This window comes from Hevea brasiliensis, chromosome 4 (genome assembly GCF_030052815.1).
Source record: "Hevea brasiliensis isolate MT/VB/25A 57/8 chromosome 4, ASM3005281v1, whole genome shotgun sequence".
NCBI classification, from domain to species: Eukaryota; Viridiplantae; Streptophyta; class Magnoliopsida; order Malpighiales; family Euphorbiaceae; genus Hevea; species Hevea brasiliensis.
In genome coordinates, this window is record NC_079496.1 from 15,371,596 (window position 1) to 15,443,684 (window position 72,089).

The 72,089-nt window shown below is 33.8% G+C and overlaps 4 protein-coding genes, 2 long non-coding RNA genes and 1 pseudogene across 14 annotated transcripts in view; 6 read left to right on the forward strand and 1 right to left on the reverse strand.

The window, feature by feature from the left end:
- The window catches only part of LOC110645870 (G-type lectin S-receptor-like serine/threonine-protein kinase At4g27290), a 4,863-nt gene extending 2,183 nt beyond the window's left edge, over window positions 1-2,680 (forward strand). The window contains exons 2-7 of one of the 3 annotated variants that reach the window (XR_009148200.1): window positions 115-255; window positions 405-562; window positions 800-1,010; window positions 1,402-1,639; window positions 1,722-1,885; window positions 1,957-2,096. Coding sequence is in view for 2 of the 3 variants with exons in the window: in XM_021799138.2 (XP_021654830.2) it covers window positions 115-255; window positions 405-562; window positions 800-1,010; window positions 1,402-1,639; window positions 1,735-1,885; window positions 1,957-2,262 (1,205 nt within the window). In the remaining variant the exon portion in view is untranslated. Of the gene's footprint in view, window positions 1-114; window positions 256-404; window positions 563-799; window positions 1,011-1,401; window positions 1,640-1,721; window positions 1,886-1,956 lie in introns of those variants that run through there. The other 2 variants (XM_021799138.2, XM_058145412.1) reach the window with 2 other exon arrangements.
- Window positions 2,681-8,501: 5,821 nt separating this feature from the next.
- LOC110645869 (G-type lectin S-receptor-like serine/threonine-protein kinase At4g27290) lies at window positions 8,502-16,107 on the forward strand. Of its 5 annotated transcripts, none has more exons than XM_021799136.2 (10): window positions 8,508-8,933; window positions 9,053-9,115; window positions 9,303-9,609; window positions 9,755-11,200; window positions 12,764-12,907; window positions 13,863-14,020; window positions 14,510-14,720; window positions 14,986-15,223; window positions 15,344-15,494; window positions 15,576-16,107. In XM_021799136.2, the coding sequence occupies exons 4-10, from the start codon at window positions 9,901-9,903 to the stop codon at window positions 15,879-15,881; spliced, it is 2,508 nt and encodes an 835-aa protein (XP_021654828.2). In that variant the 5' UTR covers window positions 8,508-8,933; window positions 9,053-9,115; window positions 9,303-9,609; window positions 9,755-9,900; the 3' UTR covers window positions 15,882-16,107. The 5 variants fall into 5 exon arrangements, with proteins under 5 accessions (XP_058001394.1, XP_021654828.2, XP_058001391.1 ...); XM_058145408.1 differs by having other exon boundaries at window positions 9,786-11,200; XM_058145411.1 differs by having other exon boundaries at window positions 8,502-8,933; window positions 9,303-11,200; window positions 15,344-15,499; window positions 15,576-15,766.
- Window positions 12,891-19,596, reverse strand: LOC110645875 (uncharacterized). 3 transcript variants are annotated; one of them, XR_009148202.1, is made up of 7 exons: window positions 19,463-19,592; window positions 18,855-19,282; window positions 18,336-18,500; window positions 18,040-18,216; window positions 17,653-17,791; window positions 14,481-14,656; window positions 12,891-14,009 (listed from the first exon to the last, which is right to left on the reverse strand). It is a non-coding gene; the product is annotated as an uncharacterized LOC110645875 (long non-coding RNA). The 3 variants fall into 3 exon arrangements; XR_009148201.1 differs by having other exon boundaries at window positions 18,855-19,596; XR_002493045.2 differs by lacking the exon at window positions 14,481-14,656 and having other exon boundaries at window positions 18,855-19,594.
- Window positions 16,232-17,795, forward strand: LOC131179228 (uncharacterized). The gene is made up of 3 exons (XR_009148203.1): window positions 16,232-17,391; window positions 17,491-17,566; window positions 17,655-17,795. It is a non-coding gene; the product is annotated as an uncharacterized LOC131179228 (long non-coding RNA).
- Window positions 19,597-23,294: 3,698 nt separating the features above from the next.
- On the forward strand, window positions 23,295-51,323 carry LOC110645871 (G-type lectin S-receptor-like serine/threonine-protein kinase At4g27290; annotated as a pseudogene).
- A 2,752-nt stretch (window positions 51,324-54,075) lies between these two features.
- On the forward strand, window positions 54,076-54,375 carry LOC131179405 (14-3-3-like protein B). The gene has a single exon (XM_058146243.1). The coding sequence runs from the start codon at window positions 54,076-54,078 to the stop codon at window positions 54,373-54,375; it is 300 nt and encodes a 99-aa protein (XP_058002226.1).
- A 6,376-nt stretch (window positions 54,376-60,751) lies between these two features.
- On the forward strand, window positions 60,752-68,855 carry LOC110645881 (G-type lectin S-receptor-like serine/threonine-protein kinase At4g27290). The gene is made up of 3 exons (XM_058146244.1): window positions 60,752-61,132; window positions 61,183-61,579; window positions 68,701-68,855. The coding sequence occupies exons 1-3, from the start codon at window positions 60,752-60,754 to the stop codon at window positions 68,853-68,855; spliced, it is 933 nt and encodes a 310-aa protein (XP_058002227.1).
- Window positions 68,856-72,089: the final 3,234 nt, after the last annotated feature.

Here is a 72,089-nt window from a genome sequence, read left to right on the forward strand (position 1 = left end):
ATTTTTCATCTAATCATTATCCAAAAATCACATCAACTTCCAACAGATTGGAAAACAAAACTGTCATTGATTTCTAACTCCCAGTTTTTCTGCTTGTGACTGCCTTATGTGTAGACGATGACATGAGGATTAAAAGTAAATCCAATGAGAAGAAACGAATGACGATCATTGTAAGCTCTGTGATATCTACAGGGATTCTGTTCCTGGTGGTAACTATAGTCTTGTATGTTAGGAAAAAGAAGCAGCAGAACGCTGGTACGTAATTCACTCCTTGAAATTCTAACTCCCAAATTATGGAAAATATTTGGGCTTAGTACTATAAGAGAATCATGAATCAGCAAAGATTAGATTATACTGGAAATCATAAGGAAATAAGAGCAATGGAGATAAATTGTCTTTTGCAGGAAAAGAAACTGGCATTGTGTTAGGAAATGCAAATGACAAAGGCCAAAAAGAAGATCTGGAACTACCACTGTTTGATTTTGCCACTATTGCTTGTGCAACTAATAACTTCTCTGTCACCAATAAACTCGGAGAAGGGGGATTTGGGCCTGTTTTTAAGGTAACAAAAATTTTTTATGGCTTCACCAGTTGATTATGCAACTCTTTCCATTATTGTATTTCTCCATTATGGTTCTGTCACAAATTATTCAACCAGCAGTATTTAGCCTTATTGTGGATAAATTGTGATGGTTTAGCAATTGTTCCAATTTCAAAGACTAAACAGGTAGGCAGAGAAGTATCTAGCACTAAACCAAAACTCTAAAACTTTCAATAATCAAAATGCGATTACTTACAGGGAACGTTGAAAGATGGACAAGAAATAGCTGTGAAGAGGCTCTCAAAGCATTCATCCCAAGGACTCGATGAGTTCAAGAATGAAGTAATGCATATTGCCAAACTTCAGCACCGGAATCTGGTGAAGCTTCTAGGATGCTGCATTGAATCAGAAGAGAAGATGTTAATCTATGAGTTCATGCCCAACAAAAGCTTGGATTTCTTTATTTTTGGTTTGAATCTTCCCAAGACCCTACATAATCAATTATTTTATTATTGTCCAAAACATGGATAGAGCATTTCTTTTCTCTATTGTTTTTGCCTCCTTTGAGGGACCAATGTTTGAATAAAGGCCCGAGGCAAGTTTTATTGGCAATAAATGCATCAAGAGAAGGAAAAAATTATAGTACCTAATTTTTCCTAGTTTATAGTTTCCTTTGAAGCCAATTTGAAAATGTCTTGAAGAACTTCAGTGTTTCTCTGCTTTCAGTGGAATACATACAACATAACAATCTGTTTTCACGGAATTTCATCAAATTGTTAATCATGCGTTGTATTTGCTTTTCTCCTTCTCTTATCTTATGCACTCATAAATATAATATGAAGGGTTAAAATATTGGACAGATCCAAGCCGGAGCAAACTACTAGATTGGCCTAAGCGGTACCACATTATCAATGGGATTGCTCGTGGACTCCTTTACCTTCACCAAGATTCCAGGCTAAGAATAATTCATAGAGATCTAAAAGCCGGGAACATTTTATTGGATGATGAAATGAATCCAAAAATTTCAGATTTTGGCCTCGCTAGAAGTTTTGGAGGAAGTGAAACTGAAGCCAATACAAATAAGGTGGTGGGAACATAGTAAGTATCTTGTAAAATTGTATCCAATGTACATGTGTATTTGTATTGTACCTTAATTCATCTACATTTATTAAATGTTCAGTAATTTTCTACAGTGGTTACATGTCGCCGGAGTATGCAATGGAAGGCCTTTACTCTGTAAAGTCCGATGTTTTTAGCTTTGGTGTTATAGTGCTAGAGACTGTGAGTGGGAAAAGGAATAGAGGATTCAGTCATACAGATCATCATCTCAACCTTCTTGGACATGTAAGCATCACGTCAATAATTTCTTATCTCTACATGGTGAATCTGCTATAACAAATATATCAATTGTTTAGGCTTGGATACTACAAAAGGAAGGGAGGTCCATAGAAATAATTGATGCTTCAGTCAGAAATTCGTGCAATCTATCTGAAGTTCTACGGTCAGTGCATGTCGGTCTACTTTGTGTGCAACAAAATCTAGCAGAAAGGCCTAGCATGTCAACAGTTGTTTTTATGTTGGGCGGTGAAGGTGCATTACCTGAGCCTAAGCAGCCAGGATTCTTCACAGAAAGGGATCTCATAGAACTGAATTCCTCTTCAAGCTATCACAACTCTAGTTCAGCTAATAATCTCACTATTACACAACTAGGGGCACGATAAAAACGCATCATATGTAAAGTTTTATGTCTTGCAGGCTAGGACCTCATTTTCTCATAGTTACTATATTCACTGAACTTATATTCCCAGTATATATGAATCCCCAAACCATCTGTACAAACCTCAGGGGCTTGAATGTATGTGCTGCAAGAAATGCGGTGCAAAGAAATGAAGCTTGAAGTTTATTACCTTCACAGAGGAACATTTGAAGGAGCAGCAGGTGCAATCAGAAGTGCACATTTCGGGACATTACTGGTCTCTTTTGAATTGGTAACACATTACCTGCTGTACAAATTTCAATTATGCAGAAGCATATAGAGCTGTTACATAGTTTCTCATTAAGGATAGCGTCGAACACTTGGAGACAATAGTATTTGAACGTGCAAATTCTTCCAAATAATAGACTTCCTGTTTTGCGCAACTCACTCTTACTAGAAAGCACAAAAATCAAAGTTCTCACCTGCAAAAACAGGTGGAGCAGTGACTGGTCCTAGGAGTGGTCATGTTTTGGTTTGGAGTTGGAATTGAACTCGGAATAAGTCTGATTAAATTTGGGGTCGAAACTGATCAATGGTTCATGGTTTCAAATTGGACCGAACCTTATTGTTCTCTGGGCAATCTCAGGCTGACCTCCTCTCTAATCAAAATCAGATCAAAATTGTTGGTTCAGCCCATCAATTTAGTTTGGAACTGGAAAAAAAAAAAAAGCTAGTTGGGATTATAGATCCACAGGGAGAGTATAAAAATGAAAAGGTAAATCGTAAAATTGACTTGATGATAATTTTAATGTGTAAAATAATTTAATTAAAATGAATTAAAATGTAATTTGATGAGCACTCTCCTTAAATTTAACAGAATATATATATATATATATATATATATAGGTAAATTGTTTGATTACTAATAATTTGCAATATATTTCAGGCAATTTAACAAAACTATTTAAGAAAAAAGTTTTTGGTTAATTATAATATGAATAAGGAAATTTGATTTGATTAAAAAAATTTAGGAAAATATTTTAATGACTTATAATTATAATATAAGCAGGGAAATAATTATTTTGGAATTGGAATTGCTAATTTAGAATTGGAATCGCTCTCAAATCATAATGGAATGGTTGAGAAGCAACTCTCTTCGTTGGATTTAGGTTCCTTCTGCCATGAACCGGAATCGACCGATGGCCACTCTACCTGGCCCCGGTTCCAAGGATAAACGAGCTGGCATTGAAAATGTGCATCATAATATTTATATAAATATTATAATGTTGAGTCATTAAAAAAATATGAAAAATTATTAATTGACATATATTTTTTAAATGGCATGAGAGTTTATTTTTCTATTTTAAAATTTTTAATATAATTTTTTATATGAAAATTATTAATTTATTAATATCGATTACTAATTAATTTAGTAATTAATTTAGTTAGTGAAATTTAGAATTTAACAATTTTTTTTAATGAAAAATATAAGTGGAATTGAGGCATTTGAAATGCAACAAATCCATAAGTTAAATTTCCTTGCTGCACTATAATTTTTTTTCAATTAAGTATATTTTTTATTTTTATTTCTATTAAATGTTGATTGATTTGAAAGATTATAATTTTATTTATATTTTCTTAAAAAATTTTGATTCAAATTATAAAAAGTCTTAAGCAACATATGCGAGCTTTCGATCTGCACATCTATTGGCTTCCCTGCACACAAATGAAATAAAAATGGATTGTTTTTTACGCAGCGGGGATCTGATGCCTACGCATATGAGATGGACACGTGACAACTTCACCGACTCACAAATAAAAATAAGTATTTATCTCGCTATACAATTTTCTATATTAAATTTAAATAAATATTTTTTATATGAATAAAATTTTATTTTTATTTATTCATATAATTTTTATATAAATATTTACGAAGTGTTATCTTACCAAAATTATCATTGATCGGATTCTCTCTTTCCATCCGATTAATATCAAACAACACAAATGTAAATCATGCAATCCAATTTGAGCACATCACCAGAAATAAGATTCGCATGTGGTTTTTCCCTTTGCAATCTTTGTTTTCAATTCGTGCTTGATGAAGCTTTTCCTTTATATTTGCTTGAAACTTTTGGAAAGCCTCTTAAATAACTTAATTTCTTATTGAAGTTCTTTGCTCTTGAGTGTATAGCTTGCTAATTAATTCTAAAATTGTGAGTCTCTTCAAATCACATGAATCTTCAATTGCAGAGTCTTAGCTTCAAACTTGTCCAGCCAAGAAATTATAGTCCTATTCACAACTTTTTGATTTGAAAAACCTTCCTCATCAAGCCCCATTTGATTCATAATCTCCATCAATTTGGCAATGTAGTTTTTCAATATTCTTTATCTTTTATTTTATATAAAAAAAAATAGATCTAATTTAACCCTACTTTAAAAGTATCACGACCCAACCTATGGACCGGACCGGCACTAGGACCTGGGCCAGCCTAAAGCCCCCGAGGCCCGTAGTAAGCCTAACTATTCCTCAACCTATAACCAAGCCCACAATTTAGGCCCAATATGCATATAAAAAAATAATTTAAATTAAACTGTTAAAATTTTATTTCGGGCCAACTTAGCCAATAAATTATCAGAAACAAAAATTAGGGGAGCCCAGCTCAACGCTGTTACCTCATTTATAACCTTTTAAAACTCATAATTTTTTTTTTCTTTTCATTCATTAATACGAAAACTTGAATTCATACAGTCCTTGACAGGCTTAATGCTACTACTAGCACATGCGGAGTCCTAAATTACAAATTTAGAGAATAATAATACAATTAAGTAATCTTTTCATAACCTGAGAGGAAAGGAACAGGTTATTCTGAAAAATGTCTCCTCCTGTAGCCTGGAAAAATATGGTGAACAGGAGTGAGTGTTCGACTCAGAGAGTAAAATATCAATTTTAACCATAATCTCTATAATTATCTAAAGCTAATGCACCCTGTAGAGTGAAATGCAACATCAACAATATTTTCACATCATAACAGCAAAAATGTAATTTGGAGCACTCATACACCCAGTAATATCAATCATAATATATGGGAGCTGATCCCCTATACAGCTCTCTTAAATCCAACCTGGTGCCAGCGAAGAACTCAAGCCGTGACTACCCCCGAAGGATCGAGTCCCAGCGAAGATCTCAAGCCGTGACTACCCGTCCTATCCATAGTCCACACCACATCATACGCACGCCAACGCACGCACACTGCTCCAAATTACCACAACAACATCCATGGCACTTTAACAGTTATGAATGCAACATAAATCATGCCTAGAGTTTAACTACATAAATATATGCATATAAGTGATGCATGAGAATGCTTGAACATATAATAATATCAAAATTACAATTAAAATTAATATTTTACTCACTGTACACCGATGACTATTGTGGCTGCTGGATGCAGAAAAATAGCTAACCTCGATCACCTAATAATTAGGTTATAAATTTATTAGTACTAAGTTAAGATAAAACTCTAAAGAGGCAATAGACAGCCTAATTTATGCCAGAAATCCGACAGAGTTTCTCCTATACCTAGGACCTACCTAACCTGCAAAAAGGCTCAAAATACACTTCTATATCTGCCAATCACACAATCACAACTCAAGCATATCACAAGGCCCCTCCTGGGCCTACCCCAACAGACAATACTCAAAATCTTAAAAATTACGTTTTAGTCCCTATAATTGACATTTTACAAAAATCCACTCAAACAAGCTCTAAATATTCTAAAATTTCGCCCCACGGTCCTTAATAATATTACAAGACTATGCAAAAGGAATTATAATTTTTCGATCATCCACGAATATTTTATGAATTTTATTCTAAATCAATATTAGCCGAAAATGAGCGACTTGGAGTTCGGGTTTACTTGTGCCAATTCTGACACCTGGAACGCGTCCAGAACGTCTGAAAATGCTAGGATTGACTATAATATTGACCACGTTCTGAGACGGGCTGCCGCGCAGCCGTATCTGGCTGAAAATGCGATCCTGGCGCTAGTGAGCCATCCCCAATCTGATCGCACCTAAATAAAGTCCAAATTTTGTTAATAATTATCCTAAAATTATTTTTAAATTTTGGGAATCGAAAAAGTTCAAAAATCTCACCAAGCGATCTGGACCGTCCGATTATCGCCTTTTTCAAACGGTGTCCGATCGGAGCGGGACCAGTCCTATCTCGAAGATCTCGTCGTCCTGAGTCCATCGGTGGCCTCGGATTTCCGATCCGACGGTCGGATCGCCGGAAAAGTGGCCGGAGACCGAGAAACCCATATGATTTTCTTCCAACTTTCCCTCGTCGGTTCTCTTTCCTCCGGCCACCAAACGGGGTGCCACTGGTCTCATCTGAAAGTTCATCATCTTGGGAGTCCGTGGCACTTGAAATCACCGGAAATGGCCGCCGGAGTCGGCCGGGGTGACACCGCGAAGTCGAGCCCCTGCCGCGTGCTCTCCCTCTCTCCTCTCTTTCCTCTCTCCTTCTCTCTCTTTCTGCTGCTACACTCGGTCTGCCTGATGCAGTGATTGCTCAGGCACGGGGAGGTCGACGATACCTCGTCAGCACTGATGCTAGCCTGCCGGACGAAAAAAGGGAGGGAGAAAGTGAGGGGGAGAGTGGAGTCGGGGAGAGAGAATGGGGAGGCTACTGCGTTTTTTTAAGTTCTGCAGTTTTTTTTTTTTTTAACTTCTAATTACATTATTAGTCCCCCAACTTTTCAGGGGTTTACGATTAGGTCCAAGATAATTTTTTATTATGTTAAAATTTGATAAACTTCTAATAATGATAAAATAAATATAGTCTAGGAAATTTTAATTATTTTATTTATTCATATAATTTTTATATAAATATTTACGAAGTGTTATCGTACAAAATTATCATTGATCGGATTCTCTCTTTCCATCCGATTAATATCTAACAACGCAAATGTAAATCATGCAATCCAATTTGAGCACATCACCAGAAATAAGATTCGCATGTGGTTTTTCCCTTTGCAATCTTTGTTTTCAATTCGTGCTTGATGAAGCTTTTCCTTTATATTTGCTTGAAACTTTTGGAAAGCCTCTTAAATAACTTAATTTCTTATTGAAGTTCTTTGCTCTTGAGTGTATAGCTTACTAATTAATTCTAAAATTGCGAGTCTCTTCAAATCATATGAATCTTCAATTGCAGAGTCTTAGCTTCAAACTTGTCTAGCCAAGAAATTATAGTCCTATTCACAACTTTTTGATTTGAAAAACCTTCCTCATCAAGCCCCATTTGATTCATAATCTCCATCAATTTGGCAATGTAGTTTTTAACTATTCTTTATCTTTTATTTTATATAAAAAAAATAGATCTAATTTAATCATACTTCAAAAGTTAGTTCAAAAAAAGGAGGTTTGCTTAAATATCCCAAATCAATGTGAAATAACGCACCCCTTCACGCCTAAGCATGAAGTGTGAAATTTATAGATAAACATATGTGCAGGAGTCAAACATTAAAATAAGATAGGCTCTAATACTATGATAAATTTACAAAGAATTTCAATTAAATTACATATTAATTTATTTTTATTTAAATTTATATAAGTAATTAAGTTACTTTATATATTAAAATAATTAATTACTTACATTTACCCTTTTATTTTTATATTTTCTAGATGTATCTCAAATTCCATTTTGATATTAAGAAATCCGATTGATCTTACCCTCTCAATGTCACTGCCTTGAAACTCTTCTTTTAGCTTGGGAATTGGCATACTTGTCAATTTTATACCGAGGGGCTTTGACAACAAAAACATGGATACAACTGATTCCAGACGGCATTGGGAACAATAAATCGCTGTTTACAACCCACACCACCCCACCCCACCCCCACCCCCACCCCCCCCCGCCAATTGGCCTAAATATCGTTGATTGCTCGAGACAATGTTTCTTACATTATGCCTTTGATTTCACGGCGTTGTTCCGTCAGTACATGATGATAACATTCACATTTTGAATTCCAAGTACTTTGGCCCACCTATTGAATTATATTGTTCTTGTTATGGCAAAAGTCAAATTATTAAGTGATACTCTTTTAAAAATTGTGTTTGTCTTTTTGTGTCATTTAAAAATTTTTGATGTGTTGAATTTATTGAATAAGTTATGACTTTAGATAATACAAATTATTAGAAACTCTTGAAAGCAAAAGATACTTTCAGCCTAATTATTTTCTTTTATTCAATCAAGAAGATATTTCCTCCACTCTACAGATCATACACGCGATCAAGAAGAAAACCAAAGTCGACATTATAATAGAAATAACTGCCTAGCTAGGTTACTAACTAAGCTAATTAAGATAAATTACATCATTGGCAGCAACACATGGAGCTTCAAGTTATCTCTTAACTTAATTCCAGCTTAATTCTAGCTCCAATCTTCTACATCCCCCTAAGTTGGATGGAAGCAACACCAGATTCAACATGGAAAGAAATTTATTATGGAGCTCAGTGTTAAGATGAAGATTTCTTGCATTGGTGTATATTAAGGTGAAAATCACGTCAGCAGCCCTAATTTTGGCGCTAGAACCAACTTATGAGAAGGGACTTGAGGCAATGGAAAAAGGATCACGAGCTTTGTGATCTAGATTCTAGAGATCGTGCGTAAATGCAAGACACAGTATGATCTTTGTATGTTCAGGTCCATGGAATCCCTTTCTACCAATATCCTTATAATACAAAGGGTATCTGGACAGGAATAGTTCACACATGCCATCAAACGCTAATATCTTTTTCTTTCTCATGTCCAGTGTTACCTAGTTCGTAGTTCGCTTCGGTTCGTAGGACGGGCACGGGACACCGTACTTTTCTAGGTATGAAAGCTTAATTAGGATCGAGGTTGGATTAGGTAAAGTTGCTTTGATTTTTAATTCTGGATAGACAAACATGTTAGTTTGCTCATTTTTCAACATTCATACATCATCGCTTGCCTATTGCACTTAAAAACACAAATCAAATACAAGTTGGTCAGCTAGCTCATTCGGCCCAACCAATTTACAGAAATATGTTCAGTTTTGAAATGTATGGAGCAAAGAAGAAACTACACGTTAATGGGGTCAACAGTCAAAGTCATCAAAGAAGAATCAGCGTGTAAAGGACGTTTTGAAATTTCTCACCTTACCATTCTCAACAGTTGTCTGCCAACCCACAACCAAAATGGTTACCATTTCACTGTTTCAGGGATAGGCTACCAATCCTTTGAAGCCTTCTGCGATCTGTCCCAAAAGTTTGATTCAGCTACCTCAAAAGCAAACTGCTACTGAATGGTCACAAAGCAGCAGAGTCTTTTGCTTGTTTTGCAATAAAGGTTAGTTTGTTTCCTGTGTTGAGTTGATATTCTCCTTGTTTCATTGATGAGAAAGATCTTAGCTGCCAATTGCACAGTGGAACAAAAGTTTTTTTTTCCTCATTTCTTTTTACGTCTTATTAACATATTGTACTCTCACTCGTAGCATCTTCCGCGAAATATATTGATTTTGTAAGTGTGTCAAATAAATTCCCCAACCTTAGTCTGAAGGGCCACATGTGACAAATGAAGGACTTGGCAACCATATGTCTTTAACCATGATTGGAATCAATCCTTCAACATTCAAAAGAGATGCAGCAGACTGAGAAGCAGAAGAAAACAATGGAGAATTTTATTATACTCCTTGTCTGCTTCTCTTTAACCTCCACCTTCATAACATCCATGGCCCTGGACACAATCGCTACCACTCAAACTATTAGAGATAATGAGACGATTGTTTCAGCGGGCGGCACATTTGAACTGGGTTTTTTCAGCCCAGGAACTTCCAATTACCGATACGTCGGGGTTTGGTACAAAAAGATATCTTATGGAACTATTGTGTGGGTTGCCAATAGAGATACCCCACTCACTGATTCATCTGGAGTTCTTAAGTTGAGTGACAAAGGAATTCTTGTTCTTCTCAATCAGAGTAATACAACCATTTGGTCTTCTGGTACATCGGGAGTAGTGCAAAACCCAGTTGCGCAGCTTTTGGATTCAGGAAATCTTGTTATCAGAGATGAAAATGATCTCATCCCAGAAAATTTCTTGTGGCAAAGTTTTGATCACCCGGACAGTACATATCTACCAGGAATGAAGCTCGGACTTGTCCCTAAAGGCTTGTATGTATATTTATCATCATGGAAGAGCATAGATGATCCTTCTCAAGGAAACTTCACATTTCAAATTGATGTCAGTAGTTTACAGATAATTCTCAAACAGAATTCAGTTGTTAAGGCACGATCGGGGCCATGGAACGGTGTTGGGTTTAGTGGGATACCTTTTCTGAAACCAAACCCAATCTATAACTATAAGTTTGTCTTTCACCAGAAGGAGGTGTACTACATTTATGAGACTGTTGACAGCTCAGTTTTTACAATGATGGTTTTGAATCAGGATGGTGTCATGGCGCGGTTTACGTGGGTTAATCGAACTAGCAGTTGGAGTCGATACTTATCTGCACCAGCTGACAACTGTGATACTTATGCATTATGTGGTGCTCATGGTAGTTGTAACATCGGCAACTCGCCTGTGTGTGGGTGTTTGAATGGATTTGTGCCAAAACAGAAAAATGATTGGGATAAAGCAGATTGGTCAGGCGGATGTGTACGGAGGACGCCATTAGATTGCCAGAAAGGTGATGGGTTCATAAAGTATCCCAATGTTAAATTACCTGACATGAAGAATTCTTCAATCAATGAAGACATGACCTTGACCTTGGAGGAATGTGAGATGATATGCTTGAAAAATTGTTCTTGCATGGCTTATGCCAATTCAAATATAAGTGGAAGAGGAAGCGGTTGCTTTTTTTGGTTCGGTGAACTTATTGACATCAGACAGTACGAGGAGGAAGGGCAAGATCTTTACATTAGGATGGCTTCTTCTGAAATAGGTAAATATACGTTCAATTTATTAGAAATAAAAAGAAATAGAAATTAAGTACATATTTCTATTGAATCACATTGTTCATTCCACATATCTTTTATTTGGGCATTTCTGTTATCTTTTTTAGGTAAATATACATTCAATATGAAAAGGTTATGTTAGGACCAAATCGATTTCATTCGAACTATGGAACTGCTAAACCCACACAAAAATAAAAGCAATTACAATATAAAATATATATATATATATATATTTTACAAAGTTTACACCATATCCTTAGACATGTCATTGTCTACTATAAATAATTCACACTCAAAGCTATCTCTGAGCCCACAAACCCAGCTACACTCGAGATTTCTCTCGATCAAACTATAACTTACATTTACAAATTGACATCACACTCACTACATAGCATCATATTAAATTGAATAGTTATCCCTCTCATTCTCCTTCATACATAAGTAAACTATCTACTATTACAACTTCACATCAAGAACAATCACCATCTTCCTCCATGGGCAATAATGGACTAGAGTCCGTTCCATTTGGACTGTATGCCCTTTATTCACATATGGGCAAAAGCCAAATGATATCTCCTACAATGCTTCTATTTATAATGTTACTTCATTTAATATCTAAATTGGAATAATATTTAAATAAGAGTCCTAAACTACATAGAAAAGAATAATCCATTTAAATATTTCTCTCACTCAAACTAGAAAACATATTCTCCAAATCCCATAAGGATTTTGAATCATACCCTAACAAGTTTTTACTATCGTGACTGCATTATACTGGTAAAATTTAATCCAGCATTACATGTTTGAATTTCTTAAGAGAATCTCAGTTACTCTTTTATTTCCTTTCTGTATCTTGACAGAACATCATGTGTAATGGTACAGGAAGTCTTTCAAATCAGATGATCCAATAATCCACATGAGAGGTGGGAAATGACACTTCACCAGTGTGATTTCTCAAACATAAAACGTTGTACAAAATATAGGAACAGATTAGGCTCCATTGCATTGCTTTAAGTTGCTTTGCCCATCACGTGCTAAATGATGGACTTTTCAAGTGAAATGAATTACTCCATTTTTTTTAATGTAGATATGCCACACATTAGATGATGGCATTTTTCTAGAAGTATGCAAAAAATAAAATGTTTTGTTGACAAAACAGAGGATGAGAGAGCTGGAAATGGTTTTCAACAAAAAAATTTTCTCAACAACACATGACGAGGCAATTCAATTCTCAAAAGCAGAGATATACAAATAGAAAAAACATAGACAAACATTCAATTTTCTTATTCTTTTTCTCCTTCATTTTCTTCATTCTCTTTTCATGCAACTCTCCAGCACAGTCAATTTTTCTATTTTCCTTGTTACAACAGCCTTCCTTTTATAGGAAGAGAAAAGCTTTCCTAGTCAACAACTACACAACTAACACTACACAAAATTTTTAAATTTTAAGCTAAAAACAATTTAGTTTGTTGCGTGGAGTAACCACTAAAATGTAAGCAATGAGATGAAATGCTACTGATCAATGAATTTTCTGCTTTTGGTTGCTCAAGATCAAGGGGGATCTAATCACAAGAGACAAGTGATAATAATAGCAAGCACGGTATCATTAACAGGAATGGTACTCCTTGGCATGGGTGTAAGCTTTGTCGCATGGAAGATGAAGAAGAAGAAGCAAAAAACACAAGGTCCACCAGGTAAGTTGCATTGCCCATAATTCACTTCTATAGTTTGTTTACAGAAGTAGCGTGCCAAAAAAAAAAGACACTGCATAATATGTGTTATATGTAGGATGCTAAATAATCCATTTTCAGTCTTTCAGAAAGAATGCTCCCTTTTCATAAGCTATTTTATGGGAGGGATCATTCATCTACCTTCTTAAATAGCCTTTTTCTGCACCACATTATGGGGCAACATCAAACCACAGGAGGATAATACTCTTCTTATGATGGCTACACTTGATTAGATCAAGTATACGAGGAACTTTTTTTTTTTCATACACTAGAGATGAAGTAATCTCATTGCTGTGGAAAACATTAAACATTGGGCTGCTTATCATATGCAACTAGGTAATTCTGCAGATCATGGCATCTGGTAAATTTCTGCCATCATGTGCAACTGGGTTGGGACCTGTTGAGGCCCAGTTATCACTTGCCTAATGGATGGGTTCCACATGGACTAATCCATTTTCACAGCTCCCACACTGGCTAATTGATTCTGGGTCCCAGGATCTTTGTGGCCATTGGCTTGATGACTCTAATACCATGTTAGTTGTTAACGGACTGGGCTCTAGGAGTGTGGAATTAGTCTGAATTTCTTCCATCAGCAGGTTGTTGAGCTTCAACTTTTGGCAAAATGGTTTAAGCCATTTTGACTTTGCTGAGCCTCATCTTATATGGCCCTCTTTTCTTTTCTTTCCCACCAGGTGTGGGACTTCTTCATCTTCCAACAATTTACCTGACAAGGGTTGGGCTGGATGCTTGGACAATTATGAAAGTGTCTTCTTGTTATGTGTTTTCACTAGGTTCTAGGACTCAGCTAGGAGGCTATTTCTTCAACAAAAAGAAAACAAACCTAGAAGGTTATTGATCGAATTAAGTCATTTATAGGACTTCATTGCTACTTACTGCTTCTATTCACCACAATTCACAGGCAAGCAGGAAAACAATCTAGAAGGCAGCTACTCTATGAAAAACCAGAAGGAAGATCTAGAGCTACCTCATTTTGACTTTTCCACAATAGCTAATGCTACCAATAACTTCTCATTCAGCAATCTGCTTGGACAGGGCGGCTTTGGACCTGTATACAAGGTAATAGAAACATATCATGCAGCTTCTCTGTAAGCAGTTTATAACATATCCTTGGTGCCTCGAGTTAACATAGTGGCATAAATTGTGATAAAACAGCCAGTAATAATTTCTTAAGGTTAAGAATTTCAATCAGCATTTTTTTTTGCAGAAAAGAACTACTAATCCATGAAGTCAAGAGATGATAGGGACTTTTTGTTTGAAGTTTGCTGAGGCAGGTTAGGGGTCATATTGGTCAGAATTGTGTGGATCAACCAAAAAAATCTCTTTAATAGTCAATAGCATCAGAAAGAGTGGGTAAAAGGAAAGAACTAAAAAATAACCCCGTTCCTCCCTCAAGTAAACAAATAAAAAAGACCATATTGCTTATAAGGAAATTTCACACCTGCAATATTCAACGTCAACCAAGTGATGCTTAAAAAACATATATCATTGGCATTTGCATCAAAATATGCCATCTTACCATTATCAGGCACTTCTCTATATATGCAGGGCCTGCTTGAAGGAGGAGTAGAAATTGCTGTTAAGAGGCTCTCCAAGAACTCTAGCCAAGGGCTTGATGAATTCAAGAATGAAGTCAAATGCATTGCCAAGCTTCAGCATCGAAACCTGGTGAAGCTTCTAGGATATTGCATTGAACTAGAAGAAAAGATGTTGATATATGAATACATGCCCAACAAAAGCCTAGACCTATATATTTCTGGTCGAATATCTTAATCCTGATCTGTTTATTTTTTTTTTTTTTCTCCCTATAGAAGTTTGTTAGGTTAATTTTATCAAGTGGTTCCGATGCCTCTTAGATTTTATCTGAAGATTGTTTCACTTGTGTTTTCAACTCAATATATCAAGCGATAACATGAACTCGCACTCACATTTTTGTTATGAATTCTATTTAAGATTGTAGTCAATTATAGTTAAAAAAATATAATCAGCAGCTATATGGATTAACGCGGATAGATTTTCTGCAGATGATACACAAAGGATGTCTTTGGACTGGACCATGAGGTTCCACATTATCAGTGGGATTTCTAGGGGCCTTCTCTATCTTCATCAAGACTCTAGACTAAGAATTATTCACAGAGATCTCAAACCAAGTAACATTTTACTAGATAATGAGATGAATCCAAAAATCTCGGACTTTGGCATGGCTAGAAGTTTCATGGGTAATGAAACTGAAGCAAATACAAAAAGAGTGGTCGGAACATAGTAAGAGTTCTTTCATTTTATGTACTTTTTTCCCTTCATTCTTTGAATAAAAAAAAATGTGTGCTAGTATTTTGATATAGTGGTTGAAAAAGCATTACTTTATTTTATGGTATTGTGCAGTGGATACATGTCGCCAGAGTATGCCATTGATGGATTGTTCTCAGTAAAATCCGATGTATTTAGCTTTGGTGTTCTAGTGTTGGAGATACTTAGTGGGAAGAGAAACAGGGGATTTAGTCATCCAGAACACCAACTCAATCTTTTGGGGCATGTAAGGTTTGAGAGAATTTTTCTTGATTCTCTATCTTTAAGCTACTATTATCAATTTTAAAAATGATTTCTGATCTTCCAGGCATGGATACTCTTCAAACAAGGCAGATATTTGGATTTGATTGATGCATTAGTAGTGGAATCCTGCAATCTATCAGAAGTGTTAAGATCAATTCATGTAGGTCTGTTATGCGTGCAGCGCTATCCAGAAGACAGGCCAACCATGTCATCTGTGGTAATGATGTTAAGTGGTGAGGGAGCATTGCCGGAGCCTAAAGATCCTGGTTTCTTCACTGAAAGAAAATTGATTGAGGGGGGATCTTCCTGTACCGAACATGAATCATGTTCTATCAATGAAGTTACCATTACAATGATTGATGTTCGATGAAAGGCGTGGTTGTCAGGAAGATGCATTGTTCTCCCACTATGGGGGAATCTTTCTAATTCTTTCCCTTCTTTTTAAAATATTCCTGCTTTTTTTTTTTTTTAATTTTGGAACTCAAACTCGAGATTTTATAGATCTAAAAATGACTCTAGTTGGTATGCATTGTTTTAAACTTTTAATTTAGTGGAGGCATTTATACCAAATCTAAACAACTTATATTTGTACAGTCCGATACCTATTAATTAACTTGCTTTTTGTTTCTTAAAAATTATGTTTTAGAAATTTTGGTTTCGTTAGGAAGCAATTTAATAATACAATATATATATATATATATATATATATATATATATATATATATATTACTTCTCATAAAATGCCACTTTTGTGCTTTTTTCTTTTTTAGGGGAAAATAATATATTTTGTTATCTAATCAAACTTTTCTTCTGAACAAAAGGTCTTTTTTAGCCCTTAAACTAATATCAAATAGTTAAATAAACCGTAAAACTTCAAAGGTCAAATAAGTCCCTTATGTCTTAATTTCAGGCCAATTACAAATCTAATTTAACAATGATAAAAAAAATTAATAAAATAAGTAAACTAAGAATAAAATATTATTTTATATTTTAATAATTAAAAATATTTATCAAAATAAAAAATTTTCCATTGTTTATAAAATGTAAAAATAAAGCAAAATCAACGACATTTTCGAGGTAAGTAAGAGCCATTGATTGAATGCTTTGTGTATTGAGTTGGGTGCTTGAAGAGTTGATGATTTGGGCAGTGGTTTGGTCTGAAGTGGAAAAGGAGGAGGAAGAGGAGGAAGACATTGGTTTTGGTGGACCAACAATCTCGTTAACATTTAAAATGAATTTGGCAGCTGTGGTGGAGGGATCCAGCACTATTAGGCTTTTTTCTAGAGACTAGACATTGAATCGGAATTTAGAAAGCAAACCTGTCATTGATTTCTAACTCCCAGTTTTTCTGCTTTTGACTGCCTTATGTATAGACCATGACGATGACATGAGGAATGAGAGTAAATTCAATGTGAAAAAATAAATGAGGATCATTGTAAGCTCTGCGTTATCTACAGGGGTTCTGTTCCTAGTGCTAACTATAGTCTCGTATGTTTGGAAAAAGAAGCAGCAGAAAGCTGGTACATCACTCCTTGAAATTCCTTGAAATTCTAACTCCCAAATTACAGAAAATATTTGGGCTTAGTAATATAAGAGATCATGAATCGGTAAAGATTATATTATACTGGAAATCATAAGGAAATACGAGAAATGGGATAACTTGTCTTTTTCTTTATATAAAATTTTATTCATTCTGGCTCCACTTTGCAGGAAAAGAAACTGGCGTTGTGGAAGGAAATGCAAATGACAAGGGCCAAAAAGAAGATCTAGAACTACGGCGGTTTGATTTTGGCACTATTGCTCGTGCAACTAATAACTTCTGTCACCAATATACTCGGAGGAGGCTTTGGACCTGTTTTTAAGGCAACAGTCTGAATGAAGTAACAAAAAATTTTTTATTGCTTCACCAATTGATTGTGCAACTCTTTCCATTTTTATATTTCTCCACTACAGTTTGTCACAAATTATTCAATCAACAGGATTTAGCATTATTGTGGATAAATTGATAGTTCAGCAATTGTTCCAACTTCAAAGCCTAAACAGATAAGCAGAGAAGTATGTAGCACAGTAGCACTAAAACAAAATTCTAAACTTTCATAATCAAAATTAGACTTTGCTAATTAAATGATGTGATTACTTACAGGGAACGTTGAAAGATGGACAAGAAAGTGCTGTGAAGAGGCTCTCAAAGAATTCAACCCAAGGACTTGATGAGTTCAAGAATGAAGTAATGCATGTTGCCGTACTTCACCAACGGAATCTGGTGAAGCTTCTAGGATGCTGCGCTCAATCAGAAGAGAAGATGTTAATCTATGAGTTCATGCCCAACAAAAAGCTTGGATTTCATTATTTTTGGTTTGAATCTTCCCAAGACCCTATCAATTACCGTACTATCGTCCAAAACATGGATGGAGCATTCCTTTTTGTTATTGTTTTTGCTTCCTTTGAGGGAGCAATGTTTGAATAAAGGCCAGAGGCAGATCAATTGGCAATGAATGCATCAAAAGAAGGGAGAAATTATAGTGTACCTAATTTGTCCTGGTTTATAGTTTCCTTTGAAGCCAATTTGAAAATGTCTTGGAGAGCTTCAGGGTTTCTCTGCATTCAATGGAATACATGCAGCATACCAATCTGTTTTGTTTAAGAAAAGTGCACATTTCGATACGCTATTGATCTCTTTTGCATTCGGAAAATATTACCGGTACCTGTACAAATTTCAATTAGGCAGAAGCAAAAAAAAAAAAGCTGTTACACAGTATCTCATTAAGGAATAACGTCGAACACTTGGAGACATAAACTAGTATTTGACCATGCAAGTACTTACGATTTATACACTTTTTGTTTGTAATTTGCACACCTCACGCTAATTATACAAAGCATCGACAGTAACGCCATTTTTGCCGCGGACGCATCATCAGTCTGCTACTTTCGTCCAGGAACGAAGTTTAATCCTTCTTTTCCCGGCATATTTAAGCCAATAATCATCAGTCTGGTATCATAAAACTTCATTTTGTCAGTTTCTATTTTATTCTGTAAGAGGAAAATTTCTCTCAACCTTTGAACTGGTTATCAATTGCCTAAATACGTAAACTGTCCCCTTACTTTTACCGAAAATTTTGGTTACACCCCAAACTTTTATTTCAACCTATCAAACTCTTTAACTTCTAAATTTTTATTTTTTAAATATAAATTTATTTGGCTAATATATCATGCCAACACACACAGATAAATACAAGTAAAAACAACTATAAATATGTCGATATAATCTTATTTAGCGATACTGATATGAGTAATAGGCAAGTGAGCTTGTAATGCTCAGGAGGTGATTTGTGCTGTTTCTTACTTGGCAAATGAGTATCGCAGTCTTAGCTCTCCGCATGGGTAGGATATGGAGAGTCCTCCTCTTTCTTGGAAACCACCAGAACGAGGGCTTATTAAGATGAATTGTGATGCGTCTTTAATGGGAGAATTGGTTATGGTGTTGATTTTAGAGACGCCGATGGGGCTGTAATAGCGTGTGCTTCGAAGTGTTCGATAGGTAGTTGGGATCCGGATGTTGCTAAAGCCATGACTTTGTCCTATGTTCTGTGATTGGCATCTGAATTGAGTTTTAAGAAGGCTTGTGCTGAATCAGATTGTAAAGCTGTCATAGACTTGCTCAGAGGGGAAGTTCATCAGGTGAATGCTATGGGCACTGCCCTGTGGTATTGTGTGTCTTTTTGGCAATCAGCTTATCCGCTCGTGGTCTTTTGCCCCTAGGAGCTGCAATACCTGCAGCAATTACCTTTTTTTTGTTCAAAAAATAACGTAAATTCATTGCAAAGAAGGATCTTGACCCATTACAACAAAATAGAGACCAATTAATATAGGACAGATCCTCAAATCAACCCAGCTCAACCAACGAATTATTTAGAAAAAAAAAATCAATAAGTTGGGTTTCTCCTTACGGACCAAATTCAGACAAATAAAAAATATGCCCTAACAAATAGCATGACAAGGCAGTTCAGGCCGGGAATCGCTCTCCCTTCTCGCTCTATAGAAGTTTAAGGTTGGGATGGAGACTGGAGAGTAGACTGAGCGAATTTTCCTGCATGACTTCTTTTTTTAATTTATTATTATATAATAATAAATTTATTTATTAAAAAATAAAATATATAATAATAATATGAATTTTAGTTATAATTTTAATAATATATTTATTTTTTAAATTATAATATATAAATATATAAAAATAAATTACTTTTTAATAAAAAATAATAATATATTATTATATGACGTGACAGAGAAAGTCTCTCCATTTCTAGCCATCACAATATCAAAATTACCACAATATTAGAAAAAAATTGATTGGGTGGATGAGTCGAATTAAGTTGTAAAACTTTTCCTATCGCTACTGATAAGTTGGCCCAAGCCAATGACAAAAAAGGCCGAAGGCCTAAAAAAACACGGTAACCCTATCTCTGACTTGACCCATTGAGAAAGTCAAGCAAGACGGCAAGACCCGCTCCTGAAGCACCAACCCTAACTACGACAACCAAGCGAGGAAGCATGGAGGAGTTGTCCAACCACCAATACCCAACATAGCAATTCCACACACAATGCCACCCCCGAAAATGCACAACCCATTAGAACCCATTGCAGCAACAAACCAAACCCAAAAAATCATGGTGAAGAACTAGACATTTAACTTAGCAGAATCCATGGATATGAGGTAGAGCTTTTTCGCACCTCTAGCCTTTGAAAGATTCAATGCTCATAAAAGAAGCATTAGTAACATCTCCAAAAAATGCCTTCGCTGGTTAAAAGGATAAACCCGTCGTTCGAAGCAATCTTGGCTTTGAGTCGGAGAAGAAAGGGCATCTATGACATAGCTGCTCTTGTTGGACCTTTTAAATACTCGGTCTTAATACTATTCTTTTGTTGTTTATATATATATATATATATATATATATATATATATATATATATATATATATATATATATATATATATATATATAAAATTTTTATTTAAGAGAGAGAGACGTAATGAAAATAAAATTAAGTCCTTTCATTTTTTATTTTTGATTTTTTTTTGAAACTAGAAAAATCATTCTATTGAACACCAATCAAGTAATACAGCATCATAAATAAATAATACCAAGAGGGATAGAACCCACTCTTAGAGACCAGTCTCAGAATTTACTATTATAGTCAACAGATGGGCAACAGTATTCACTGATGTTTAACAAAATCAGCAGAGCACTGATGAAATTCTTTTAAAAATGCTTTACAATCGTGGACAATAAACGTTCCTGTTGTTGGCCTCAATGCCTTGACAACTATCAAAGGATCCAATTCAAACATCACCTTCTGGTTCACACGAAGCTTTAGCTAACTTAACGCCTCTCTAAAACACAGAGCTTTCCACAGATAATTGGAGTTTCCCAAAGAAAATTTAAAAAAGATAAGAAGAGTTTTTCACAGATAATTGGATACCTTGCTTTCATAACACATCAATGTAGAACCATAAAACAAATTCTTAATTTTATTAATTAAAAATTAATAATAATCATGATTTATATATAGATTTAGATTCCTCCAGCCATGAACTGTAGTAAACGAGCTGGCTTTGAAGATTTATAAGTATGTTATTACAGTCTGAGCCCGGCCTAGCCTGAGATTGGCCCAGGCCCTACTCGCAATTCCCTGGCTTGGAATTGACTTGGAGGAGAGTAGTGCAGCATGACTTAGAAGCATTACACATTTCTGAGGATTTAACCCAAAATCGTTCAGAGTGGAAAAAGCGAATCCATATAGCCGACCCCAAATTTTTGGGATAAAGGCTTAGTTGAGTTGAGTTGAGTTGTATTATAATGCTGACTTATGAAAAAAAAAAAAAAGAAATACAAAAAGATATTAATTGATACTCTTTTAAAATTGTGTGAGGAGTTCATTTTTTTTTTATTTGTTCATTTTAAAAATTGTGTTATTTTAAATTTCCTATGGAGTCTTCTGTCTTCAAAGTTTGATTTAGCTACCTGAAAAGCAAACTACTATTGAATGGTCAGCAATCTTTTGCTTGTTTTGCAATAAATGCAAGTTCGTTCCATGTTAAGTAGGAATTTTTATTTTGTACAACTAGTATACAAACAACAATTTAATTATAATTATTAATCACGATAAGATCTATATAAAATTCACCAGAGTTAATGATTATAATAAAATTATTGTACATACATCAATTATATAATTTTTCAATTTTCTTTGTTTTATTGATGAGAAAGATCTTCCCAACCAATTGATAAGAGAGATATCAGGTTTCTTAGTTACCAAAATGAAATTACCATTTGGCTACACTTTCCTTTTTCTTTTTTCATCCCTCTCCATCTCCTTATCAAAATAAAAATTAATAAAAAAAATTAAAACAAACCATCAAAATACTAAATTACTTTAAAATAAATAATAATTTTATTATGCACATCACTAAATATTTACTAATAATTTTTATTAACAACTTATTTAAAATTTTTAATAGCATATAAAACATACTGTTAAAGTTATATTTGTTGTAGTTTGTGTACGTAAACTCTAATAATTTTATAAATCATATAATACAAGTTGTTAGAAAACTGAGTAGGAGTTTAAATTTCATTCAAAATTCTCCATTAACATATAAATTTTTAATGATTGATTAAAAAATTATAGTAACAAAATAAATTATAGAAAAAATTTTGTGAAAAAAAAAATTGGGGCTAAATATTTTTTTTTTCTAGGAAGCTTAATATTTCTTATATTCAGTTATATTATCTAATAATAAATATATTTTTATTAATAAAACTTAAAATTTAATTAAAAAACATATAAAAAAAAAACCAATCAAGCTCATTTGAAGGTTTCATTGGGGCAGAGACAACAACCAACTATTAAAAATAATTAAACATTAATCACATCACTGTTTTTAACGTTAATGGAGCATAGTTTTTGACGAAAATTTGAAATAATATAATTTTTATTTTTAATAATAACAAACTTTTTTATATTTTTAAATAATTTTAATTTTTTTAAATATAAAAAAGAAATGAAAAATTATTAACCAAAATTGTATTCAATAAAATTATTATTTTTTAAAAGTAGTTCTTATAATTTTAATATTTTATTAATTTTTATTTTGATCAAGAGAAAAGAGAAAGAAAGCAAATAGAAAAAAAATAAAATGATAAATTCATTTTGATTATGGAAACACCTATTATAGTATACCAAAGTAGCTCTCGAGACCTCTCCATGCAGGATGACAAATTAGGCTATTTGTTAATTGGCTATCAAAGTGGCTTTTTAAAATACAAATTAAAGTTGGATGATATTAGTTTAAAAAAAAAAATTAAAATTTAATTATTAAAATGAAGCTCTCAAAATTCTCCCTGCAGGCATCTCCGTGTCAAATAACAACCAGAGTATGAAGGACCGCACGTGACAAATGAAGGACTTGGCAACCAATGGAGAATTTTAGCATATAAAGGTAATTTGCACATTCTACGATTCGAGTCGATTCTTCGACATATAAAAGAAATGCAGCATAATGAGAAGCAGAAGAAACCAATGGAGAAATTTACTATACTCCTTGTCTGCTTCTCTTTAACCTCCACCTTCATAGCTGTTAGAAGAAAGAAAAAATTGTATAATAACAGTAATGAAAGAATGAACCATAACAGGTTGTAGAAAGAGAATATGAACTAATTTAGACAAGAATAATAATTGCTGTAATTATGCTACACAAATCTCTTATAATGGTAACAATAGCATCCATGGCCCTGGACACAATAGCTACAACTCAAACTATGAGAGATAATGAGACGATTGTTTCAGCTGGTGGCACATTCGAACTGGGGTTTTTCAGCCCGGGAACTTCCAAGTACCGATATTTAGGGGTTTGGTACAAAAAGATATCTTATAAAACTATTGTCTGGGTTGCCAATAGAGATACCCTACTGACCGATTCATGTGGAGTTCTGAAGTTTAATGACAGAGGAATTCCTGTTCTTCTCAATCAGAGTAATGCAGTCATTTGGTCTTCTGGTACATCAAGAGGAGTGCGTAACCCAGTCGCGCAGCTTTTGGATTCGGGAAATCTTGTTGTCAGAGATGAAGATGATCTTATCCCAGAAAATTTCTTGTGGCAAAGTTTTGATAATCCTGTCAGTACATTTCTACCAGGAATGAAGATCGGACTTGTCAATGAAAGCCTATATGTGTGTTTTTCATCATGGAAGAGCATAGATGATCCTTCTGACGGGAACTTCACTGTTGAAGTTGATCTCAGTGGTTTGCAGATGTATCTCAAACAGAATTCAGTTGCCAAGGCTCGATCTGGGCCATGGAATGGGGTTGGGTTTAGTGGGATGCCTTATCTGAAACCAAACCCAATCTATAACTATACGTTTGTTTTTTACCAGAAGGAGGTGTACTATACCTACGAGCTGGTCGACAGCTCATTTTTTACAAGGATTGTTTTGAATCAGGATGGTCTCATTGAGCCGTCTCTATGGGTTGATCGAACTAGTAGTTGGAGTCGATACTTATCTGCACCAGACAACTGTGATACTTATGCGTTATGTGGTGTTCATGGTAGCTGTGCCATCAACAACTCGCCTGTATGTAGGTGTTTAAAAGGATTTGTGCCAAAACAGCAAAAAGATTGGGACAAAGCAGACTGGTCAAATGGATGTGTCCGGAGAATACCATTGGAATGCCAGAAAGGAGATGGATTCGTGAAGTATCCCAATGTTAAATTACCTGACATGAAGAATTCTTCAAATGAAAGCATGACCTTGAAATTGGACGAATGTGAGATGATATGCTTGAAAAATTGTTCTTGCATGGCTTATGCCAATTCAAAGATAGGTGGAACAGGAAGCGGATGCTTTTTTTGATTCGGTGATCTTTTTGACATCAAACAGTTCGAGGAGGAAGGGCAAGATCTTTACATAAGGGTGGCTTCTTCTGAAATAGGTAAATATACACCCAAGAGAATTCTCTTAATCAAACAACAACTTATATATTTACTAGTGACATCACACTCACCACACTGTACTATGCTAAATAGAATAGTTTTTCCATCTCATATTCTCCTCTAGATATAACTAAACTATCTATTATTACAACTTCACATCACACTTGTTATTTTAGGTGACATGAATTTTGGATATATCTTCATGGACCCAAATTCTGACCAGACTTAAAAATTTCGCGCTCTGACTCAATTTGAATAAAAAGTGAGGTCTCTGATGAAACAAAGGATTTGTGAGATATTTGTGAAACACATTGGGGTTAACGTTTGAAAAATTCTGAGTGATTGTATTTTGATTTTTTTCATCATAGTGAATTTTTTTCTCTCATATTGCTCGATGTATACCTTACGGTTGAATCACATAAACCTATGTTATTCTTTTCTCTTTTCTATATTGTATAATTATGCGATTATATGTGTGCTTTTAATTTACGTGCCTACTATAAAAATAGGCATTAACCATCTCTCTCTATGGGCTGCAATGAGTAGATTAGATTCCATTCCTTTTGTACTCTATGCTTTTTCATCACGTGGACTAAAGCCAAACAATATTCTATACTTCCAATACTTCTTTTTATAGTGTTAATTCATTTTATACTTGTAACATCCCTTACTCGGTCTACAGTGTAGTCGAGTAAGACATGCTACATTCAGTGCCCGAGCACCCTATCCTATCCTGTCGTATATAATATTAATTTTAATGTCTCTTTTATTTATAATATTCCATGTATAACTTTTTTTTTTATTACACCTTTTTTTGGAGACCCAAACAGAGTCCCCTTTGTTCTATTAGTGCATGGTAGGTTTCATGTTACCTGTTAAAACAATATATATCCATTTCATCTATTCATTCATCATATCACTTCTCATGCTCATATCAATTTCAAGAAAATAAATTACATTTCATTCATATAAAGTTTACATATACAATAATTTACAATTTATATATAATTCAAAATTATTTACATCATTTAATTACATACAATACTAAAATGCAAAATCTAATATGTACATGAGCCCTACCAAAAATATCTGATAAGGTGACAACCCATACTATAGCAGATCTGGTCCAAGTTCGGCCTAAGCTCTATTGCTGCTGCTGCTCTCCAGTACCTACGCTTGGTAAGAACTAACGCGCTAAGCATATTGCTTAGTGGTGCATAAATTGAAATAAAAATATCGAAATAATTTAAATAATTATCCTGCGTATATTATTATAAAGAAATATACAATTATATGAATTTACAATCTTTTATATGTTTATAAAACTTTGGAAGCAATTAAGTTAATCGGGATCTTTCTATTCATGTAATTTATATTTGGTTTTATATACTTCATATTAATGGTTTCTCATGTACTTGTTTAAGTTTAAATTTTTATTTCTCATAATTGTGCCTAAGTAACCTATGACAGACTATAAAGTCTAGATACATGGGAGTATACTAGTCAGACATCCGTATGTCTACCTAGTATACAATGGTTATATCAGGCATAAGGCCAGCGGACAGGCATAAAGCCAGTAGAACAATCATCTTAGATATATGTTGTCTGTTGATACGGTGTGTCCGCAAGTGCACAGGTCACAGTAGTATAGTTTTAAAAAAATGATATCGATCCCACAGGGAATTGTGCTTAAATTGGAAATAAAAGTATAAGCTAATTAGAATGACAAAAATTAAAGATGTAAAATGAAATTTGGAATTAAAATTGGTATTTGAGGAATTAAAACTAAATCAAACAATTAACTAAAATTAATTAAACTAGATTATCAAAAATTAATTTGAAATTTCTATTTATGAAATTGAGAGGAATTAAATCTAAATTCAATAAAAATTAAAGTGATTCTAGAGATTGGATTTTCAATATTGTTTGCATGTGGTTTATCCCTAATTTAGCCAAACACATGAGAATTGCAATTTTGAGGGAAATCAATTCTTAAATTTTTGAAACCTTTTTCAAGCATCTCAAAGTTGGTTTTCATTAAATCAAACCCTGTTTTCACGGTATTTCAAACCTAACAAAAACCCATTTAAAGCTCTAATTGATTTTTGGAAAGTTCCCCTTAATCCTCTTAGCTTATCTCTAACACCAAGAAAATAAAGTTTATTGCAAGATTATCTATCCCTAATATTCACTTTTCAGTCCATCTATTAAGGATTAAAGCTTAACTTAATGAGGGCCCATTCATCAAGCAAGGCAACAAGCTCACAAGCAATAAATCAAAATGTAACAAATCCCATTTAAATGGCTAAATCAGTTCAAAACCACAATACAAATCAATATTTACAAGCCCATCTCTAGAATCTCAAACAACTACTCACTAATCATAGTTTCAATACAAACCCAAATGTATAAATGAAGAAATAATGGAAATCTAAGTTAAGGAGTAGAAAAACCCAGAAATATGCAGCAGAATCTGCTGCAGAGAAGTGCAGAAAAAGAGCTCCTGCTGCTGCTGCAGAAATGGAACCCGTGCTTCCTCTTTCTCTCTTTCTTTTCTTGCCAAAAATGCCTCCCTTGCTCTCTTATGGAAAGAAAATGATAAAGGGGACTTTATATAGGTGAGGGGACTGCCCTAGAATGGGTAAAAAGTGGGAAGGTTCCAGAGAAAGTGAGGTAAAAAATCAGAGTAACGGAAATGCCACGTCAGCCATTTCCAGTAAAAGTGACATAAGCTGCATCGGTTGTGTCGCGGGTTGTGTCGCAATCTGCCTGAATATCTGACGCTCGACACAACCTGCGACATAAGCTAAATTGGTTGTGCTGCAGGTTGTGTCGCTCTCGGCCATTTTTTCTCAACTTTAAAAATTTTTGCAATTCAACTCTAATCTCCTCTAAATGGCTACTTTGATCAAATATACCAAATTTCTCCAAATTTAGCCTACAAAACAAATAAATTCCAAAAATTAGACTAAGAAGTGTGAAAATTATAAAATTGACTAAATATATGCTAATATCTATAATAATAGCTATGAACAAGGGTAAATTATGTGGAAAAATTATACCTAAATGATGATCTAAAATGCATGCATCATTTATCAATGATTATCTCTGTGGGCAGTACTGTAATATGTAGTCCCTAATTAGTATACCAATCCATCCAAGCTATATAAATTAGTCTAGGTGTACTTTGGGCAAAATAATGTTATTTCATACCTATAGTTTCATTAATTCATGTCATTTTTATGCTTAACAAAGTATTCTATTTTATTTCATATCATATGCTAAGTTATTTTATGAACCTTTCTCAAGGTCCATAATTTTGTAATTTCTAGAGTCTGTATTTATCTAATTAATTGGTCATATTATAGTCATTTTTAGGCCTAAGGTTCTTCATAGAAGTTGTTACCCTATGTCTTATAGTCACTAAAAAATTTTTATTACAATTTTTCAAGTTTTATAGAATTAATTATAGCCAAATCATTGGCCTGGACTCATGTACCCTGTGTCTTTAGGGTCCATGTTCATGTCAGTAGCTTTGATCTCCATTTTAGGGTTCTTATGTTCATAGTTTGGAGACTATGTCTAAAACAAAGTTGGAGCCCTATTTCTTAGGGTTCCAGATCAGTATGGCTCATCCTAATAGGAGTTTTCTACTGGTAGATATGACTAAATGAGTATTCTGGGGTCAAATGGTCACTTAGGATATTTCCAGAATTCACACACTGACTTAACCTAGTCAATTGACCTAGTTCCCTAGGTTTATGGGTTTTGGTCAAATCATCAATGTTGTAGATCTATGTTTTGTGGAAAGTGTGCCACTGGTTTCATTGGATTTGGGTTTTATAAACCAAGTTATGGCCATTTTGCCAAAACTGGTTGGGTGAGCTTTAGTCCAGAAAATTCTGGGCAAAATGGTGCAGGTCAGTTTGGTATCCTAACTTGAGTCAACAATATCATTTGGTTAGAGGCATTTCTGGGCTTAGTGTTCTCAATGAAAGTTGTAGTCCTATGTCTAATCTTTCTAATGGGTCATTCTGACCTTCCTAATGTGAGTTATGGCCATTTGAACATTTACTATTTATTTGGTCATTTTTCCAGGTCCAGATTAGGGTTACCCATATTCAAGCCAATTTTTGGCCAGGTTAGGGACAGTTTTTAGGCATGTTCTCTTCATGAAAAATGTGGTAAATTGTCCTAAGTTTCATCTCCAATTAGCCTCACACCAATTGGAGCAACATAACTCTACCTATGGCTATTTAATCTTGCTGGACTCATAGGTATAGAATTCCTACACATGAAACAACACTTCCAATCCTCAATTCCACCAAACTTTCAAACTTCAATTCACATTTATAGCACTTCAATTAGTCAACAAATGGTCTCAACATCATCAATTTCCAGTCACAACACAAAATTCTCAAAGTTAGGTCAAAACCCTAACTTAACATTTCTCAAATTCATGTAAACACATATCAAACTTATATCCAATCAATTTGTCTATTACATAAGCTCATTAATAACTCTAATAAACAATTTAATTCTATCAAAATCATCAAATCCCCACTCTTTTCATGGCTGTCGAAATTTGGTTATTTCCATACCCCTTGTTTTCTTTTAATTTCTTAACATTTACACTTAAGTTAGCATGGCTAAGCTAATTAAAGAAGAAAGAGATTTGTTTAAGCACTAACCTTTAAGTGCCACTTCTTGAACTTGTGCAAAACCTTAGAATTTCTTCACTTTAAGACAATCAAAAGCTTCCTCTTGGTGTGGGGGTTAACTTTAGTGAAGACAAACTAGAGTTTTGAGGTGAAGAAAGCATGGAAATTTAAGCTTGCTAAGAAGAAAAAAAAAATGGTGGAAGGTTTCTCATGGAGTTCGGCCACTTGAAATGGAGAGGAAGATGACCACTTTTTTCCTTTCTTCAATTATCTTATCTCTTATTCATATATAAGTTGTCTAATTTTAATTGGCTTTTTAATTTTAATGATATCATGCATGTTGTCATGCTTATGCAATAATTCATTTACATTTTAATTTTGTTTCTTTTCTTTTCTCTTCCCTTTTTCCATTTAATAATTCATATTTAAACTGATTTTTAATATTTTATTTTCTCTCATTTCACTTGAAATTCAGATCAAAATTCATCACTGAGGGTGAATTGACCATACTACCCTTCGTTGGACTTATCAAGTTATTTTTGGTCTGTACCGATAAATAAATTCTCTTGAATTTTCTTTGGTATTTTTAATGTCATTTGTGCCTCAGTAAACCTCTAATTAAGTCCTAAAAATTATTTCTTGGGATTCCTCACGGGTCTGGGGTCGGTATCTGTATTTATCGATACTTTCCCGTATGGTCACTTATCGCTGCGGTTCTGGCTCATTTAAACTAATTGCACTTCGTTTCTTTTTATTTTTCCTTCATTTTTCTTAATATTTATTCAGTCAATTTATGGCTCCTCACTCTAGTTTAATGTAGTTCTAGACATCCTAGCTGTCCTGACAAACATTAGTCATTAGAATAGTAGAATGTACTGACTACCTAAAGTGATGGCGTTACAATACTAATCTAAATAGGAATAATACTAAAATAAGATCCCTACATTATATAGGAAATAATCATCTATCTAATGGAGGAATTCAAACTAAAAGAGGGTCTTCTCCAAATCCCATAAGAATTCTGAATTCCGGTTACTTTTTTATTTCCTTTCTTTATCTTGATAGAATATCATGTGTAATGGTACGGTAAGTCTTTCAAATCAGATTATCCAATTTAGTGAAGTCATTATCCATATGAGAGATTAATTGAGAGGTGGGAAATAACGTTTCACATGTATGACTTCTCAAATAAAAAATGATGTACAAGAGATAGGAACAGAGTTAGACTCCATTGCATTGCTTTAAGTTGCTTCGCCCATCACGTGCTAAATGGACTTCTCAAGTGAATTGAATTAATGACTCCATTTAAAACTATTTACTCTCTTTATTTTAACCAAACTAACTACCTACTATTTTGAAAAATATGTCAGTTAATCTTGTATTTTTATTTCATTTATTCTTTAGTCCCTTCGGTTATTTTGGGTGCTAGTTTTAATTTTATTCAATCCTTGTAATTTAAAAAATACAATTATATAGTCTCTTTATGTATTGAATTATTAAGTCCCATAATAGTAATTTCTCTCATTTGAATACAGTGATTAATAGAAAACTTGATTTAAAATGGGACGGAGGGGCAAAAGAGTAAAAAAAAAAAAAAAACATACAAACACTAACTGTAATGCCTTCACCGTAGGTAGTCCGTACATTCCACTGTTTCGACGACTAATGTCTGTTTGGATAGTCAGAATATCTGGAACTACACTTAAACTATAGTGAGTAGACATAAATTGATGTAATAAATATTAAGAAAATATAGGAAAATAATTTTGAGACTTAATTAAAGGTTTATTTAGGTAAAAATGACATTAAAGGTGTTAAAGAAAAATGAGAGAAATTAAAATAATTAAAATAAATTAGAAGTATAAATTGATTTATGAAAATGAGAAAAGAAAGAAGAAGAAGAGAAAAGAAAAGAAAAGAAAAGAAATAGACTTATGACATTATAAAAAAAATTAAAGTACAATAAGTACATATATATATATATATGTATGTACTTATTGTACTTTAATTATATATAGACATAAGAGACAAAACTCACCTACTGAAGTCATCTTCTCCATTTCTTCTCTCTCTCCTTGGCCGACTCCATGGTTTCTTCTTCTACCATTTTTATAGCTTGAATCTCTCTTCATTCACTCACCAAAACTCATAGCCCCTTTTATTAAAAATTTAACCCACACCTAGATTAAGCAATTGGCAGCCACAAGGAGTAGAAATTTCAAGGTTTTAACAAACCCAAGAAATGGATTAAAGAGGTTAGTGCTTTTCTTCCTTCCTTTGTCTTTTAAATCCTTGAAAACGACTTGAGATAAGTAGGAATTGTAAGAAATTAAAAGGAAATTCATGAACTCATGATGTCACCAATTTCGGCAGCCAAGAAATTTGTTGGAGTTTGATGTACTCAAATGATGTAAATGAGTTTAAAGATAATGCTTGGTATGATTATATGTATGGGAAGTGAAAGGGATTGAACTGATTGAGTTTGAAACTTTGAAATTAGGGTTTGTGTACATGAATTGGGGATTTTGTATAGTTGCTTGAAATTGACCTAATTAAGATGAAATTGTTTCTTATATAAGTGTTATGTGTGCAAATTGAAGTAAGGAAGTTGGAGGAAATTGAAAAATTGGGAGTATTTTTCTTTGTAGGTTTGGGACTCATTGAGTTCAGCTTGAGTTTTGAGCCATAATTGAATGTGAGTTGCTCTAATTGGTAAGAGGCCAATTGAAGGTGAAACTAGACCCAAGACACTCCATATTCCATGAAGAAACCATGCCCAAATTTTATCCAAAACTTGACCTAAATAATGTCCCAATCCAGATGACCATGCATAGAACCCATAAAATGACCAAATGAACAGTACGCATTCATTTGGTCATAACTCCCTCTAAACTGGTCAAAATGACCTGAAATTTAGACAATTGGAAAGCTTAGATATAGGGCTACAATTTTCATGAAGACGACAGAGCTCAGAAATGCCTTAAACCAAACCAAATTGCTGGCCCAAGTGGGATCACAAAGCTGTCTAAAACTAGGTTGCCCAGAAAATGCAAGAGCTTACACGGGTCTAAGTACACGGCCTGTGTACTTTTATTCTTATGGAAGTTCTTCAAGCCTGACCCGGAAGAGACTTACATAGGTCCAGGGATATTACACGGGTCGAGGTACAGGACCCGTGTACTTTGCTTCTTCCTCAGCTCTTCTGAATTTCTTCTGGCAGAATCTTATACGGGTCCGTGGCTGTTCTTACACGACCTGTGTATTTTGTATCAACAGTAATTCTCAGTCTTTTGACCTCTCCAAGCTTCCCTTCGCACTCCTATGCTCTGAGACTTTTCCAAAACTCCTGAAATACTGCAGAAATATGGAATTTAGAGCCTGGCACTAGAATTTACAAAAGTTAATGAAATCAATAACTATGCATGAGATTACTATTCTAAATGCCATGAAATATTATACAAGTGTATCATTATGGTTATTCTACCATAACTTGAGTTCTAAAAACTTAATTGACATGATTCAAAAGGAAAAATAAAGACAAGACATAGAGGAACAACTTTCATGGAGGAAGTGTGGCCAAACAGTGGCTACAAACTGATCAAATGAATAGGTAAAAGTAAGACACAAAAACTGAACCTAAAGAAAGGTTCACGAGATAAATTATCTTATGGTAGGAATTTAACCCTAATAAGCCGATAAATATTAAATCACATGAAAGAGGTATGTGAGACTTATTTTCTCACTATAAAGTGACATGAACATTTCTAATAAATAAGTAATAATGTTTAATTGCCCATAGTATACCTAGACATATTTATTTAATTTAGATCGATTGGTATACCAATTAGGGACTATAGATAACAGTACTGCCCATAAGAATAATCATTAACGGATAAAATCTGTTTAATATGATTGTTCTACAGGCCTTATGCCTGCCCGTTGGCCATTGTGCCTAATATTATATCGGGCTTAAATGCCTGCCCGCAGGCTTCATGCCTGACAAGACCGACGTATACTAAATAGACATATGACTGTCTAACTAGTATACTCCCGTGTATCCAACTTTTATAATTTGTTATAGGTTTTTTGGGCACTGATAATAATTAATTAAGACTGAATATATAATAAGTAAACAGAAAAGATCCCAATAAATTTAATTATTTCCAAAGTGAAATAAAATTGTAAACGACCTAGATATTATGAATTGTTATATGGAATTATTATTATTTTTAATTATTTAGTTATGGTTATTTTAAATTATACATCACTAAGCGTTATGCTTAGTGCGTTGATTTTTCCATCGCGTAGGTATAGGAAACCAGTCCTAACAGCAACAGTAGTGCTCATACAGAGGCCGATCAGATTTGCCAATGTCAACTAGTCACCTCGACAGTTGTAATTTTGTTGGTAGGGCCCATGTATGTCTAGATTTTGTCTTTTTGTTCATTGTACATGAACACATGATGTATTTCATTTTGGATTGTAATTAAATTTTGAGACTGTACTTAAACTTGTAAATTATTGTCTATGAATTTCTATATGAATGCAATAGACGATACCCTTTTGAGATCTTATAAATAATTGTGAATGATATGATACAATAGAATATGATATGGAAATGTGTTAAATGAATATGAACCTATTAACAGGTAATTAGTGGAACCCGCCAGATGCTAACAAAATAGAGGAGGCTCTGTCCAGGTCTCCATAGGAATAAGTTGTAGTTAAAAAAAAAAAAAATTTCTACACCTAGATTACCTGTTTTTAAACGATATTAAAAATTTACAATGGATATGATAAGACAAGATAGGATGATCCGGTACCGAATGTGGCACTTCTTGCTCGGCTATACAGTAGACGGGCAAAGGGCGTCACACTAACTAATGTATTTTTCAAAATAGAATAACTAGGTATTAGTTTCGTTAAAATAGAGGATTAAATAGTAATTTTTCCTTTTTTTTATGTGGTTATGCCACATGTTAGATGATGGCATTTTTTTGAAGTTATGCAGAAAATAAAATGTTTTTGTTGAAAAAAACAAAGGATGAAAGAACTAGAAATAATTTGCAGCAACGACAAAACAAAAATTTTCTCAACAACAACAAAAGAGGCAATTCAATTCTCAAAAGCAGAGATATACAAATAGAAAAAATGTAGACAAAAGCTCATTTCTTATTCTTTTTCTCCTTTATTTTCTTCATTCTCTTTTCACACAACTCTCTAGCACACTCATTTTCTCTATTTTCCTTGCTACAACAACCTTACTTTTATATAAGAAGAGAAAAGCTTTCCTAGTAAACAACCACACACCTAACACTAAAAATTTTTGACTTTTATGCTAGAAACAATTTATCTATTATTGTGTGGAGTAACCATTCAAATGTACTAGTAAGGACATGAAATGTTATTGAGATGAAAATATTTCTTTGACTAACTTATTAATGATTTTTTTTTTCTGCTTTTAGCTGCTAAAAATGGAGTGGGATCTAATCACAAGAGACAAGTGAAAATACTAGCAGGCTTAGTATCATTAATAGGAATGCTACTACTTTGCCTGGGTTTATGCTTTTTCACATTGAAGAAGAAGAAGAAAAATCAAAATAAACAAGGTAGACCAGGTGAGTTGCATTGCCCACAATTCACTTCTCCAGTTTGCTTATAGATGTAGTGTGCAAAAAAAAAAAAAAGAAACTGCTTTATATGTGTTACATGTAGGATGCTAAATAATCTATTTTTATTCTTTCAGCAAGTTAAACTAAATAGAGAATGTGACGTAAAGAAAGACTGCTCCTTTTTTTTATTACATATGAAGAGGGGGGGGGGGGGTGTTGGGTTGGTATGAGGGTAGTTGAATCTGAGTTGCCTAGTCTAACATATATGTAGCTATCTAGCCTCTACGCTATGCCCACTGATGCGTGAATCCGCAAGTATACGGGTCGTATCAAGTAATAGAGTGATAAGTAAAGTATCGTTCCCACGAGAAATTGTGTTTGAGTACTAGACTATGGTTGTTTTGATTATTTAAACTAATGACAATTTGTAAGAACTAAATTTAATAAATGCAGCAATTTAAGTGGAAAATAAAGAAAATAGGCAATGGGTAATGTAAATAAAGTGTTAATCTAAGCAAAAATTAACTAAATTAATAATGGGCAAGCAAAAACAAAGACTAATTAATAGTAAAATTGATTCCAAAGTTGGGGTTTATAAATTAAGTCTATTGGAATTTGTCTTGGGTCATCTAATTTTAAAAGAAAATAGAGTTTGAAGGTGATTGATTCTAAAATCCTTTGATATCTTTTTCAAGTAAACCAAAGAGTATTTTAAGAAAACCAAATCTACTTTCGTACGATATTTGATTAACTTAAAACCCATTAAGTTTTGTAATCAATCAATGAATCCTCTTAAAACTCTAGTTTATTTCTAAATCTAGGGGATTTAAAGTTCTAATCCTTGATTATCTATCAATGATTTTCACCTTTCGGTCCTTCAATCAAAGATTAAAAACTATACTCAATGGGATCCAACATTAGGTAAGTCATAAAGCACACAAGGAAAAGAATCAAAACTCATATTTATATAAATCTAGATAAAACCCAATCTAAATCCACAAACAGATTCAAGATAGTACAACCCAACTCTGAAATCTTAGAAAAACTATTCTATCATGATAAAATTTACAAGAGGAAATGATAAAACTAGCAAAAGAAACATAAAAATAGACTAAGAAATAGAAAAACCCAGGGGAAGGAGAGCCCAAAACTCTGAAAAACTGCAGGTGGATATCACTTGGTAGCAGCTCTCCAGCAGAAATGGTGTGCTCCTTCTCCTTCTTATTCTTTCTTGCATTTTTTTTTCGTTGTTCTCCCTTTCTCCTCACTTCTTCTTGTGGTAAAAAACTAGAAAATGATGCTTTTATATGGTCCCAAAAGTTGCCCTAAAAATGGATAAGAGCTAAGGAATGGATAGGAAATAAGGTGTAAAAATATCTAGGTCAGCAAGGCTGTTCACGTTCTGGGCAGTCTGCTTAGGATACTACTTACTCTAAGCAACATCTTCAGCAATTTTCGGCCTCTGCATGCACTGTCTGCTTAAGGTTAAGCAGACCCTTAGCAAATCTCGACAGGTTTTGGGAAGAAAGCTTGAATGTGTTGGATTTAAGCTATGCTTGACTTGCGACTTGCCCAGGCTTAAAGTTAAGCAATATGACATACCATGAGCAATATCATAAGCATAGTCTCAAGCAAATTTTGGCCAACTTGAACTTTCAAGGATTGATTTCTTCAACTTTCCTCCATGCTTAGGGGACCCCAAATTTCTTCAAATCACTTCCTAATGCACTCATTGACCCTCAATTTGCCACGAAAACCTATTAAAAACAACAAAATTACAAAAATCAAATATAAAGTAACTAAAGTTAACAAATAAGCTAAAATAAAGTTAAAAACATAAAATATACTAAAATATAAGGGCAAAATGGATGCAAAACTATTCTAAAATGCCTATATGAAATGAGTGTAACAAATTCCCCTAAACTCAAACATTTGCTTGTCCTCAAGCAAATTAAAAACAATTAATGTAATTTGGGGTACCTTCCCTTAAATTCATAAAAGTTACTTATCCAAGCTCTCAAGCTTACCTTTAGCCACCAACAAACAATATACCCATTTTCAAGATACAAAGAATTCGATTCTTACCAAAGTTATCACCGCTTAGCCTTTGGTCAATTATTCATATCATCAAGCCCAAATCAATCAATCACAAAGAATAATCATGCCTAAATAGACTTTAGAGCAATCCATAAACTAAAGTGTCTCAAATAATGATGGAAGTAAATGAATGGATGAATGATATCCCAATCCCATAGGCAATTCTCCTATTCCAATCTCCACTAATATAGCAAAACACCATCAAAAGATCAAAAGAACTTTCAAGGGTTGTAATGGGGCTAAGGGGGTGATAATATGGCTAACAAGGAAAAGATAAAGGTAACAAAACATGAGAATAATCAAATTATTAAAAGATCAAGACACACAACTCTTTTTTTTTTTTTTTTATCAAATGGGAGAAGGAACTTTACAACTATTTACTAATGCTAGCATATAATTTTGAAGCTTTTAGAGAGACTAAATAAATAACATTGACTTTGAATTACAGTTGTCCCTTTTAATTCACCCTCAAACTCATTTCTTTGTGTACTTGGCTGGTGAATTACTTTACATACCATAATTGAATTTGCTAACATTTTTAGTTTAGTCACTTCTCCCAACAAATTATTATATATTTTTCTTTGTCTTTTTTTTTTTCATTTTTTTCTTTTTTTTCTTTTTTCTTTTTTAATTTTTCTATTATTTTTTAAGTGTATCTATCACTCAAAGAATTATTCTCATGAAGGGTAGGTAAGTGTTTGGGTTTATGGCTAGGCAATAATGAGGATTCCAAAGAAATAAAAGGGATAAATATAGGCTCAAATTGGTTCTAAAGGGAAATTTTAAAGTGAGGTTGGTTAAGGCTAAAATGCGGGTTTAAAATCCAAAGAATACCTAGATCATTTCTTTTTAAAGTGCATGCTATAATTTTGCCTTGAAAGGTTTAGAAGGATTGTTCTAGGATTGTTGAGACATCAATTAGCTACTTTTTACCGTAGAGTTTTCTCTAGGCACTCAAACTCAATGCAATTGATTGGATGGTCCTTGACTAAGAAGATATAAACTAAGGCAAGAATCTAATAACCTTGCATCTATCCAGAACTTTCAATCTATCAAACCCTTCTAAAAGTAAGCTCATTTGCTCATCAAAACAACTCTCAATCCTCTAAGGACAAGGTAAAAATTTATTTTTATGATATGCATGATCCTAAAATGAATGCATAAATCAAATTAAAACTAAGTGTAATCTATATGAAAGCTATATGCAAGTGTACGTGTATGAGTATAGACATATGTGTGGTATAAGTATAAGTATATGGATTAACTATATATGAATGAATGAAATGCAATAAATGAATGAATGAAAATACTAAAAAAAAATTTTTTAAATTCTACAAAAATTTTGCCCTAACCCCCAAACTCAAATGAGACATTGTCCTCAATGTCTAAAATGAATACAAAGATGGGCAAAATTGTGTGAACTAATCAATTAATGAAATATATATAATTAGGAATTAAATCAATATAAGCTCAAGAATTCCAAAATTTAGCTCAAAATGATATTAACAATGAAGCTTTAGAGAGAAAAATGTGAAAAAGTATCACAAATGTATGAATTTACACTGCTTAAGAAATTGCTTAAGATGTTGCTTAGGGTTAAGCATGAATTGCATAGGGTAAGCAAAACCTTCAGCAAATTTCGGCTGGTCTATTTAAAAACAGAGATTTTGCTCACTAAAAACATTCCAAATACTACCAAAGGGCTATCCTGATCTCTAGCATATACCCAAAGCACACTTACACAAAAAACTAAAAACTCAACCCAAAAACTTCCACAAACTAGTAAAACATATTCTGAAAATGCAAATTTAAGAGTTAAGTAGCTCAAATTTAAGCACATTCTGTAAGAAATTATGCAGACATGAAATCCATAATAAATTAAAACTAAAATTCAACAACTATATATGCAATATCAATAGCTGAAATTCACATCAAGCACTAAATCTGCATTAACAACTATATCAGCAATAAGAAATATCAGCAACAAGAACAGCAACACCTAAAATAATATAAACAATAGCATGAAAATTTGCTATCAAACAAAAACACCATATATACCAGAAAGTCAAAATTGCAACAAACATAATTTGGCACTCTAATAAAGCTCAAACTAGTCCAAAATATCAAAATTAATCCTCACTCAAGTTGCATTCAACCAAATACAAAAAGTTATATATTTGAACATGAATCATCACTCAATTTTCCAATATCAGTAATGTAACACAAATTTAAGAAAGTTACTGTTCATAGAGAAACAAAAGTGCAAAATTTCTTCCCTTAAACAGCTGCATTGCATTTCTTGTCTTTTGCAACAAATTTCAACTTGCTCTATCTTCATAAATAACCTATAAAAGATAAACAAATGTCACTTTTGAGTTGAATGAGGTAAAACTAAAAAACTCAAAAAAAGAGAACAAACAAACTACTAAAAGTAAACTTGGGTTGCCTCCCAAAAAGTGCTTGTTTAAGGTCATTAGCTTGACCCCTTCAAATATGCCAATAAAAAAGTGGCTTCCTTCCCTAATAATTATCATATAATATGACATATGGGTCTTGATGTAAAGTGCCCTCAAGATTGGCTAGATTTGAAGCAAATTTGCATGTAGCATGAATAACACTTAGAGTTGAATCACATGCTTGAGTTGAAAAAAGCTTTAGCTTATGGAGGATATAAAATGATGAAGGAGGTATCCATGAGAGAAAAGGTTCTTCTGGTGGTGTATGTGAAAGATCCATCAATGAGCTCAAGTTGATGGTTTTATCAATTTCCTTAACCACTAACTTCATTTCTGACTCATTTCCATATAAGTCCTCTTCTAATGACCCTCCAAGGATAAAAGAGTTGTTTTCTTCAACTTTAAGTTCTATTTCTTTTTCAAGTAACTCATTTTCTTGTGGAAACTCTATTGGTAACTCATCTTCAAGGGATTTTTCTTTTTCTGATTGAGGCTCCACTTCTTCTGCAGATTCAAATTCCCATGAAGCATTGTCATAGCTTAACCATCGTCCCTACCTTGAGTATTTTGTTCCTCCTCATAAACTCCATTCATCACCTTAATTGATAGCTCATTTTTTTTCATTGATGTTTCAAGATCATCCAATTTAGCTACCATCTCTTTAAGTTTCATTCCTTGGTCTTCTTGAATTTTCAATAATTGGTTAAAGAGATTTTCAAATTTATCTTCTGCCTCTTCATATCCTACTCCCTTCTCTTCTTCAAACTCAAATGGTTGGTGTGAAATATTGGGTTGCTTATCGTATGGGGGATATTGGTGACTCCAGCCCTGCAGTGAAGGGTCCCAATGCCAATGGTAATCAAAAATTGCCATGTCATTCAACAAGTGAATGGCATCTTCATGATCTCTTTAAAGAACATGATCACCAGTTGCCCAAGCTCCATAATCTACCAATTTCTTGTCGCTTCATCCAAACCATCATAGAAACAGAGAATAAGAGACTGATTTGAAAGGTTATGGTGGAAAATCTCTCTACCATATCATTAAATCTTCCCCAAGCAGCATAAAAGGGCTCCAAGTGCAATTGAGTAAAACTTGTGAAGACTTATATATGAAACATTTTTAAATACCTCACAAGATAAGCAAATGGAAACAAAATTAGAAATATAAAAGAAAATTTTAAAAAAGAAAAATACAAAGTAAAGTAATAATAAAAGAAAATTAAAAAGAAAATGTCTAAATTAATCAAACAACCAAATCATCTAATATCAAACAACAATTCCCCAGCAACGGCGTCAAAAACTTGATGCGTGAATCCGTAAATATACTGGTCGTATCAAGTAATAGAGTAATAAGTAAAGTATCGTTCCCAAGAGAAATTGTGTTTGAGTACTATACTATGGTTGTTTCGATTATTTAGACTAATGACAATTTGTAAGAACTAAATTTACTAAATGCAGCAATTTAAGTGGAAAATAAAGAAAATAGGCAATGGGTAATGTAAATAAAATGTTAATCTAAGCAAAAATTAACTAAATTAATAATGGGCAAGCAAAAACAAAGACTAATTAATAGTAAAATTGATTCCAAAGTTGGAGTTTATGAATTAAGTCTATTGGGATTTGTCTTGGGTTATCCAATTTTAAAAGAAAATAGAGTTTAAAGGTGATTGATTCTAAAATCCTTTGATATCTTTTTCAAGCAAACCAAAGAGTATTTTAAGAAAACCAAACCTACTTTCGTACGATATTTGATAAACTTAAAACCCATTAAGTTTTGTAATCAATCAATGAATCCTCTTAAAACCCTAGTTTATTTCTAAATCTAGGGGATTTCAAGTTCTAATCCTTGATTATCTATCAATGATTTTCACCTTTCGGTCCTTCAATCAAAGATTAAAAACTAGACCCAATGGGATCCAACATTAGGTAAGTCATAAAGCACACAAGGAAAAGAATCAAAACTCATATTTATATAAATCTAGATAAAACCCAATCCAAATCCACAAATAGATTCAAAATAGTACAACCCAACTCTAAAATCTTAGAAAAACTATTCTATCATGATAAAATTTATAAGAGGAAATGATAAAACTAGCAAAAGAAACATAAAAATAGACTAAGAAATAGAAAAACCCAGGGGAATGAGAGCCCAAAACTCTGAAAAACTACAGGTGGACATCACTTGGCAGCAGCTCTCCAGCAGAAATGGTGTGTTCCTTCTCCTTCTTATTCTTTCTTGCATTTTTTTTTTCGTTGTTCTCCCTTTCTCCTCACTTCTTCTTGTGGTAAAAACTAGAAAATGATGCTTTTATATGATCCCAAAAGTTGCCTTAAAAATGGAATAAGAGCCAAGGAGTGGATAGGAAATGAGGTATAAAAATATCCAGGTCAGGAAGGTTGTTCATGTTTTAGGCAGTCTACTTAGGGTATTGCTTACCCTAAGCAACATCTTCAACAATTTTCAACCTCTACATGCACTGTCTGCTTAAGGTTAAGCAGACCTTTAGCAAATTTTGGCAGGTTTTGGGAAGAAAGCTTGAATGTGTTGGATTTAAGCTATGCTTGACTTGCGACTTGCCCAAGCTTAAGGTTAAGCAATATGACATACCATTAGCAATATCATAAGCATAGTTTCAAGCAAATTTTAGCCAACTTGATCTTTCAAGGATTGATTTTTTCAACTTTCCTCCATGCTTACGGGACTCCAAATTTCTTCAAATCACTTACTAATGCACTCATTGACCCTCAATTTGCCACAAAAACCTATTAAAAACAATAAAATTATAAAAATCAAATATAAAATAACTAAAGTTAACAAATAAGCTAAAAACATAAAATATACTAAAACATAAGGGCAAAATGGATGCAAAACTACCCTAAAATGCCTATATGAAATGAGTGCAACACCCACCATTGCGAATGACTGCTTCCTTTCCAGAGGCTATTTTATGGGAGGGATGTTGTAGCACCAGAACAAGAACAAAGGCAAAATAAGGACAATCCTTGGGAAAGAGAACTAATTCTAAAATTATATTAATCTCATACAATTGTCATAACAAAATCTAAGCTTATAATAATAAAAACCCTAGGTCTTATTTATAAACTTAGGAATTCCAATCACATTAGGATTTTATAACAACCATCCGTGGGGAAAGAGAACTAATTCTCAAAATTATATCAATCTCATAAAATTGTCATAACAAAATCTAAGCTAATAATAATCAAAACCCTAGGTACTATTTATAAAATTAGAAATCCTAATCACTTAGGATTTTAGAACTCTAATTCAATCCTAATTAGGAATACGATAAACTAGGAAATAATAGACCTAATAAGAATAAAATTCCTAAATAAAACTCTTAAACTTCCAAATTTTCCAATGGAAATAATTCCTAAATTGTATTAGGATCTTCATCTTTCCGTACTGCATTATTCTCTCCTAGTTAGAAAAAAATTGTCCTTGAGTCTTAAAGTACTAAAGGATCATAAACCAGATGAAGAGAACATACAATGTGATCTTCTTGGATGGTAACAACAAGATTCACTCGAAGAAGTTTACACTCTCTTTTGTATTCTTGGAAACATCTAGACAGATAAAATCAATTAGAACAATGGTTGAAGTGCTCTTTAACTCAATAGAGTCTTCAACTTTCATTGACTTGAATTTTATCAATTTCCATCAAAATCTCCATGTCTAGATTTTCTTCAATTTCAATTGGAGTCTTCATGACTTGATCCTTTTATTCCCAACATATTTTTCTCAAGCATTTCTTAATCAACTTCATCAACTTCTTTCTCTAGAATAAGCTTTTCATTAGGTGGAGGTTCAACAATCAAAGTTTTGGATTCTTCAATCTTAGACATTTCAAATTGATCTTTAAATTGCTTTTTGAACTCAAGCTACTCTTGTTGTTGCCTTGCAATATCAAGGCTTATTGCTTTTATATTTTCAATATTTTTTCTTGTATCCAATTGTTTCCTCAATTGAAACAATTATGCTTCTCAAATTCTTGAACTTCTTTATTCTTAACTTAGTGACGAGTCTATTGAATATAATACCCATTCTTACATTCCTCAAGTGCTTTCTTCCTATATTATAAGATTAGTTGTATATCTTGATACTTATCAAATAAACCATAAAGAGCATAGTTAAGACCAATATATAAATCCATCAAATAACATATTTCATCAAATTGCTCATAATAGTCATCAATTTCAACTTGTATTCCTTGAATTGTATCCAATAACTCATCTTTATTATCAGTGCACAACATTAAATTATAATTAGAAAAACATACCTCTTAAAAAATCAAATTCCAACTCTTAGAGTCATTTTTAACCAAAATGGATGCCAAAATCAAATTCAATACGTCGAAATTAGCTAAGAAGGACACTATCAAAATTACTAATGTGGTAGGAGTGATGATGTGGCAAGTGATGTGGTGATGATGTAGCAGATTGATGTGGCATTGATGTGTACAAGGAGACTCAATTAGGGAGAAACTAGAGCTAAAGGCATCGATCGGGAACTTTGATGGCTAGAATGTGGTCGCTAGGGTTAGTTAAAGCTTTGGGAGGTCATGCCACGCTGGAGTCTCACCAATCTGATTTTGAGTCAAACCCAACCTAGATAGATCTCTTGTTGTGGGCACCTATAGGTGGCAAGATTTGCTTTTTTCAAAGTTGCTTGGGGCTGTGGAGTAAGGGTAAGCAATCGGTTCAAACCAAACCGAACCGAATTAAATTATAAAAACCGAACCGAATTAAATTATAAAAACCGAACCGTCCATTTTAGAAACCGAACCGAATCAAAATTGGTGAAAAATCGAATCGAACCGAACCGCTTTATTTCGGTTCGGTTCGGTTTAAATCGATCGGTTTGATTTTTGATTGATTTTTTAATTTAGACTTGATTTTCAAGTTATTTAGTATAATTTTAACTTTGGTTTGAACCTAATAACCATTAATCAATGAAATTAAACAATTAATATATATAAAATTAAATATAATTCATAAATTTTCCATAAAAAAAATTAATTCAAAAATCAATTCGATTCGATTTGACTATATAAATCACTATTCGGTTCGGTTCGGTTTAACCAATTTTTTTCTCTTCAAAATCGAACCGAACCGAACCGAAATAACTGAAATTTTTATAAATTAAAACTGAACCAAACCGATTTAATTTTAAAACCGAACCGATTGAACCGAATTGACTCGGTTCGGTTTGATTTTTCGGTTTGAACCGAATTCTGCTCAGTCCTACTGTGGAGTGGATCTGTGGTGGCAACAGGGTCGTTCGAATGCTGGGGGGTGGCAGGTTTGTTGAGGAGAAGGGTGGCACTGGCTTGGGCTTCTATTTTATGTTTGCAAATGACTTTTTTGGTTTTTTTTTTTCCTAAAGTAAAAAGGATTTAAAATTTTCAATGGGCATGGGGAAGTTTTAGCAGGAAGCTAGGGGAAACTTGAATTGAGGTTTGGCTTGGATACCAAATTGATGTAGCACCAGAACAAGAATAAAGGCAAAACAAGAGCAAATCCTTAGGAAATTGAACTAATTCTCAAAATTATATTAATCTCATAAAAATTATCATAACAAATCTAAGCTAATAATAATAGAAACTTTAGGTCCTATTTATAGAATTAGGAATCCCAATCAAATTAGGATTTTAGAATCCTAATTCAATCCTAATTAGGAATAGGATAAACTAGAAAATAATAGATCTAATAACAATAAATTTCCTAAATAAAACTCTTAAACTTCCTAATTTTACAATGAAAATAATTCCTAAATTGTATTAGGATCTTCATCCTTTCATACTGCATTATGTCATTTGCATACAAAGAAAGGAAACAGAATATGCTAGGTATCCAACTCTGAAAAATTCCTTCAATTTACATTCTTGATAGAATATTCCACAGAAATACATGAAAATCTATCTATTTGCTGCTTAATTGGCTTTAAAATAAAGAATATGTTCAGTAATCAATACTTATAAATATAATGTCTCCACTACTTCGGGAATGACAGAAGGTATTCACATGAATGATTATGAAAACAAGGAGGGAGAGGAAGATATGGAATTGCCAACATTTGATATGACCACCATAGCAAAAGCCACAGATAACTTTTCAATAGACAACAAGCTGGGGCAAGGTGGTTTTGGACCTGTGTACAACGTAACATATATAAGATTATATATCTAAGTTGGCCTATCACCTCTACAGGATCTTAACTTCTGTAATAATGGTTTCCAGGGAACATTGCCTGGTGGGCAAGAAATAGCGGTGAAAAGGCTTTCAAAAAGTTCTGGACAAGGGCAAACAGAGTTCAAAACTGAAGTTATCTTGATCTCCAAACTTCAGCACAGAAATCTTGTTAGACTTCTTGGATGTTGCATTCAGAAAGATGAAAAAATGTTGATCTATGAATATATGCCCAACAAGAGCTTAGATTTTTAAATTTTTGGTTTGAAACTCTCTGCATTAAGCACAACATTTGTTTCCAATTATGATATTGTTGATTGTCCTATGCTAATTTACTCACATCAATGAAAAAATTGATCAGATCAAATGAGAAGCAATTTTCTTGACTGGCCTAAGCGCATCCACATTATTGGAGGAATTGCCAAAGGGCTTCTCTATCTTCATCAAGAGTCAAGACTAAGAATTATCCATAGAGATTGTTAGAAGAAAGAATACAAGTAATGAAGAAAAGGATTGTATATTTGTCTGTGTCTCATTTACAGAGATATTACATCTATTTATACATGAAAATATGAACTAATTTGGACAAGAATAATAATTGCTATAATTATGCTACACAAATCTCCTATAATCATGCTAATTGCTGTAATTATGCTACACAAATCTCCTATAATCATGCTAATTGCTGTAATTATGCTAACACCCCCCCCCCCCTCAAACTCAAGGTGGTAGCACAGGTGCCAACTTGAGTTTGCTTAAGAGATCTGGCGGCGGGAGGATGCGTTTTGGTGAATATATCAGCGGTTTGGCTGACAGAGGAGACAGGAATCAAACATATGGTGCCATGAGCAACATGATGACGTACAAAATGACAATCAATTTCGATGTGTTTGGTACGCTCATGAAATACATCATTATGAGAAATCTGTATGGCACTTCTATTATCGCAATGAAGCATTGTGGCAGAAGAATGAGTGACACCCAAATCAGTTAATAACCACCGTAACCAAAGTAATTCAGATGTAGCATCAGCAAGAGCACGATATTCAGATTCATTCTAGAACGCAACAACAGCTTTGCTTTTTGCTACGCCAAGAGATAAGAGAATTACCCAAGAAGAAACAATAACTGATTGTAGAGCGACGATCCAGCCGATCACCACCCAATCAGAATCAGAGTAGCCAGATAATACTAGGGAGGAGGTAGCGAAAAAGTGCAAACCATGAAAAAGAGTGCCTTTGATATAACGAAGGATTCGAAGTACTGCAGAGAAATGAGTTGAGCGAGGAGCAGACATAAACTGGCTGACCAGATGAACAGCATATGAAATATCAGGTCGAGTAACTGTGAGATAAACAAGACTCCCAACAAGCTGTCGATATAAAGTAGGATCATCAAGAGGAGTGCCATCAAGAGGTGTAAGTTTGCAATTGAGCTCCAATGGGGTTGATACTGTTTTGCTATCAGTGATGCCTGCTCGAGAAAGTAAGTCGGATAGATACTTGGCTTGAGATAGATAATAGCCATCAGAATTTTGAGAAACTTCAAGACCCAAAAAATAGCTGAGAGAACCCAGGTCTTTCATTTCAAAATGTTGATTGAGATAATGTTGTAACTCTAAAATACCAGATGAATCATCTCTGTTATTATCATATCATCAACATAAAGCAACAGAAGAACAATACCACATCGATTCCATGAGTGAATAATGCAGAATCATGTGGACTAGAGAGAAAACCAAGTTGAGCAAGAGTGAAACTAAATTTGGCAAACCAGGCCCTGGGAGCTTGTTTTAATCCATATAAGGCTCGTCAAAGTTTGCAAACCTTATGAGGAGAATGATAACCAGGTGGAGGATGCATATAAACCTCTTCTGTTAAATCACCATGACGAAAAGCATTTTTGACATCCATCTGGAAAAGTTTCCATTTACGAACTGCAGCAATAGCTAAGAGACTGCGAATAGATGTTAATCGGGCCACTGGAGCAAAAGTTTCTTCATAGTCGATACCATATGTACCCTTTGGCTACTAAGCGAGCTTTGTAGCGTTCAATAGTTCCATCAGAACAGGTCTTGATTTTGTAAATCCATTTGCAACCAATAGGGGTCTTGTTTGGTGGAAGATCAACTACATCCCAAGTATGAGTTTTCTCTAAAGCCCAAGTTCGCTACCATAGCTTGTCGCCAAAGAGGGTCGATTTCTCTCACGATAAGAACGAGGCTCATGAAGGGTTGCAATAGTAGAGTAACAATGAAAATCAGAAAGATAATGAGGAGTTTCTCTTACACGGGTAGAACGACGAAGAGTAGTGCTAGGAGGAGATGCAGGCGCAGGTACTGGATCAACAACTGGTGCCGATTCAACAGGGGCAGGTGTAGTTGGGCTAATATTGAGCACATCACAATCACCTGGATCAGAACTTGGAAACAGCTCTTTGGAGGAGTCAGTGAAAAATAGAGAGTCAGTATTGACAGAGTGATAAAATTTGGAAAGAGAAGAGAACATAGTATTTTCCCAAAAGGTAACATGACGAGAGATGCGTAACTTATTAGAAACAGGATCCCAACAACGATACCCTTTGTGTTCAATGCCATAACCAAGAAAACAACATAGACGAGCACGGGGTTCTAATTTGGTATGTTCATGAGGTTGTAAAAGAACAAAAGAAACACATCCAAAAGGTTTAAGGATGGAATAGTCAGGAGGTTGTCCAAACAACTTTTCAAAAGGAGATAAATTATGAAGAACCAAGGTAGGAAGACGATTAATAATATAAACAACATGAAGAGTTGCTTCTCCCCAAAATTTTTACGGACATGAGGCAAAAGAAGAAGAGTACGCATGTAATCAAGAATATGGCGATGCTTGCGTTCGGCTCGCCCATTCTGTTGAGAGGTGTGAGGACAAGAACGTTGAACAACGGTGCCTTGTTGACTAAGAAACTGAAGTAAAGAAGAATCCCGATATTCCATGGCATTGTCTGTTCGGAGAATTTTAATGTCACAAGAGAACTGAGTTTTAATCATTTTTGCAAATGTGATGTAAATTTGTGATAACTCAGATCGATGTTTTAAAAAATATATCTAAGTAAACCGAGAATAATCATCAATAAATATTACAAAATAACGAAAACCATTTATTGAAGAAATAGGAGAATGAGCCCAAATGTCAGAATGAATTAAATGTCTGAAGTAGTATTATTATGAGAAAAAGATAATGCAGGTTGTTTTGCAAGCTGACAATTTAAACAATTAAATGACTCAAACTTAGTAGATCCTAATAATCCACGAGAAATTAAAGGTTGAATTTTACTGGCAGAAGCATGACCAAGACGAAGATGCCATTGGTGAATGGAGGAATTAGGGATTGTAGCCGCAGACACAAATCTCTGAGAAAGATGTAAAGATGCAAGCTCAAATAATCGACCTACTCTGTGACCCTCCCCAAGAATCTGTCCCATTTGTGGATCCTGTACCTGGACACCATGGGGAGAAAAAAAAAAACATTTAGTCCTTTTTCACACAACTGACCAACAAAAATAAGATTGAGTGCCAAATTAGGGATATAGTAGGTGTCAGGGAGATGAAGATTTGAGGTAGACACATGACCAGTATGTGTGATGTTCATTTTAGTACCATTTGCATTATGGATTAGTGGTAAGGAAGATACAGGTTTTACAGAAGACAAGAATTTAAGATTAGTGGTCATATGATTACAACATGCAGAGTCAAAAAGCCAATAAGAATTACCCGGAGTGGCGTATATAACACAGGAGAATTAGAAGAGATAACCTGCTTTGAATAGTGCCTCAAGATCACTCATGGTGATGGCGGTAGAGCCCTCGAGCAAAGAACAAAGTGATGAGAGGAAGATCCAGGCTTTGAGACATTCTTGAATTTAGAATGCCCTCCTTTTGGTCTTGGAGGACGTGTGGGACAATGTTCAAGAATATGACCGTAACCATGACAATATTTGCATTTTATAGTAGGACAATATGCAAAAGCATGACCAATTTGATTACAATTCTTACAGAGTTGATTGCCAGATTTCTGATGTGAGGATCGAGTAGTTGCAAGAGCAGCTTCAAATTGAGGAGTTTTATCCAAACTGAGACGAGTCTCTTCAAAAATAATCTCTTGAATAGCAGTTTCCAATGATGGGAGTGGATTTCGATGTAGCAGGGACGCTCGAACGGCCTCATATTCTGATCGAAGAGCCATTAGAACTTGAATGAGATGAAGATGATCTTCACTGATTTTGGCCTGAGATATTTGATTCCAAATAGGTTGGACCTGGGCAAGAAAATCATTCACAGATTGACCTGCTTCTTGTTTCAGATTATGAAGAGTAGTCCACAACTGATAATAGTGGGCAAGTCCAGTGGTCTGATATCGATTAGCCAAAAAATCCCAGATTTCTTTTGCAGAGTCATAATTAGCAAACTGGATGTGGATGGATGAGACAGAGGTATTGCGAAACCAGGTGATGATCTGATGATTTTTACTATCCCAATCCTCAAGACGGTCAGCAAATTTTGTATCAGTTTCATCGTTCTCTCTTGTCGGCGCAGTGATATTTCCAGTAACAATACGCCAAAACTTACGACCTATCAAAAAACTTTTCATTCATTGAACCCAAAGATTATAGTTGGAACCAGTCAGAACTATTGCAATAGGTCTTGAAATATCAGATTTCTCCATTGATAACAAGATGAGGAGGAAAAAAAATGGTATAATAATAGGTATGAAAGAATGAACCATAACAGGTTGTAGAGAGAGCAGAGAGACCCCAAAAACTAGAAATAAAAGCTTTATGACTCTGATACCATGTTAAAAGAAAGAATACAAGTAATGAAGAAAAGGATTGTGTATTTGTCTGTGTCTCATTTACAGAGATATTACATCTATTTATACATGAAAATATGAACTAATTTGGACAAGAATAATAATTGCTATAATTATGCTACACAAATCTCCTATAATCATGCTAATTACTGTAATTATGCTACACAAATCTCCAATAATTATGCTAATTGCTGTAATTATGCTAACAGAGATCTTAAAGCAAGCAATGTGTTATTAGATAAGGACATGAACCCCAAAATTTCGGACTTCGGCATGGCTAGAATTTTTGGAGGGGACCAAACGGAGGCAAATACAAATAGAGTAGCAGGAACATAGTAAGTGCTCCGACACTTTGTCATATATTTTACTTTTGGCGTCAACCGAAATCCAATTAATGCATGGCATTTTGCAGTGGTTATATGTCCCTGAGTATGCTGGGAACGGGCTTTTCTCAATGAAATCAGACGTCTTTAGCTTTGGTGTATTAGCATTGGAGATAGTAAGTGGGAAGAAAAACAGAGGATTTTCCCACCCAGATCACAACCACAATCTTCCTGGAAATGTAAGAACATTTAAAGGCATAATAATTTAGCTAGCTACAGGGTTCCTAAAGTTTCCACCTTTGGTTCTTGATATTCAGGTATGGAAACTGTGGATGGAAGAGAGGTCATTGGAACTAGTGGATAACATGTTAGATTCTTTTTCCATATCCGAAGTGTTAAGATGCATTAATGTGGGTTTGTTATGCGTTCAACAACGGCCGGAAGACAGGCCATATATATCATCTGTTGTCGTAATGTTGGGCACTCAAAGCTCATTGCCTCAACCGATGCAACCAGGCTTTTTCACCGAAAGAAATATGCCTGAAGCAGAATCTTCATCGAGTAAGCATGGATCAACATCAGTAAATGAAATGAATACCACATTGCTAGAGGCACGGTAGAAGATTACCACTCTGTCTCAACACTTAAAATGCAGATATATTTCTAATCCTTATTCAATATGTAATATATGAAATAAAGAATAAGTTTAGCTATAGTAATGGCGAGGTCTCATATGCTTTTCCTTATTGACCAGTCTGTTGTACTTTTTGGGTACGCAGTTTGATCCCAGTTTTTTTTGCTTGAATCCCTTTATTATGCATTCAATATATAAAATATATGATGAGGCTCACCTATTAAATACATAAATTTTATATATTTGTATTTTGATATTTATAATGGACTAGACTTAGACAAAAATTTCCATGTGATCCCTAGTTGTGCAATATTATATGCTAGTATACTTTGCGTCAATAATTGCATTTTATTGTATTATGCTAGTAAGAAGGGCAAAGTGTAATAGTAATAATGAAAACTTGCACATTTATATCTCATATAAACATGGAAAATGTTAGTATTTTTTTAAGCTATTACTGAGTATTGAGATTACAAATTGAAATTCTACAAATTTTTTTATATTAATAAATATATTATTATCTTAAAACTTTTGAGCATTACTTTTTTTTTAATTACCTCAATTTTTTATATTAAAAAATTCAAGATAAGTTCCATTAAAATGATATATTTAGAATTTTTAGATTTTGTATAAATTTTGGAAGGAGATATTAGAGTAAATTTGTAAGATTTTATAAAGTAAAGTTTTTAAAGTAATATTTTTCATGATTTTCAAAATTTTATAATTTTTTAGTGTTTAAAGAAAAGGATATATTTTTTTAAGTATTTAGGAGTTTTAAAGAGAATATCTTATTAATCTCCCAATTTTAAAAATCTTGAGAACCACCAAAAACCATAATTTTAAAAATCTTCTACCCTCTCAAATACAAGTTTAAGGTTTTTAAATCTTGAAAAATCTTCCATTACTTAAAAAAAATTAAAAAAAAAAATCTTCTCAAAAGGGTAAATCATATTTTTTAAAATTTACTCATAAAATTGAATAAAAATTTATTACTTTATGAAATTATTTTCTTTTTCAATTCTGTTGTTATTATATATTGAAAATTTACATGCATTATTATATATTTTTTTCTTAGTAGATAGTTTATTATTATATATAATATTTTTAGTTTATTATGTTATATAATATTTTTCTTTTTCTCTAAATTGAGAAAAAAAAAATATTTTGACCCATTTGTTCAATTTCCTAGCTCTGCCCTGTCTTAGGCTCACCTTCTCTCAAACCAAAATTAGACCAAAATTGATATTCAACCCACTGGTCTGATTCAAACGGGAAACAAAAAAGAAATTGAAAATCTGAAGGAAATTTGATATAAGAGGCAAATTGTTTGATTAGTTATAAGTCGTAATATATTTAAGGCAATTTAACCACACTATTTAATAAAAAAAAATTTTTTTGATAGATTATAATTATAATATGATTAAGGAAATTTGATTAAAAACTGAGGAAAAATATTTTAAATACTTTTAATTATAATAAAACTAAGGAAATAATTATTTTTGAATTATCCTTTCTTGATTCAGTCATATTGACAAGGCAAAAGGTCCATTGTGGCCCTTAAACTATTGCTCAAAAATCAAATAAGTCCTTAAACTTTTTTTTTTTTTGGTCCAAAGAAGCCTTTCAACTATTTAAAATGACACATTTAACTCCAAAGTTAACAAAGTTAAATGCTGTCTAAGGAAATTAGGGATTGCACCAACAATGCACAGTCAAATACTAGCACTTCATGGTTCATTGCATACCCCAGGTTGGAATAAAACCTTCTCTAAACCGTTGAAGCACCCAACTGGTTAATATCTGACTCTATGGTTGGTCGGCTAACTGGGAAATTCAAAGTTCAAATATCTCTCTCCATTATTGTCAAGGTATTTGATCATCATCCTCGTAGAAGGAAGTGAAGTTTTGTGGTAGAAAGTTGGAACGTATATTTAGTAGTCAACTTGTCTCTTTTCTTAATCTGAGATCATACATATTTATATGTATGGCTAAACGTGACAAGTTTATTTACGTTGCCAAGCTCTCTGAGCAGGTGGAGTGCCACGATGAGATGGTGCATGCCATGAAAAAATGTGGCTAAACTTAATGCGGAATTTGATATCAGTTGGATACAACAAAAACTTATGCAGGTTTATCTTCTCAACTCTAAGGCATGTTGAGAGATTAAAGTTACCTGCTTTAATAGAGAGAATAGCATCAAGCTTTAATTCATTAATTGTCTATCAATTGTCGTTAAGCAAAAAGTGGACTCTGCCTTCATGTAGTGATAAACATTGGATATTATGGTGCATACTGCAAAAGAAATACTTAAATCTAAATTTATGGAATTTGAGGAATCTCAGTTTTTTTTGTCAAGTTTCATAAGGGATGAGCAAAGGTATGTGAAAGTATAACAAAGCAAGACAAACATCCAAGCGCGTGTTTGTGGGGAGTATACCTTGGAAGAAATATTGGAGCTAGGTCGAGCTAGTAGGACCTATGAGAGGATCCAAATGGTCAGGAGCAGCAGTTGTTGAAGCAAATTGTGAGGGAATGGGTGTGATCGAGTGATACAGGGAGGATTTAAGGAGCAATATTTGAGAGAAGAATATAATACAACTAAGTGCATTATATCCCCATGAAAGATTGCAAGTACTGTATTTATCTTTCTTGATGATGTTTAATGGTCGAATGAAGTCTTTACCATTAAAATTTTATAAAAAAAAAAAAAGAAAAAGAAGGATGTTGCTGATCATTCAATGAAAGCATATGAGACAACTACCACTATCGTAGAGGTTGAGTTGCCTCCTATGCATTCTACCCGATTGGGTCTGGCATTGAATTTCTTAATATTCTCTTATGAGATCTTGAATTCATCTGAAAGGGCCTATCGCCTTGCAAAGCAAGCCTTCGATGAAGCAACATCAAAGCTTGACAATTCACTCAAACTCATGAATGTTACCAGGCAAGCATTCCCAATAATCACCCTTAACCCCACTCGCAAAACAGCCCCAGTAGCAAGAGCATCCTCCGGTGGCATTCCCCGTCTTCAAACATAATGTATCTCAAGTATAATATTCTCTAGTGGCATCTCCACTACCATCTCCCAGATTCTCATCACATCACCTTCATCACCATCGTCGCAGTCATCCTCATCCTCTTCAATAATAGTATCTGTCAATAATCTGCATGACCATACTAACCAAGAGATTCAATGTCAGAGTTGTTATCTTCATATGAAATTTGAACTTTGAAGTTGCCCCTATTGACTACATGCAATTCATCATTGTCGCTGTCAATGTCCAGCAAGTTGGATCTATTTGAGCAGAAGATTAAAGAGATAACGGTGGTCATTGGAGGAAAACGGTTGTCAGTGGTCACGTGACCACGTGACTAAGGTTTGGTTCAAAGTGAACTAGTATATATTAATTTTAGAGTTAAAACTGTCATTTTAAATAGTTAAAAGGCTTCTTTAGACTCAAAAAAAATTTAAGGGTTTATTTAATTTTTGAGCAATAGTTAAAGGGGGCAAATAGGCCTTTTGCCTATTGACAATATATAGTTATTGGAGAGGAGAGGGGATATATAATATTGAGGTTGTGATTGATAAGATTAGTTATTAGCCATATAAATATTTTATTGCTATTTTGGTTTTTTTAGATTTTCGCAATACACTATTTTATTCAATTTGTAAATTCTAAACAGTTATATGCTCTTTGATCTTTGGAAGAGGTTTGATTTAAGCCGGCTCCTTATATTTTACTTTGTCTTTTAACTTTAATTTTTTATTAAAAAAATCTCTAAATTTTAATTTTATTTCATAAAAAATCTCTTTAACCTGTAATAATAAATTTTCATATTAAAAAATCATTCTAAGTTATAGTGACGCATTTTCTAATTAAAAGACAATCGTTCTCTTTTATAGGAACTAAATGGTTAATGATAACATTGATTTTTTTGTGATAAGTTTAGATAGTTATTGAAATAGCCCGTGTCACTCATCGTCTGAACCAAATGAACCCAACAACAACCTAAGATTCAACCCAACCCAGGAACTTTCTTCTTCCAAGAGAGTTGTAGGAACCCTAGCAGCATCAGCGGTAGCAAAAAAAATCAACGCATCAAACGATGACCAACGTCAAACCTAAGTATACAAGTATAGGGCGGCCTCACACCAATAGTTAGCAACCAAAATAAAGCTCATTCAAGACCACAAAAGAAACCCTAGATAGATTCAACGTCGCATAGCTCCAGCACCATCCTAACCATGGATCAAACTCAGCAAATTCTCAGGGGCAGTATGTTAGAGCTCTATGCATTTGAGCCATAAAAGGATTTGAAACTAACAAGGAGCATTAGAGAGTTCCCGGAGTTGCCATACCCACTAAAATCAAAACCTCTAAAGTAGACCCAAACATCCATCAATAGATGATTGCAGCCATAAAATAGGGAACCAAAGCCACAAACCAAAGAAACCATCGCAGGTCACCATAGAAATCCTCACAATAACCCCACACCTGCATGCAATAAAAAAACCAACCCAAAAATATATACAACCCCACCCGTCAATGAGGAGGGTAAATCTACGTCCGGACGGGGAGTGGAGAGCTATTCCTTGCTTGGAATGAGCAGGGGACGACCGACTGTCTCAGCAAGGAATGAGACTTGTGTCTCATAAACAAAAGAAAAACAGAGAAAACTAAAGTTGCTCGTAAAATGAGAGGTATTTGCATTCTCCAAAGTTGACCTAGTCCACGTATTTTATTTATGAGAAATTCTTATTTAAAACGAGTCTATTATGGACTCAAGATATAAATAGGTAAATTTCATCATACATAATGTGTTTTGAATTTATATAAACTTAATCTAAGCAAAAAAATCCTTCATTTATTATTTAAAATTTTATTTTTGAGATAACTTTTATTTTATATATATATATATATATTAAAAATTTTATAAATACACTATCCATGTTTTATCAATTCAAATAACACTATTTTATTTATTAAAACTTTTTAGAGTGGATTTCAATATAATATCATTTTATAAATTATTTTAAAAGCCACATTCTCCGCATTTATGAGTGTAATATTAATTCATAACTTTAATTAAAAAAAAAAAACTTATAATTTTATCATATTCAAATCTCATATTTTAAAATTTTCATTCAGGTAGGGACTTGTCTTAGACTTTCTACACTTCCTGCAAGTATTGTTCCTTTGTTGCAGCAGGATGCTAGAGGAATGGCTTGATTCTGTCTGTTTTTCTTTCCTCATCTGCCATTTTCTTTTTTCAGCAAAAAGATTTAAAAATACAATTTGAGTTGTAACAAAAGCTTCAAATTTTTTTAATGCAATAGTCATTTTTCTTTGGCAGTAAAAAGTTCAGATAAAAAGAAGTGCCGATTAAGGATTAGAGCATGTCACCAAAATCACTGAGAAATTACAATGAAAATTACAGATCACTGATTAAATGAACTGGCTTTGAAGACAGCCATTGGAAATACATGCCAAGGGGAATTTTGTACTTTCAGTGGCTTTGAGAACAACACATGGATACAACTTATTCCAGACGGCATAGGGAATAATACATCGCTGGTTTTTTCAACATTGGCCTAAATTAAATATTGCTGATTCCACGCGGCAATGTTTCTCTCATTATCCCTTTGATTTCACGGCAATGGGAATTCCTATTTGTAATTAATTTTCTCATTTTCCTGGTCTATATCGTTCATTTCAATCGATATTTGATGATAACATCTACATTTTCAATTCCAAGCAATATTATACATACATATATATATATATATATATATATATATATATATATATATATATATATATATATATATATATATATATAATTGATATTATTTTTAGTCACTATAGTTTTTTTTTTATTTATATATTATTTAGAATTTAACAAATTTTTTTTTCATGAAAAAAGATAAGTGGAATTGAGGCATTTGAAAAAAATTATAAAGATTGTTATAAAAATATATACAATTACTACAGGTTTTTTTTTTTCTAAGTAGTGCTATATTTACTCATTATATTTCTTATAAATATATGTAAGAAATATATAAGTTAAGGCTCTATCTGGTTCACGGAAAATATTTTTTTGAAAAATATTTTATTTATTTTTTAGTGTTTAGAGTTCTCATAAAAATGAGTTAATAGAAAATATTTTTCTGATTAAGGAAAAAATTAAGTTATTTTTAAGGAAAATAACTTCTTCTTTTTAAAAGGAAAAATTATTTATCATTTTTTATATTTTGATAATTCTATTAAAATATGAAAACACTTATATATACATAATATAAATAAATACCATTAGTTTAACATCGTAACTAAATGATAAAAAATATTTTTATAAAAAATAATTTTTTTTAAATAACTTTTATATATAAATTATTTTTCATAAAATAAACGTATCTTAAATTTCCTTGCTGCACTATAACTTTTTTTTTTATTTGAATTGAATATAATTTTTTTTAATTTATTTAAAAGATTTGATTGTTTTGAAAGATTGTAATTTTTATTTACATTTTCTTACAAAATTTTGATACATATTATTGAAAGTCTTGATGTAATGTGCAAGCTTTCGGCCGGTTGCAACACATGCTCTGAATCTAACGAAAGGGTTGGCCCCAAGCGGTGAGACCCACAATGATGCCCACTCTCGTAAAAGCCACATCTAACGAAAAATTATGCTATAAAGTGATTGTACTGTAGTTATTAACTATGATAAATTTTACATAAATTTTATCATGAGTAATAATTATAATTACATCGTATATATAATAATTATATAAAATAAAAATTTTTAATTAACCACATTTGTAAAAATAAGAAATAAAAATAGCGACATAGTTTAGTTTAGGTTCAAAATCGAACTGAAATAAGCACGACTAACCAACTATAAATTGGATTAAAATAGAATCAAAACCTTCCATAGTATAATATATTCAATTGGAATATAGATTAGATTAGAGGGGTTTTTTTTATTTTTTTAATAAAATTTACTTTAAATTTAATCAAAATCGAATCAAACTAATGTCTGAAAAAACCTACAGTCCAATTTTGATCCATCTAAACAACTGAATTGGAATTACCAATTCAGTCTGAACTAGACCAAATCATTTACAAGTTAGCCAACAGGGGTGCAGGGATTAAATTTGAATAAATATCCATCTGGCTATATAATTTTCTATATTAAATTTGAATAAATATTTGATATGAATAAGATTATTTATTTTAATAAATATATAATTAACAAATAAAATAAAAAATAGCTTGTACTGGTAATTTTGAATTGACTCGATCTGGAGCCTATGAGGAAGCGAAGCCAACCTTATTGTACTCGCTTCAGCAGCTACGGAAGAGTAGAACTTATTACATCATTAAATGAAATCTATAAAGTATCTTGATGGTTGCTATAGATGGCAATTATTCCTTAGGTTTTATTCTTATCAACAAAGCTTGGTTCTCCACTGCAGCAGATTGTTCTTCCCTGGTTATCTTGCATCTGTTTCTTGTGTTTTGTTTCCTCTTAGTGTCTCTTTGTCTTTTGATTATGTTGTTCTAGATTTTTTAGTTTCGAGTTTGTTCGGTTTTGTTCCTTTGGTTTGCAGTGTGGTCTAAGCATAATACGTCCTAAGTTGGGTGTAATTGGGTTAGCTTATTGACCTGGGCTAACTGAATATTCCTTTGATAAATTTTTCCTGATTTAATTATTAATAAAATGATTTGCTTATAAAAAAATCATCCCATTTGACCTTTAATTATTACATCATTAAATGAAGTCTATAAATATCTATCGGGAAGCTTTCAAACATGGTGAGATGTTGATAAAGATATATGGATGATAAAATTTAAAATAGTATGAAAGTGTGTTGACAGTAAATAAAGAACAAGACAACAGTAGTATGAAACTGAAGGTCCGCAAGGACAAAAATTTCATTGACTATATTATTTTCATTTAGTTGTCGTATAGGACTCCATTATTCTCATATAGTTCTGTCTTATATCAAGACTTAATATACCGTGCAGTAAGTTGGGCGTAATGGGAAGGTTTGTTGACCGTGTCGTATAGAAAATATTATAAACTTAATATACCGTGTAGTAAATTGGACGTAATGGAAAGGTTTGTTGACCGTGTTGTATAGAAAATATTATATTGCCTGTATGAAAATGACTTTCAATACAATAAAAATTATAATATTAATACTATAAATATTCTATGGCCGAAAACAATGTAAAAGCCCATTAGGTTTAAATCATAAACAAGCACACGTCCATTTTATTTTATATTTAAATATTTAACTAATAAAACTATAGATCTTTTGGTCTGAGAGGTTTTGATACCATATTAAAAAATAACTTTAACCTAAAAATTTAAATTTGTAAATGAAAGGCTTCAAGAATAATTTTATATCTATTCATTAGATACTTCCAATAGAAATTGAAAATGGAACCATACTGAAATGGATTGGCCAAAAGACTATTGATGAGGTTGAATCGGTTTTGATAGCATGATAAAATTTAAATTAGTATGAAATTGAGTTTGAGAGTAGAGAAAAAACAAAATAACAAAACAAATTATATTCCTATATAGGAATATAAATCTCCAATAATATAGATGTGGAGTATGCAGTAAGCTTTGCTGGTGGGTGAAGAAGCCTTGACAGAGAGTTTTTCTTGAGAGTTTGAGACTGTTGTATTAATCCAGGAAGAAAGCAATGTTTAAGGGAGCAAATCAGTGCCATCAAACATTAATATCTTGTCTTTCTCTTGTCCCTTCAAAAATTATACTGGCAGTTTCTCGGGGATTAATTGTCAAGGAATAATCCACTCGTTAGTCTTAAGTCATCAAAGAAGAATCAGAGTGTAAAACACGTTCTGAAATTTCTCACCTTATCATTCTCAACAGCTTTCATTCGAAAGCAATTTTAATATATATATATATATATACACACACACACACACACTTAGAATTTTGCTTTAAATGAAAAAAAAAAAAAAGCACAATTACAATAAGGCAAGAAAACGTAGTATTTTAACAACCAGGGTACCGCATGCGACAAATGAAGACTTAGCAACCAATGGAGAATTTTAACATGTAAAAGGTGGCTTGCAGCATAATAAGAAGCTGAAGCAACCAATGGAGAATTTTACTATACTCCTTGTCTGTTTCCTTTAGCCTCCACCTTCATAACATCCGTGGCCCTGGACACAATAGCTACAACTTAAACTCTTAGAGATAATGAGACGATTGTTTCAGCTGGTGGCACATTTGAACTGGGGTTTTGCAGCCCAGGAACTTCCAAGTACCAATACTTGGGGGTTTGGTATAAAAAGATATCTTATAGAACTATTGTGTGGGTTGCCAATAAAGATACCCCACTCACTGATTCATTTGGAGCTTTAAAGTTAAATGATAGGAATTCTTGTTCTTTTCAATCAGAGTAATGCAGTCATTTGTTCTTCTGGTACATCAAGAGGAGTGCGTAACCCAGTTGCGCAGCTTTTGGATTCAGGAAATCTTGTTGTCAGAGATGAAGATGATCTTATCCCAGAAAATTTCTTATGGCAAAGTTTTGATAATCCTGAGAGTACATTTCTACCAGGAATGAAGATCGGACTTGTCACTGAAGGCCTGTATGTATGTTTTTCATCATGGAAGAGCATAGATGATCCTTGTCGAGGGAACTTCACTTTTGAAGTTGATATCAATGGTTTGCAGATGTATCTCGAACAGAATTCAGTTGCCAAGGCTCGATCTGGGGATGGAATCGAGTTTGGTTTAGTGGGATGCGTTATCTGAAACCAAACGCAATCTATAACTATATGTTTGTTTTTTACCAGAAGAAGGTGTACTATACCTACGAGCTGGTCGACAGCTCAGTTTTTACAAGGATTGTTTTGAATCAGGATGGTCTCATTGAGCTTTCTCTATGGGTTGATCGAACTAGTAGTTGGAGTCGATACTTGTCTGCACCAATTGACAACTGTGATACTTATGCATTATGTGGTGCTCATGGTAGTTGTGCCATCAGCAACTCGCCTATATGTGGGTGTTTGAATGGATTTGTTCTAAAACAGAAAAATGATTGGGATAAAGCAAATTGGTCAAGTGGATGTGTTCGGAGGATGCCATTGGATTGCCAGAAAGGTGATGGGTTCACAAAGTATCGCAATGTTAAATTACCTGACATGAAGAATTCTTCAATCAATGAAAGCATGACCTTGACCTTGGAGGAATGTCAGATGATGTGCTTGAAAAATTGTGAAGGAGGAGAAGCATGGTGATTAGTTCATTAGAGCATTGAATTTCAAAAATTTTCTTCTAGGGTTACATGCATCATACAACATCTCTTATATGACTAATTAATTTCAATGCTCTATTGTATATTAAAACACTTTTAATATATATTAGGATCTATATTTGCCATTCAAGTTTATAAATTAATAAATTAATTCATTTAAACCCTAGTTTAAAAGAGGAGTTAGAGCACTAACCTCTTCGATGCATTATGGATGTAATTGGCACCTTTAGGAAGCACTTAGGACCCCAAGTGTTGTCCTTCTAGCTTGTCCACACCAAGATCACCAATGGGCAGCCCCCAATTTGCTTCTCAAGCTTTTGCCAACCAATTATAAATTGAGGTTTTGCCTTTAGAGAGATAGTATGTATGTATGTATAGGACACTAGAAACAATTTTTAGCAATTTTAATTCAAAAGATTTTGGATAATTCTCTTTGAATTGATGAGACAAGATGAAGAGGAGAGGGAGAGAGGTGTGCCGCCACACTTGAGAGAAAATAAGAGTGTATATTATGTTTCATCTTTTCTTTTCCCTTTATATAATTAGGCTATTAAGTCACTTAAACCTAATGCCACATGTCATCGCCTCATTGCATCTTCTTTTTTATTGACTCAATCACATTATGCCAAGTGTCAAAGCTAGACTTAATCTTGATTTTGATCATCTTACATGATAGGAAGATAAATGGCAAGCTTATATGATGCCATGTGTCGCCATCTCATAGTGCCACATGTTACCATGTGAAATGACAAAATTACCCTCATGTTGTAATTTTGAGTTCTCAACCCAAAATCATTATTTCTCCTCTTCAAATCAATTTATATCAAATATAAATTAATTAATTAATTAATCTCTATTAATTAATTTCTCATAATTAAATTTATATTTAAACACTTTAAATATAAATTTAACTTATGCTATATATCCAATAACCCAGATTTGGTTTCAAGTCATGCTAGTAACTTTGCAATCTTATTACAAACTAAACCTATTCAATTAATCAATTAAACTCTTTAATTAATTAATTAAATCACATTTTATTTGATGATTATCTTGTGTATGTGTGTGACTTACTAGGCTCATCACTAATTGGCAATGAGATATAATATTAGCTCTTAATATCATCAGAATTTTTTCTTATCATAAATGATTTCTCTAAATCATCTTAGGCATCTCATAGACCATGGTTGACACCTAGCATAGTGTACCATGACCACCCAATAAGTAATAAGGAATACCTTAAATGAACCTTTAATCATATATTACCGTGCACTAGACTCTCTGTTATAAAATCCCAATTCGAGCTGGAGTCATGGTTTATGTTAAACCCCATTTGCTATGAACATTATGTTCTCTTTTAATTTCAGTTCTTGATTAATTAGATTTTCTGTTCATAAACTCTTTTCTAACTAAATCTGTCTATCTTGGCCAGGAACTTGAAATATCAAGAACAATTAAATGAACATAGGATTTTATCCCTATTTACTTAGGGTAACAGATTCCATCTTGATCAACACCTATCTCCATATATAACTAGTAGGAGCTAACACATGCCCATATACCCATACACAGTATAAGTATGAAAGTAGTATTAAACTCAAACCATCTATATACAAGATAACTGTGTTATCTCAGGTCTAAAGATTATATGCACTGATATGATATATGATAATGCATTGACAAGAGTAAACTCTATGTGCTTGTCATATGCGTCACTGGTTCGGCCTACTTATCATGTATAAGTGCCTATCATGTTTGTTATATGGCATAAGACTCACCATTTCATCTTATTTATATCTCATATAAATACCTTGGGAACAAACATGATTACAATTGATGCGTCCCAACCGCAAGTGCACGGGTCGTACAAGTAGTATAGAAAAATATCGATCCCACGAGGAGTTGTGTTAATGATTGAATTTTCGATATAAAAGTTGACTAAATTGAAGTATTTCTGAGATTAAAATGATGAATTAATGGGTAATGGAGTGTGAAATCTAATTGTGCAAAATTAATATTCTATTCAACAATGTATTAATTAAACTAAAATTGCATCAAATAGAAATAAGCAAGTTCAAATATGGCAATATTTAAATTGGCAAATGATTAAATTCGATTAGAAATTAACAATGGTAAAAAGCTGATTAGGAGTTCGGGATTTCATATTCGAGCTATTTTGGGATTTTAAATTGGTTATCCAATCTTGTGAAACTAATGGGTTTTAAGGAGATTAATTCTTAAATCCTTTGAATTCCCTTTCGAGTGAGACAAAGAGTGCCTTAATCAAACTAATCCTACTTTCGTGGAGTTAGAATTAATTAAGACCCATTAAGTTCCTTAATTAATCTGTGAATCCTCTTAATCCTTAGCCTATTTCTAGGTCTAAGTTAATTAAGTCCAATTTCCTGATTATCTATCACAAGGCCTTCTCCTTTCGGTGCTTCAACCATGGATTAAGAACATTACTCAATGGGATCCTACATTAAGCATGTCATTAAGCTTACAAGAAATGAATAAAACTCATTAAGACCACAAAATATGGATTACCCAATCAAAATCCACAAATATCTCAAATATTACAACCCTTACTCAGAATCAAAAGTAAACTACTCACTATCCATAATGCTTACAAGATATGATGAGTTTAAATGGAAATAAAGCTTTAATCTAAGTTAAGAAGTAAGTAATTAAACACTAGAAATGTAGAAAAGTGTAAAGAAAGAAAGAAATCTGCAAATCTTAGTTGAAAATGGTGTGGAAGGTGAAATGACTCCTCAAATTCTGCTTAGCCTCCTCCTTTCTTCCTTTGCTCCTTGCCTCCTTTTTAAAATGAGAAAATGGGACTATTTATAGCATTTTTCTGACATGGAGCCCTAAAATAGTATGTTCTAGGAGGAATACATTAAGGGAATCTTCTGCCAGCTCATTAATGAACTCTTTATGGGATCAGCATAAGTGGGTGCATAAGTTATCTGATCCCTTATGCGATTTAACTGGTTCAGGGCAGTGTTCTTCCTCCTTATGCAGAACTGCATAGCTTATGCGGCAAGTTATGCACAGTTTGGTCAATGCATATTTCAGCTTGAAAACTTGTTTTTGGCATCTTTTTGCTGTAGAAGACACTCCTCAATGGCAAAATTCTCTTTAGTCCTTCAAAAACACCATTTTTCCTACAAAACAAAGTAAAAATTACAAATTAGTGCAAAATTGACAACTATGAAAAACTAACTAATTAACTAATGAAATTAGCTAAAAATGACTAATAATCAAATAAAATGATTGTGAAATTAGACCTAAATGATTATGCAAAATGTATGCATCAAATACCCCCAAACTCAAGCTTTTGCTTGTCCTCAAGCAAACTTTAAAATGTGGTGCAAAGTTTTTAAGGGTGCCTTATCCAAAGAGTTATGAAAATCACTCATTAAGGTAACTTAACACACCTTTAGCCATACCAACAATCCATATACCCATCCTTCAAAATGCAAAGAATTTAATGCTTATCCAAGCTTTCACCGCTTAGCCATCAAGTCAATTATCATTCAAATCCCCAAACCAACTAATCAAAAGAGAGAGTCATGCTCAAAAGGAATTCTAGGACAATTGATAACCAAAGTATCTCAACATGGAATGATAGAATTGAATGAATAGATGAATAGTTTTCCAATCCCATAGGCAAATTCCCTACTCCTATCTCCACTAATGTAGCAAGTACTATCAAGAGATCAAAGGTCTTTTTAGGGATGTAATGAGGCCATGGGGTTTAAAATGAGGCTAAGAAGAAAGATGGGTAAAAAGTATTCAAAGCATGAGAATATTTCAATTTTTGAAACATAAGGTACACTTTATTATATATTTTTTTTCTTTTTCTCTTTTTTTTTTTTTTTTTTTTTTATGGGAGAGAAGAATACACAATGAGGATTGTCAAGTGCTAGCATAGTTTACAAAACACATAAAAATGGAGGGACATTTTGATACTTTAACTTGTATTTTGTATTTTTCTTTTGATGATTGTCCCTAAAATTGCCACCCCCAAACTCATTTCTTTTGATACTTTGGGTGGATTTCTTTCATTTTGAATGGCAATAGTGAAAAGCACATATACTAGCACTTTTACAAGGTGACAAGTATTTCTTCTCCCTTTTATTGTATTTTTTTCTTTTCTTTTCTTTTTCTCTCTTTTTTTTTTTTTTTCATTTTTTTATGTACCTAATATTGTAAATAATTATTCTCATGAAAAGGGTTGGAGCGTTTGGTTCATTGGCTAGGTAACAATAAGGATTTCAAGAAAAATTAGAGGTAAAAAGGCTCAAAGGGGTTTGCAAGGGTCAATTTTAATTAGGAAAAGGGCCAAAGGTTTAAAATGAGAAGGTTTAAATCAAAGAATGCCTAATCATCTCTCTTTTCAAGTACAAGCTGGTATTTCGCCTTGAAAGGTTTAGAAAATTTGTTCTAGGATTGGTGAGACATCATTTGACTACCTTATATCCAATAATTCCCTCTAAACACTTCCACCTCCAAATGACTAATTGGGTGGCTTTTTGGCTAAGAAGATATAGGCAAGAGATAGACACTTCAAAACCTTGCACCTTTTAGGAAACTTTCAATCCACAAACCCAACTAAAAGGTGAGTCAAATCACTTTCATAGGCACATTTTCAATACTCAAGGGATTTGGCAAAAGATTTTAATGCATGGTGTATGATTCCTAAAATGAGTAATGCATGAACTAAATGGAGGAAGTCTATTTGTATGCAATTTGTACAATTTCTAAGTGATGTATAATGTGTGTGTAAATGTGTAATGAATATGTATGTATGGATGTATATGTAAAATATTTACAATATATGTAAATGAAATGGGATGAGATGCTCTTATACTCAAAATGTGAAAAATAAAGCTAAAAATCAAAATGTGCACCCCCAAACTCAAAATTAGACATTGTCCTCAATGTCTCAAACAGTAGATATCCAAAACTCAAAGCAAATAATATTGACCAGGAATTGTAAAAATAAGAACAAAAAGAAAGAGTTACCTGGTATGAGAATTCAAGTTAAAGGAATGCATAAGAAGCTGCACAGGTTATGCAGAGTTAAGTGCTGTCCAGAACATGTGCATAGGTAAGGTGCATAAGCCATGCGGTGCTGCATAAGAGGCAATAGATGTTGCATAGGCTATGCAGGACAGTTGCATAAGGGAAATACAACCTGTGCAGTTCTGCAGAAGTAGCAGAAAGGGTTGCACAGGCTATGCAAAGGTTATGCATGAGGAAATTCATAGCTGTGCAGTGTATACAAAAAGCTTTGCATAGGGAATTGGCAAGGGGAAATGTACAACCAGCAGTAAAAGTATGGAAATATAGACAGAGTATGGGCAAATATGTACAAAAAGGCAATAAGTGCAATAAAAATCAAAGAAGACGAATGTAATAGCTATTCAATAAAACTTCAAAGGAAACAGAATTTAAAAGAAACTAATTCAGAGCAAATCAACAAAATCCAAAACAAAGTATAAATGTTTGAACATATTTACAAAGAAAAGGTCCTACAAGATTGAACAAAAGTAAACTAAACACTAATCTATGTCTATTGTTTTTCCTTTGTCCAAGGATGTTGCTAAGAAATGGTCAGGCTTCTGCCATTTGTCGAAATGATGGTGCAGGAGGAGGTGATGGAGGTGGGGGTGGCATGCCCAGGAAGATCATGAGTTGCTTCACCATTTCCTTCAGTTCTTTCTGTTTGTCCCTGGTTTCCATGACAAGGTCAAATAGTTGCTCATGACGATCTTTTAGTGTATCAAGACCACTGTCAAGCTTCCTATCCACAAAGTAGATATCATCACTAAGCCTGTCGAGGTAGGTGAATAAGGCTTTAGTGTTGAATGGAGGAGGTGCTGTGGATGAGGTAGGTTCAATTTGTAGGAGGAATGGGGTGGCGAGGTAGCTGGAGTGTCCTGAGTAGGCTGAGGGGATGGGGTAGGGGTAGTAGGGTGCTGTGGGACTGGTGTGAAAGGTTGGGTTTCTGGTTGTGCAATAGGCTCAGTTTCTGCTGCAGGGTGGCCAGTATCAAAATATGATAAATGGAATCCTGTTTTGGTTAAGTGTGCAGTATCAAAATAGGAAGTGTCCTCAAGTGCTGGGATTGAGTGCTCTGCAGGATTAAAGCCAAAATGCTTGGCTATGACAGTGATGAGTCCACCCAAAACAATGTCACCAATGGATTTGGTGGCAATATGCAGCACATGTTCGCAAAAGAAGTAACCTGGAGACACCTTAACTTTGTGAAATGCACACCATAACATAAAAAGTTCAGATTTGCCCACAGCACCAGAACTAGTCCCTCTGCCCAATATGGTGCTAGCCATCAACCTATGAATAAACCTAAGTGCAGGGTCAAGGATTTGGGATGTTTTGGACCTACCAGCAGAGAAGGTTTGGGGTTGGTTTGTTATGATTCTCCAAAATTGGGCAGGATTCCAGATGCCCTTATTGGCTACCTCTACTCCAGTATGTGGTACTCTAAAGATCCAATCAATTTCAAAAACTAAAATGATATGAAATTGATACTTTGACATCTCTCTATTTTGCCCCAAGCATCTAAATGTCATAATTGGCTTATGGTCTACATCATGCAAGTTGAGGGTAGCAGAGAATGAAGAAATAAACTCCAAAACAAGAATTGGATAAACTACCTCTTGCTTATGCACAAATTCTGTCCAACCCATACCGTCAAGAAATGCAACTACATTATCAAATAAACCCAGAGATTGTAGAGCATCAGCAGATATATACCTAGTAGGTTGTACCCTTCTATCTTTGAGTCTTTTGAAAGCAGCTTTTTGAATTGTATCAGGGAGAGGCCAGGGTAGCTTTGATACAAATGGGGTTGCTGAAATTGTCTTTTTGCTGGAAGAAGGTGTAGAGGCTGGAGCCTTTGGCTTTTTAGGAGGTGGTTCCGAAAATGGGGTGGGTGGGTCTTTGCGTTTGGACAAAGGAGGAGCAGAGGGCATGGGTCGCACGGATTTGGATCGGATTTTGCGTTTGTATGTGGTTGATGGAGGTGGTGGTGGTGTCGTTTGTGGTGGAGGATTGGAAGGGGGATGTATCGAAGACAATGGAGAGACTTCAAGAGGAGAGGCGGGGCGGGAATGTGGAGGGGAATCCATGGTCGATTGGAGAAGAGATGGAAATGTAGGGAGATTTAGGGTTTCGTGATGAGAACGCTGATGGAGAAGATGGGAGAGAGACGGCGAGAATGCCGGAAGAAATGGAGGATGAAGGGCGGTCGTGGGGGTGAAGAGTCGGGAAGTGGAGGTGGTGGGAATTTTTTTTTTTCGAAAATGAATGTGAATCGGGTTTGAGGAGACTGCATAAGGGGAAAATGATTTATGCATAACCTGTGCACTCTTTTGTACATGTTTCAAAAGGATATAATTTTCAGAGAAGTGCTTATGCACAAGTGCATAGGTTATGCACTGTCCTTATGCATGTTTCGGTGACCCTGAAATGGTGAGGAGTGAAGTCATGCGGGAGTGCATAAGTTATGCACTCCCCTTATGCATCTCTCGGCAAGAATTGTTTTTCAGAAACTTGGGTCATGCAGATGTGCATAGGCTATGCACTCTGCTTATGCACTCTGCGGCAATTTTTTTGGGATTTTGGTTGGTGGTCATGCAGATGTGCATAAGCTATGCACTCTGCTTATGCACTCTGCGGTAGTTTTTGAAATTCAGAATTTTGGTTATGCAGAAGTGCATAGGCTATGCACATTGCTTATGCAGGTCTCGGCAACTTTTGGGATTTTCTGTTTTCTGGTTATGCAGGAGTGCATAGGTTATGCACTCTGCTTATGCACTCTTCGGCTGAATTGATTTTTTGGAGATCTTGGTTATGCAGAGGTGCATAACTTATGCACCTCCTTATGCACCCCTCGGCAAGAATGATTTTTCTGGGTTTTTGGTCATGCAGAAGTGCATAGGTTATGCACTCTGCTTATGCAACCTTCGGCAGAATTGGAGCTTTGGGATTTTGGTTATGCAGAAGTGCATAGCTTATGCATCTTCCTTATGCACCCCTCGGCAAGAGAGAGAAAATGAAGGATTTGAAGTTATGCAATTGTGCATAGGTCATGCACTCACCTTATGCAAGTTTTGACAGATATGAATTTTGACAAAATGAGGTTATGCAGGGTTGCATAAGCTATGCACTCTCCTTATGCACTTGCAATAAAGGTGAAAAATGGCAAGAATTTTGGTCATGCAGGATTGCATAAGCTATGCAGTTGCTTATGCACAAATTCAACAAAATTAAGATTGCAATAGAACATGGATTGCAAGTGTGAAAGATACCCTGGAATGATGAAATATAATTCTATGAAGCACAAACCATGAGAAATTTTCATCAAAAACACATCAATATATTCAAAGTTCATCAAAAGTGCATCACACAAGCATGTAAAAATGGATCCTACATAAAAGACCTTTGAGAGCTATGCCATTTTGACTCAAATTCTGCAAATCAACATTTGGCACATAAAACTCCATAAAATTTGCATGAAGTTGCATCTAACCACAAATGAGAAATGAACTCTCCAAGATTCGCCAAGAAAATGCAGCATTTCTACCTTGAATCCTACAACCCAAAGAAGCTCAAAACTGCAAAAATGACTCACTTACCACCATAATATCATTATAAGCACAAATATTAGAAAATTACCCACCCAACCTCACCAAAAACACATGTAATCTGCTGCAGATTTTATTGTTCTGCTCTGCATAAACCAGATAGCAATTTCAGCAGTTCACCAACCTTTCTCCATTGATATACATCCAACTTCATCAAAACATGAGCCATTTTGCTGCAGACACCCCTTTTTGCTGCAGAATGTACATTTCCTCTGCATGAACTAGATTGCAGCTCCTGCACAGATTATGCAGCAAAAGCTTATCAGTTCTTTTGAAGGACTAAATTTGTCAAGTTAAGAATTACTTCCCCAATAGTTCACCAGCCCTTCTTCATTGAATTACATCTACAAGAGACAAAATTTAACAATGTCAAAAATTGAATTTGGGGAGATTTAAGATAAAAACAAAATTAATGAAAATGAAAGTAAATCAACAAAAGCAAAATAAAAGGACTTGGGATGCCTCCCAAGAGGGCTAATTTATAGTCCTTAGCTGGACTTTTCATGAATTTCACTGAAAAGAGGTGAGGGATTGGAGAGCTTGTAATGCCTTGCTCCTAGTATTGGGTCTCCAGTTATGTAATGCTTCAATCTATGCCCATTGACCTTAAAATTCCCAGATTTTTCACTCCAAATTTCTATTGCTCCATAAGGGAAAACCTTAGAAACTCTATATGGACCAGTCCACCTTGACTTGAGTTTTCCAGGGAACAATTTCAATCTTGAGTTGAACAACAAAACTGAATCACCTTCTTTGAATTCCTTTTTCCTGATGCTTATCATGCCAAACTTTAGTTCTTTCTTTGTAAATACGGGCACTTTCATAAGCATCCATCCTCAATTCCTCAAGCTCATTAAGTTGTAACAACCTTTTCACCAAACTTGCTTAAGATCAAAATTCAAGGTTTGAATGGCCCAATATGCTCTATGTTCTAGCTCCATTGTAAATGACAAGACTTACCATACACCAACCTAAAGGGAGTAGTTCCTATAGGGGTTTTGTAGGCGATCCTATATGCCCATAAAGCATCATCTAGTTTGATAGACCAATCTTTCCTAGAATTGTTCACTGTTTTCTCCAAAATATGCTTGAGCTCTCTGTTAGAAATTTCAACTTGTCCTGAAGTTTGAGGATGGTATGGGGTAGCTATCTTGTGCACTACACCATACTTCCTCATTAAGCTCTCAAATTGCTTATTACAAAAATGGGAACCCCCATCACTAATTATAGCCCTAGGAGCTCCAAATCTGCTCAAGACAAATTTTTCAAAAATTTTACTACCACTCTAGCATCATTAGTTGGAGTTGCAATAGCTTCCACCCACTTCGACACATAGTCAACCCCAACTAAGATGTATCTATTACCATATGAAGGAGGGAATGGCCCCATAAAATCTATTCCCCAAACATCAAATAATTCCACTTCAAGAATATTATTTAGGGCATTTGATCTCTTTTGACAAATTTCCACTCCTTTGACATTTATCACAATCCAACACAAATTTCCTCACATCCTTAAAAAGATTTGGCCAAAAGAAACCAGCTTGCAAAATTTTACTAGCTGTCTTAGAGATGCCAAAATGTCCTCCATAATCAGAAGCATGGCAATGATGCAAAATACTGGATTTCCTCTTCAGAATACATCTTCTAATTAGACCATCACAACATCTCCTAAAGAGTAAAGGATCATCCCATCTATAAAACTTCACTTCATGCAAGAACTTTTCTTTTGTTGCCATGTCATACCTAGAGGTAATATTCCACAA

Coding starts and splice junctions, on each gene's coding strand:
- LOC131179405 (XM_058146243.1), top strand. CDS start 54,076: ATGAAAGCATATGAGACAACTACCACTATCGTAGAGGTTGAGTTGCCT.
- LOC110645869 (XM_058145410.1), top strand. CDS start 9,901: ATGCAGCAGACTGAGAAGCAGAAGAAAACAATGGAGAATTTTATTATA. Junction 11,201..12,763: donor GATGGCTTCTTCTGAAATAG/GTAAATATACGT, acceptor TGGTTGCTCAAG/ATCAAGGGGGATCTAATCAC. Junction 12,908..13,862: donor AAAAACACAAGGTCCACCAG/GTAAGTTGCATT, acceptor CACAATTCACAG/GCAAGCAGGAAAACAATCTA.
- LOC110645881 (XM_058146244.1), top strand. CDS start 60,752: ATGATAGGAATTCTTGTTCTTTTCAATCAGAGTAATGCAGTCATTTGT. Junction 61,133..61,182: donor AGTTTGGTTTAGTGGGATGC/GTTATCTGAAAC, acceptor GTTTTTTACCAG/AAGAAGGTGTACTATACCTA. Junction 61,580..68,700: donor GACCTTGACCTTGGAGGAAT/GTCAGATGATGT, acceptor TGGTTGATGGAG/GTGGTGGTGGTGTCGTTTGT.